This window comes from Nyctereutes procyonoides, unplaced genomic scaffold (genome assembly GCF_905146905.1).
Source record: "Nyctereutes procyonoides isolate TBG_1078 unplaced genomic scaffold, NYPRO_anot_genome, whole genome shotgun sequence".
In the NCBI taxonomy this organism is placed as follows: Eukaryota; Metazoa; Chordata; class Mammalia; order Carnivora; family Canidae; genus Nyctereutes; species Nyctereutes procyonoides.
Genome location: NW_026575128.1, coordinates 4,963,902 through 5,026,434, shown reverse-complemented (window position 1 = coordinate 5,026,434; position 62,533 = coordinate 4,963,902). Strand labels below are relative to the sequence as shown.

General features: G+C 48.6%; 4 protein-coding genes across 5 annotated transcripts in view; 1 reads left to right on the top strand and 3 right to left on the bottom strand.

Annotated features, from left to right (window-relative positions):
* Positions 1–3,952: 3,952 nt before the first annotated feature.
* SNIP1 (Smad nuclear interacting protein 1) lies at positions 3,953–14,699 on the bottom strand. Of its 2 annotated transcripts, none has more exons than XM_055342033.1 (4): positions 14,142–14,699; positions 12,770–12,872; positions 6,355–6,953; positions 3,953–5,453 (listed from the first exon to the last, which is right to left on the bottom strand). In XM_055342033.1, the coding sequence occupies exons 1-4, from the start codon at positions 14,366–14,368 to the stop codon at positions 5,189–5,191; spliced, it is 1,194 nt and encodes a 397-aa protein (XP_055198008.1). In that variant the 5' UTR covers positions 14,369–14,699; the 3' UTR covers positions 3,953–5,188. The 2 variants fall into 2 exon arrangements, with proteins under 2 accessions (XP_055198008.1, XP_055198009.1); XM_055342034.1 differs by lacking the exon at positions 14,142–14,699 and adding an exon at positions 13,457–14,086.
* A 481-nt stretch (positions 14,700–15,180) lies between these two features.
* Positions 15,181–22,853, top strand: DNALI1 (dynein axonemal light intermediate chain 1). Its single transcript, XM_055341925.1, has 6 exons — positions 15,181–15,342; positions 15,745–15,890; positions 17,679–17,848; positions 18,743–18,921; positions 19,236–19,400; positions 21,208–22,853. Exons 1-6 carry the CDS (start codon positions 15,262–15,264, stop codon positions 21,241–21,243), a joined length of 777 nt encoding a protein of 258 aa, XP_055197900.1. The 5' UTR covers positions 15,181–15,261; the 3' UTR covers positions 21,244–22,853.
* GNL2 (G protein nucleolar 2) lies at positions 22,806–47,545 on the bottom strand. Its single transcript, XM_055341924.1, has 16 exons — positions 47,371–47,545; positions 45,289–45,373; positions 44,228–44,322; positions 42,316–42,455; positions 39,562–39,746; positions 35,750–35,816; positions 34,536–34,694; positions 33,904–34,017; positions 30,485–30,613; positions 29,673–29,777; positions 28,744–28,902; positions 28,083–28,196; positions 24,791–25,251; positions 24,257–24,336; positions 23,651–23,736; positions 22,806–23,003 (listed from the first exon to the last, which is right to left on the bottom strand). The coding sequence occupies exons 1-16, from the start codon at positions 47,432–47,434 to the stop codon at positions 22,851–22,853; spliced, it is 2,196 nt and encodes a 731-aa protein (XP_055197899.1). The 5' UTR covers positions 47,435–47,545; the 3' UTR covers positions 22,806–22,850.
* A 14,274-nt stretch (positions 47,546–61,819) lies between these two features.
* The window catches only part of RSPO1 (R-spondin 1), an 18,184-nt gene continuing 17,470 nt past the window's right edge, over positions 61,820–62,533 (bottom strand). The window contains exon 6 of the mRNA XM_055341481.1: positions 61,820–62,533. This exon is cut by the window's right edge and continues 19 nt beyond it. Coding sequence (XP_055197456.1) covers positions 62,386–62,533 — 148 coding nt within the window. The 3' untranslated portion in view covers positions 61,820–62,385.

The window sequence follows — 62,533 nt, the reverse complement described above, 5'->3', positions numbered from 1 at the left end:
ATATATATTTTTAAGATTTATTTATTCAGAGAGAGAGAGTGGCAGAGACACAGGCAGAGGGAGAAGCAGGCTCCATGCACCGGGAGCCCGACGTGGGATTCGATCCCGGGTCTCCAGGATCACGCTCTGGGCCAAAGGCTGGCGCCAAACCGCTGCGCCACCCAGGGATCCCAGTACAGGGTCATCTTAAACCAAGTTCAAGGCTTGAATTTTCCTGAGCTCCTAGGCTGCAGATCCCTGGGAGGATTTGATTTCTGGTCACCCCTTTTATTCTGAAAAGGACAGCCCTTTTGGCATGCCAGCTTTTTGTGGGAAACATCTTCTAACAGTCTATTCATTGTAAGTGGGCTCTGGGTTTTGATTCTGTCCCATTCAACGTCGGGCCAGGTCTGATTTGCTAGAATCAAATGTGGCTTCCAGGCATCTGTGCTCCATTTCTCCCTGAATTCTTGTTTATCTTTGCTTTAGGCCTGATAACATTTTTACTAATTTGTCAGTTCTTGGAGGCTTTCATAAGTTTTTTTGCTTATATTTTATCCAGAAATTTTGGCTTCTTGCAGCAGGAGGATTCACATACACACACAAAATAACTTAGTCCATCATTAACAGAAACCAGAAGTCTCATGACTGTTTCCCCTATTGAACTTCAAGTGCTTCCAAAACCTCATTAGTTTCTCACCTCAGGCATTTCGAAGTGCTAGCCTCTCTGCCTAGAAATACTCTTTTTTTTTTTTTTTCCCCAACCCCACTGACCTCTTCTGGATAACTGTTCATTCTCCCCTGACCCACGAAGCTTTGTTAAATCCTATTTCTCTCTGCTTCCATAGTCCTCAGTGCCTCTCCTATCTAGCACTGTCTGTAGCTGCTAGTTAAACGGCTCTGCAAGGGCCAGACCTTATACATCTCATAACTACATAAGAGGCAGTAGATCACAGTGGCTAAGAGCGTGGCATGTGGACCCAGGGCAAGTTTGAATCCCTTAATCTCTTTGTGCCCCGGTTTTTGCATCTGCAAAATAGACTAATAATACAAGCCTCATAAATGCTCATGTGAAACTGTGAGAACTGTGCCTGTACCTAGAAAGTGCTCCTAAGTATTAGCCAGCTTTATTGTCAAAGTCTCGCTCATGCTACTGGTTAGGCACATCAATATTGAATGTTTATACATTTTTATGAATCAACATGATCTCCAAGCAGTTCTGATTTGGTGAGGTGAATGGCCCTGAAAGGCCCATCCACTGTGATCAATCAAGCAGCTATCTTTTCCAGCTATCTTTCCCCTCAAATCTGTCCACTAAGCACTGCTGGGGAGCTGGGAGGGAACAGTCTAGAGCAAAGACCACTGAACCAGGACTGAGGTGGTTTCTCATCCTAGCTTCTACCCCTGCCTTGATGTGGGACTTCAGGTAAACAGCTTCATTTTACAGAACTCTTTCCACGTACCCCCAACTCCAGTCCTGCTGTCCTGCAGACTGCTCAGTCTGTAACAGCGCCCTCTTCTACTGGTCCAGAATCAACCTGTTCTCCAAAGCACGTCGCAAATACCAACTCTTGCACAAGTACATCCCACTCCCAGATGACTGCTCCGTTTCTAATTTACAGCTGTAACTCAACTGTTAGCACAATAAACTTACGCAATCATTTGCTGGATTGACTCATTTGAACTTTAAATGTGAACAAATCAACAGTCTTTTTCAATTGTTTCCTCCTTGATAAATGGAAACTTTACCCGAGACCAGATGAAGCTTTAAATTCCAAAGCTTTAATTTAAATCAAGTAGGCTTCCTGCTCTTATAAATGCACATACCCAGCCAACAACATTACGGGTTCGGAACGCCATCACATAAGCAGGCGTTGCTGGCTACGGTGTGCAAATCAGACTTTGGCTTTCATTAACATGCCTTCACCTTATTCCTCACGTCCACAACTAATTTCCACAAAGGGAAGGATAGTAAAAAAAAGTATAACTGTGTGCACTGTTTCAAATAATTATCAACCTACATTATATATTTCAATTCTAAGTCTTTTAAAACCAAGCTTTATTGTATACTGGCATACTCCATACACTAATACGAAAGTTAAAAAAAAACAAAAAACTCATTACCTGAATTGACTACTCTTTTACTTATCACCAGGATACAATAAAAGTATTTGAAAGCTACAGTACTAGTTGCTCTTAACAAGGTGTCCTTTGTCCATGTTCAAATGAGAGAAGTAGGTGACTAGAAAGAGGTTGGATGGGGAAACCTGGAGATTCTGTCCTAGACTTCAGAATTGTAGACCACCACAAAGGATTTGGGGCAGGGGCTCATTTGCAGATAGCTTGGTTTTACACCAATGATTTGTAGCGGGGGGGGGAGGGGGGCAGGTGGAGGAAAAAAAAAAGTTGCAAATGGCTAGGAGGAACAGGAGTTTCCAAGGGAAGAATTCAAGAAAGCTTTAGGATTATGTCAACTTTGAATGACAAGTCCACTAGTGATATCTGGCTTTGGAGATGTGCTTTGGAGATGGGTCTTATCTTTGACCCTCTTTTTTTCCCCCCCATATTTATGAGAGTGAGAGAGAATGTGCGTGCATGTACGTGCACAGAGGGGAGGGGGGGCAGCGAGAGAGGGGTGGAGGGAGAGGGGCAAGCTGACTGCACTGAGCAGGGAGCCTGAAGCAGGGCTCCATCCTAGGACCTGAGATTGTGACCTGAGCCAAAGTCAGACACTTAACCGACTGAGCCACCCAGGTGCCCTGACCCTGTTTTTTTTTTTTTTTTTTTTTTTTTTTATTCATGAGAGACACAGAGAGGCAGAGACACAGGCAGAGGGAGAAGCAAGCTCCATGCAGGGAGCCCGATGTGGGACTCGATCCCGGGTCTCCAGGATCACACCTTGGGCCGAGGAGGCGCTAAACCACTGAGTTACCCAGGCTGCTCCTAACCCAACAGGTCTTAAAAAAAACAAAACAAAACAAAAAAAAACCATGTGGGGGGGGGGCACCTTTCCAGATGTTTGGCACAAAGAATGTATTAATGCAGGAAACTATTCCTCCACTTAACCAAGTTTACTTCACAACCGGACCTCTTATTGAAGAACTTAGGCCAAGTGGTCATCTATCATGCTGCCCAGCAGGATGGTGTCTGCAGTGAAGCCCAAGTCTATCTGGAAGCAGTAGTAGGAGCACAAAATGAACAGGAGGCCTGGGAGGCCAGGTTAGTGCCTAATTCGAGCAAGAGAAAGCCATCAGTCTGGATCCATCAAAGCAAAACCTACCTTTCAGGCATGCACGTATGTAGTAGGAGGTCTAATGGCAGATAGGAGAATTAGATTAGGAAAGTAGCAGTCACAGTAGCCAGTGTGGAGTACACTGGGGGTGGGGGTGGGGGATTGGATATGCTAACTGCCCTTTCCTTGTTGGAGCCTCCCTACATCTAACTGATTTCATTAAGTATTCACTCTTCAAGGGGATCTTTACATTTCTTTTACATAAACACTACTCAGCACCTAGCCCAGAGTCCACATGGGGGACCTTAAAGGAAAACCAATGGTAAGAAAGACAATCTCACAACATCTTAAGTTACCAAGAGGAATGGGGGCAGCAGAACCAAGTTGCTGTTGGTTCCCCCCCATCAGAGAGCAACCCTGCAGGGACCAGGGATCAAGTGGTGCAAGACCTGCTATTAGAACCAGCCCCAAAGGACTATTCTGGAAAGGAAAACCTCTTCACTGCCAATTGTGAAAACGCTTCTGCTTCAACAGGACCAGCACTCACCGACGTGTGAGGGTCTGGCTTCTAGAGCTGCCACTGGCCCTACTTCACCATTTCCTGGTTTCGCCCCAGCACACCCTCTGCAATGACCTATTTTTACCTCAAAAATACTGATACAAAGATTCCTGTAGCTGCAAATGAACCTATAAACACATGATCCTCTCTGCCAGGAAAAGGATAACCCTTTGAAATGGGGCTATATTTACAAATTTTATTATTTTTTATCCCAAAAATACATATAAATGAAAACCTGCTCTTCAAATGCAGGGAGGCCTTCGCCTATGATGTAGTATTACATTTACATCACAAAACATTCTTGTATGAAAATCAGTATATGCAGTTCTTTCACTCACACTTTTATGTATATGTATACACACACACACACACACACACACACACACACACAGTATATGTAAGTAGTTACGACTTTGCTACTTACACATATTCCTCTGATGGGAAATTAGGAAATAGGGCAACTCCCTTGCTTTCCGGCCTTGGGAAGGTAAATACAACCTCTCTGAACATTTTTTAAAAAGATGAAATGTGTAAACTACACAACCTCCTTTACACATATACAATGCTGTTAGAATAAAACAAGGACCCTGCTACATAAATGCCACTGTTTTGAAAAGAGGAAAGAGATAATGTTTGAATAAAAATCAAAGTTGAACAGATAAGATGATCAAAATTGTTATGCACATGCTCTATGGAAAAATCAGAATTGTCTCACAAGGAAACAGATCCATGACCCATTTCGGCCTCTTGCGATGTTAAATCACCACCCACTGGCAGTAGCCAGGATCTTCCTTCCTGTACAGTCGTTTGCTTAAGCAGTTTCCATAAAGCATTTGTTTAAGTCCAATAGTCAATAATGAGGTCATGTGGTAAATTCCCACCCCCCAAAAAATGAAGTGCAAAATCAACTTCTGTGACTCAAGAGCTCAACCAGGTCAAAGCTTTGGTATATACTGGAGGCTGTTTTGGTGACAACCAAAGCTTAGTATAGGATTCTCTGTTCAGGGGTTTGCCCCACAAACAAAAACAAACCCAGTCCACAGAGCTTAACAACTATATAAATAAAGTACCTGTACAAAGAGAACAAGCCACAATGCCCCTTGAACCAAGGGTTTGTAGTTTCCTAGGCGGCAGTTCTGAAAGCACCAACTAAAGCCACAATGCTTCTACTGAAACACAATGTGTTGGTGACACTGTTCTGAAAACAAATGCCCACAGGCAAGGGGCTGATGTGCCACAGAAAAAAGTTCAACCAAACAGAAGTCAGTTTTCTTATACTATAACATAAGATGGTCAGCAACAGAGGAAAGACTTAAGGCAATAAGAGGCAATACAGAGAGCACCATGGTGCTCTGAGTCAATCCCAAAACCTTTAAAGAAAGAAAGGGTCTCAAGAGTTTGGGCTGTTTCTTAGTTTGCTAGCTGTCAGATACTTCCTCCTCCTCCTCGTCATCCTCATCTTCTTTCCTGTCTACTTCAGAGGTGTCAGAGGACTCATGAAGCAGGACATACTCTCTGCTGCTGAACCCAAATTTAAGTACATCTTTTTCCTTTAGTTCATAGTATCTCTGTGGCTCAATACGCTTGTTGTTCAAGAACGTTCCATTGCCTGAGCCAAGGTCAATGATGTAGGGCCTCACCCTTCGGCCAACTGTCCCATCAGCACGGGTATATTCCACAAGCCTAGCAGAGATAAAAGAGAGAAACTTGTGAGCAAAATCCCATCTCAGACCATCCAACATTTCGCTAACACAACCAAGATGATGTAAATTACCTGGCTTGATACAGTTCAAGTCCAAACTCTAGGAAACCAAGGGGCAAGTATGGCCCTGGATTTGGAAATTGGGAGCAAGTAAGTAAATATACTTAGTAGAAAAACTTGGAACTGCTTGCTAGGGGGTAGGGGAAAGTCATGGAAGACCAAAAGTTTAAAATCAGAATCCAAGATCTCTTGCCACGATTAAGAAAATACATATTTGTGTTGTTTACAATCAAGATAATGCTTCTTTCACCTGTATTTCAACATATTTTAGCTCCGGTCCCAATGAGAATAAAGCAGTGGATTTTGACTTCAGAGTCAAGGGAGCTAATTTTGAACCAGATCATTTACTAGGCTCTGCTGAGCTTCAGTCTTCTCACTTGTCGAATGGGGATATTAACAAGTGACCTGTCCTCCTCATAGGAGTGTTGTGAGGATCAAACAGTAACAGATGTCCTACACACACTGTCAAATACAGATTAATAAGCACACATGCCAGACACTCTCAGATACACTTCCATTTAACCCTAAAAACAGCCCTATGAAATAGGGAGAAACTGAGGCCCAGAAAATGGCTTGCCCAGGTCAATCACCTGGAAGGTGGCAGTGGCAATGGCAGGATTCAAAATCTGGATTTCTGACACCAAATGCGATGCTTTCAGAGAAATGGAAGTGATTATTCAAAGGGCAGTTAGATTGGTAATCTTAAGACCAAGATTAGATCTGAATATGGGATTCTTCTGCAAATACATGTACACAAATGTCAGTAATCCTGAAACTCTCAGCTCTGCCCACGCTTCTGATTTTTCCCGCAAACAGACTCACCGATACTGAAAGACTGCGTGCTGCTTGGAGCAGGAGGGATGATCGATTGGGATGTCCGCTATGCGGCGGTGCCGGCCCAGGAGGTAGGCACTCTGCCGGTGGATGTACATGACAGGAAGAACCTCATCATTTTTAAAAGGGTAGAGGCGCCATCGTTTTTTGGGGATACGTGCCTCTGGGGGCTCACTATATTTAATGACGACACCCCGGAAGGTGTTAGTGTCCTCAAGAAGTGCCCCAGAAAGTTCAAAGCTTGGCTTTTCTTTAGCGGGTGCCTCTTTGTCCTTACTGTTGCCACCAGGCCGAGGAACCAACTCCTGAGACTCCTTACCACCGGCATTAACTTCATTCTTCTGGCGATTCTCTCGTCGTCGGGCATCGTAAAACTCCCGCTCTGCATCCTGAGCCTGTAGATTCTGAATGTCTCGGTCCCGTCCCTGAGCCTGCCCACTCCCAGGCCTCTCGTTAGAGCTTCTCCTCTGGTGGGAATGGCCCCTGTGTCTGTCGCGGTCACTGTTTCTAGCCCGCCTGTGCTCCTGGCCCGATGGTTCCCGGTGCTGCCGTTCTTCACGTCCTCTCCGGGGATGATCCTCGCGTTCCTGAAATCCAAACAGATCCAGTATATATAAGGCAGTCCACACTCTGAACAACTACGTTCAAAAACCCATTTGAGACTTGGACTTTGGCATTTAGAGCAAAATGTCCCACAGAAATAAGGTTAGCAGTGGTAGTTATATTCCCTTGCAAGGCTACATAGGCTATTTCCATGCTGTCACCCGACTACAGCTCTAATGCTGCAAGCCCAGGTTCAGAGCCCTAGAAACAAGAGGAGCTGGGGCACACTTATAGGGAAGCATATACAGAAAATGTAACTAACAGAGTTAAGTAGCCATGTACAAGATAAACATGTAAAGAAAAAAAGCTAGTTTTCTCTTACATCAAAATGAAAATGTAATGATATTAAAAGATCTCATTGCAACAATTAACAGAAATTGTTCAATAACTAGTATTACACTTAAGAAATATCCAAGACATGTAAGAAGAAACCTATAAAAATTTGCTGATAGATCTGAAAAAATTAATAAACATACTATGGTTTCTTGAAAAAGACTCAGTATTGAAAATCAGCCTGGTAGAAAGTGCAACATAATAACATCTATTAATATAATAGTAAGAAAATAAACCCATAAGAAAGACAATTCAACAGGAAAAAAAATTGGCAAGGATAGTAACAATTTTCCTAAGAAATAAGTATCTAAAGAACACACGAACATAATAAGCTTATCCTTACTAATAACCAAAGCATCAGAGTTCAAGAGGGAGCCCTACACACCATGAGCAAGGCTACCCCCACCTGGAAAGGGTAAAGAGGAAATCCTGAGCACGGAGATCTCACTGCCTCCCCTGCTCCCAAGGTCTTATCCCTGCTACACACAGGTGTCAAGTGCAGGCCTGCTTGCTCACAGCAGAACTCATTTTTTCTAGACTTCCTAGCCTCCAAAGACAAGCATCAGATGCTCATTCCTCTGACCTTAAGATACTCCCAAGTTTGCCACCACCACTGACCAGGACTAATCTCATGATTCCCTTTATCCCTGATTAAATGAGTCACTACAAGAAGCCACAGACTCTGGGTCATCACCCTCAACTCCCTTGTATTCTAATCCCCATAAGGCTCTGTACATGCACTATTCCAACAACCAACTGATTCTCAGTCTTCATTTTAAAGATGTAGCACCTGGCTGGTTCAGTAGGTTAAGCGTCCCACTCTATTTCTGTTCCGGTAATGATCTCAGGGTTGTGAGACTGAGCCCCCTCCGTGGGTCTGCAGGAGATTCTCTTTCTCTGCCCGCCTCCGCCCTGCTTCGCACACTTGCGTGTGCTCTCTCTCACAAAACAGTAAGTAAAAATAAATTTAAAAAGATGTGTAGACCAGGCAAAATTAGTGAAAACTATGGAAAAGAATATGACAAACTGGGGTGCCTGGATGGCTCCGTGGCTGAGCATCTGTGTTCAGTTCAAGTCATGGTCCCGGGTCGAACCCCAATTGGGCTCCCTACAGGGAGCCTGCTTCTCCCTCTGGCTATGTCTCGGCCTCGCTGTCTCTCATGAATAAGTAAATTAAATATTTTTTTAAAAGACAGATATATAACCGGATAACTCAAAATAACTAAGATTTCAATTATCAGTAAGATAACATATATAATATGGTCCTTTTTTTAATTAAAAATTTTGCATGGAAAACAGAGATGCGTAACTAAAACATAAAGGAAAAAAAGCGAACATAAGCATAAGAGAGCTTTGAAGTATAAATATCAAACTACTGAAATGGTTGCTGATGGGGAGTCAGGTAATTTAGGGGGAGGGGGCTGTGATTTTGGGGTATAACAGAAGTAACCATGCACTACATACACCATACTCTCACTTTTCACTTTATGTACTTCTTTGTTATTACAATGAGCATGCAATCAATAAACTTATTTTTTAAATGGTGGCACAGGTGTGGGGAGAGAATGTCTGCAAGCACAAGTCATGCTCCGGTCAGAGGATGTGTGCATTCCTCCTTAGGATTAGCCCATGTGAAAGTCACTTAGTGTCAACTGTCTGTCAAGCCCTTTTGCTTGAAAGCCATTTCCAAGTTTTCAGCTGATTAACACACAGAAATTAGCTTTTAAAGAGATAATTTGAGGTCAGGAGGAAAGTAGCATAGATACACAAATGAAGAGACATCAAGGCTATAATAAATAGACAAGTTGTCTTCTAAAAGTCCTAGAATTTATTATAAAATTTTCATTTAGAAACCACAGATATAGAGCTGCCAGTTGTACACCAAAAACAAAACAAAACAGAACAAAAAACCAAAAACTAAAGCCACCACTAGTAGTGGACAGGCCCCATCTGGGTGGTGTGGTTCTGGGGGCTGCATTCTGAGATAGCTGAAGCAGCACCTGATCAACTCACACTGCACACCACCAAGGCTGTCTGGCTTTCTATCTTTGAGATATTATAAAGCTGGCCCACAGTCTCTCAAAGTAAGAGGAAAATCTGTTTTCTTAATGTCTCTTTGCACACTGTAACATAGAGTTTCTTTTAAAAGACTGAACCCTTGTCTCTCAAGATTGAGGGCAAAAAAAAAAAAAAAAAAAAAGGATTGAGGGCAAAGCAAGGGTTGTCTGCTCTCACTACTCTCATTCAACACAGTGCGGGAAGTCCTAGCCAGTACAATAGGGCAAGACAAGGAAATAAAATGCAGACTGTAAAGGAAGAAGCAAAACTATCCCTATGTGAAGATATGACTGTCTATGTAAAATATCTCAAGAAATCTATAAAAAAACTCGCCTGGAATAAATAAGTTGAGTTCAGTGAGGTCATAGGATATAAGAAAAACATAGAAATATCAATTATTTCTACAGATTAGCAATGAACATGTGGATTAAAATTTAAAGTATCACCTATAGGGCACCTGGGTGGCTCAGTGTCGGTTAAGCATCTGCCTTCAGCTCAGGTCATGGTCCTGGGGTCCTGGTTTCGAGTCCCATGTCCCACATCAGGCTTCCTGCTCAGGAGGGAGTCTGCTTGTCCAGCTCCCTCTGCCCCTCCCCTCTGCTCATACACACTCTCTAATAAACAAAATCTTAAAAAAATAAGATATCAGTTATAATCAGTTCCCCCCCAAAAAAAACTTTGTGTAAATATAACAAAATATAGAGAGAACTTAAATCCTAAAAACTACAAACACTGAAGAAAGAAATCCAAAATCTAAATAAATGACTTGAACAGTGTTCATGGAGTGGAAGATTCGATATAATAAGCCAATTTCCCCCAAAACATAACTTCCTGCAATTTCTATCCAAATCCTAGCAAGATATTTTTTGCAGATTGAGACAAGATTGTTCTAAAATTTATACGGAAAGACAAAGGAACTAATATAGCTAAACAATTTTTAAGAAGAAGAAAACAAGGGATCCCTGGGTGGCGCAGCGGTTTGGCGCCTGCTTTTGGCCCAGGGCGCGATCCTGGAGACCCGGGATCGAATCGCACGTCGGGCTCCCGGTGCATGGAGCCTGCTTCTCCCTCTGCCTGTGTCTCTGCCTCTCTCTCTCTCTCTCTGTGACTATCGTAAATAAATAAATAAATAACCTTTAAAAAAAAAGAAGAAGAAAACAAGAATCCATCTACCCAATTTCAAGACTTACTATGCAGCAACAGTAATCAAGACTGTGCTACTGGCGGAATGACAGAGATCAATGGAACAAAATAGAGAGGCAGCAATAAACCCACACACATATTTCTGACTGATTTTTGGTGAAGAAGCAAAAGCAATTCAAGGAAGGAAAGACAGCTTTTTCAAAAAATGGTGCCACAGCAAGTGAACATTCATAGGCAAAAAAATGAACCTCAACCCAAGGCTCACACTTTATACAAAAACAAACTAAATATAAGTCACGGACTTAAATGTAAAACTTTGAGGAAAAAAACCTATCTTTGGGAATCTAGGGCTAGGCAGAAAGTTCTTAGACATGACACTGAAAGCACAATCCATAAAAGGAAAAGCTGATAAGCTGGATTTCATGACAAGTTAACATTTTTACTCTGATAAAAGTGCTGCTGAGTGAAGGAAAAGACAAGCTACAGACCAGAGAGAAATATTTGCAAACCACATATCCAAAAAGGCCTAGTATCTAGAATATACATAGAACTCTATAAACACAACAGTTAAGAAAACAAAAAAAGCCAAGTACAAAATAGGCAAAAGACTATGAAGAAACATTTCACCTGAGAAGACAGAGAGAGGGCAGGCAAGTAAGATGAAAAGATGCTCAGGAGGAAAACACAAATTAAAATCACAATGAGAGACGTGCCTGGCTGCCTCAGCTGGTAGAGCATGGGACTCTAGATCTCAGGGTCCTGACTTCAAGCCCCATGTTGGACATGGAGGCTGCTTAAAACTAAAAATAAATACGTAAATAAAATCACAATGAGATATCACTACACATCTATTGGAATAGCTAAAACAAAAAATAATGTCAACACCAAATGCCAGTGAGGATGCAGAGAAAGTGGTTCACCCACAACACAGGTAGGGATGGAAAATGGTACAGCCACTGTCATGGACTGAATCATGCCCCTTCCCCCATTCATATGTCGAGGTTCCAACTCCCATCCTCAGAATGTAACCATTTGGTGGGGTGCGTTTGGTTTTTAAAGTAGGTGCCATGCCCAGTGTGGGGCTTGAACTCACGACCCTGATTAAGGATTAAGAGCCAAGTGCTCTACCAACGGAGACAGCCAGGCATCCATTTTTGGTTTCTTTTTTTTGAGATAAGGTCTTTAAAGACATGATTAAGTTGACAGCAAAGCCCTAATCCAATATGACTGGTGTCCTTACCTGAAGAGGAAGAGACACCAGGGATACAAGCCCACAGAGGAGAGGCCATGTGAGGACCCAGCCAAGAAGGTAGCCATTCGAAAACCAAGGAAAGAGGCGTCAGGAGAAACAAAACCTCCTGACACCTTGACCTTGGACTTTAGCCTCCAGAATTGTGAGAAAATTAATTTTTGTTGTTTAAGGTATCCAGTCTGTGGTATTTGGTTATGGAAGCCCTAGAAAACCAACACAGCCCTCCTGGAACACAGTTTGGCATGCAATCACCATGCCATCTAACAATGGCACACCTGGGCACTTGTCCCAGAAAACTGAAGACACGTTCACACAAAAACCTGTATACAAATGTTACACAGCAACCTTATATACACAATAACCAAAAACTGGTAACAACTCACTTGTCCTTTAATGGGTAAAGGGTTAAAACCACACCACTGAGTATCACTCAGCAATAAAAAAGGAATCAAATACTGACAGAGACAAGCTGAATGAATCTCCAAAGAAATGTGCTGAGTGAAAAAAGCCAATCCCTAAAGGTTAGACGGATGATTCCATTTACATGATTCCATTTACTTAACGTTCTTGAAGTGACAACCGTTATAGGGACAGAGAGCAGATTAGAAGTTGCCAGGACTTGAGGGGTTAAGGATGGGAGACAGGCGGGTGAGACTATCCAAGGACAACCCGATGGGTCCTTGTGGGGATGGAAATGTTTGCATCTTGACTGTCGCGATATCAATATTCTCCCGGTGATACTGCACTGGAATTCTGTAAGATGCTACCAGTGGGAAAGACAGTGAAGAACATACCTCTGTATTTTTTATTTTTTAAAACAACTGAGTGTGTAAATCAACAATTATCTCAAAATTTTTTAAAAAAAGTGTCACAAAACAAGCAGAAAAACAACAACAACCCAGTTTCTAGAAAAACCCGCTGCAGATAAAGGTAAACACCTAGGATTATGTATTTGTCAGGACGGCAAGAGGTTCTAGATTTGGACCTGGTATCAAAACATCTCGGTCCGCTTACCTGCTTCACTTTGACTGTCGAGTGGTGAGGGCTTCGGCTTCTCTTACTCCGAGGAGACTTGCTTCTTCTCCCCGAGGACTTGTTTTTCCTTTTGGCTGGGGACCTTTTCGGAGCAGGGTACACACAGGGTTTTATCTCAATTTCCCTTCCCCCATATACACTCACTGTCAAGTGTCAGGCTTACCTACTAACAACACAAACAGCACATCTGTGAAGGGCTCTGCTTTTCACACCAAAGAAGGCGGGGAGCTTCGCTCTCCAGCCCGGGGACGCCCTCCTTGAGCTTCAGACCCCCCCCCCCACCCACACACACACAGAGCTGCCTCTGGAGAGTTCTCAGAGCCTGACTCTTGCTTCCCAACCCCTCAAAGTCCTTTCCTCCCTCAGCCTCTGCCATCTCAGTAACGGGTACCACCATCCACCCTGCTTCTCAAGCCCAAAAAACCTAGAGAACCCCCCTTGACTCCTTTTTCCTCTCTCCACCAATAGCCCCCGACACCCTCCCGCAACAACCACGTCAATCCGACAGCGACAGCGAGACAGTCCTCCGGCTCTAGATCGCCTCTCTCCCGCCTCACCCCTACCGCTCTCCCCTCCGTTGATCCCTAAACGACCCCTCTCCACCCCCACCCCGCCCTCCCACTTCTAGAACAATCACATTAACCGGGCTTCAGCTTCTTTGCGCACATGGGTTTCCCCAGCCTGGACAATCCTTATCGTTCGGGTCTCAACGCAAACCGCACGTTTTCAGAGGGGCCTTCCTTCTCTCGCTTCCTTCCAAGGCTCTCTCTCACACCTCCGGTTGGAGCCGCTTCTTGATACTCGTTACATACGTAAACTGTTTTGTCGGCCTTGTTACTCTGTCTCGAGGCGGGAGGGAGCACACCCATTCCACTTCGCCGGGGCAAAGGCCGCACGAGGCCCCAGGAGCGACGGCTGTCTTTCTTCCTTTGGCAACGCGCTCACAACTTCAGTCGAAGGAATACACGGAGCAGTCCAGCAAGAGATGGTTTTTCTTCCAACTGCCTACCAGGTGGATCGCCGGGGCTGCCAAGGCGGAGGGCTTCTGGGGCAGACGTCTGGAAGGCCTAGTAGGCCGGCAGCCCATGTGCGGGCAGATGCGGAGGAGCCTTTATTTCGGGTCCATATGCGCGGTGTCCCGGCAGACGCGGGGCGCAGGGATGAGGGGGGCGGGATCCCGCGCATCAGGCAGGGGCCGCCGTAAACGCTCTCCCGCACAGCGCCACCGGCTCACCCCCCCACACCCCCTTTGGCATGAAACCCGAGCAGCCGCGCTCGGCTCCCAAAACGGGGCTCGGACGCCAGCCCCGCCCCTCCTCCAAGTCCCCATCCCGGGCGCCTCCCCACTTACCGGCTGCCTCCTCGGGCTCGGCTCCCGCGGTGCCCAGGGCGGCCCGGGTCGCCGGCCGGCGGGGACGCGCTCCCGCCCGAGGACTCGGGGCGGCGGTGGGCGGGAGGCGCGGCTTCCGGGCTCAGGCGCTCCTGCTTCACCTTCACCACCATCGCCGCCGCCACCACGTCCCCGTCGCGGTGCCTCCGCCGGGTGCCCCGCTCCCGCTCGCTCTTTACCTCCTTCATGCTGAGATACGAGCAGAGAGCGAAGCGGGGGAGGGAAACAAAACAAAACAAAACAAAAAAAAAAAAAAAGAGAGAGAGAGAGAGAAAGAGAGAGAGAGCCGTTGCGCTCCTCTCGCTAAAGGAAATGACGGGCTTGACCCCCCGCACTTCCGCTTCCGGGTGCGCGCTCTCCCAGAAACCCTTGCGGCGGCGAGCGAAGCACGTGACCACGACCCTGCAAGCGGGAGGGGCTGTCGGGAGCCGCTCGGGTGGCGGGAGTTTTAAACGTCAAAGAGACGCTTCTGGGCAGCCCGGGTGGCGCAGCGGTTTAGCGCCGCCTGCAGTCCGGGGCGTGACCCTGGAGACCCCGGATCGAGTCCCACGTCGGGCTCCCTGCGTGGAGCCTGCTTCTCCCTCTGCCTGTGTCCCTGCCTCTCTCTCTCTCTCTCTCTCTCTCATGAATAAATAAAATAAAACAAACAAACAAACAAAAAAAACCCGGGGAGCTGCAGGTGCCTCCTCCCTCTGGGAACCTGCAGATTCCCAAGCCTCCACCGAGGAGTCACAGGGCTCCCATTCTGCAGGTGACAAAGTTGGCGGCCAGCGAAGGTGACCGTGCGCCTCGTCGCAATGGCCTGCGAGCCGCAGCGCGGGGACTCCGTTCCCGTTTGGCGTGGTTTTCCAGGAGCCTCAAGGCGACCCGCGGGCCAGGAACCGCGACCCACGGAGCGCGAGGAGAATTCCTGGCGAGGCTGAGCGGGAACTCGGCGCTGCTGGCCCCGCCCCATCCGAAGCCCCGCCCAGGCCGCGAGGCGCGGCGGGGGGCGGGGGAGGGGAGCAGAGGTTTCCATGGTGACGGCAAACAAGGAGCACGCTGGAGGGGCGGCCGCCGCACTCGAACCCGCGTCGCCGCCATGATCCCCCCTGCGGACTCTCTGCTCAAGTACGACACCCCGGTGCTGGTGAGCCGGAACACGGAGAAGCGGAGCCCCAAGGTCAGGGCGGGCCTGGGGGGCGGGGGAGCCCGGAGGCTCCGCGGGGCGGGCGGCACGCGGGGGGCACCCGGAGGGCAGGTGTGGGGTGAGGAAGGAAGCCCCGGGGTGCATGGGGCTCGCTGTCCTGCACTCTGGTCCGGTCGCGCTCGCTCCATCCCCAGGCCGCTGAGCACCTGCGCCCGCAGCAGCGGTTCCAGGAGATACAGACCTTGGGCTGGGGCTGGGACCGCAGGCTCTCTCCACCTTCAGCTGAGACCTAACCTGTGCTGAGAAGAGAGACGGGGCAAGTGAGCTGCGAAGAGGGGAGCGCTCTTTAGAAGACCTGGAGCAAGCCGGGGGTGTTGGGTGTGTGCAGGTCACCGTCTGCGTCCCCTCCTGCCCAAACTTGTCCCTCCTCCTCAGGCACGGCCACTGAAGGTCAGCCCCCAGCAGCCCGGACCCTCCGGTCCAGTCCCACAGCCACCAAAGACCAAGCTCCCCTCCACTTCTGGGGTCCCCGATCCTACAAAGCAGGCAGAAGAAATCTTGAATTCCATCCTACCCCCAAGGTAAAGATGTAGGAGCGGTGGCTGGGAGAAGGCTGGGGCTTTGCATCCCCGGAACTTGGGAATGTAGGAAGAGGCACCCTGTATCCCCATTTCCTCCCAGCATCTCCGAATTCCTAGAGCTTCCAGACAGCTGGATCCTGGGAGGGGGTGGGGCGGAGACCACCTCTCTATCTCCTAGTTTTCTGCAGGCTCCAACCCAGGCTCATGGCTTTTTTTTTTTTTTTTAACATTTTACTTATTGATTGATGAAAGACAGAGAAAGAGGCAGAGGCAGAGACACAGGCAGAGGGAGAAGCAGGCTCCCTGCAGGGAGCCCCACGGGACTTGATCCTGGGTCTCCAGGGTCAGGCCCTGGGCTGCAGGTGTCAGTAAACCGCTGAGCCACCCGGGCTGCCCAGGCTCATGGCTTTAAATACCATCTATGTGCTGATGGCTCCCAAATGGGTGTTTCCAGCCCCATCCTTTCCTCTAAACTCCAGACCCATACATTTTACTGCTTCCTCATTATCTTCATGAAGCTATCTCCTGGGCATCCCAGGCACGTCCAAGCTAAGTCACGATGTCCCCCTCTCCCAACCTGCTCATCGCCAGGCTTCTCCTTTCTGCCACTGGCTCAGGCCACCCTTCATTCCTCTTGCTCTCTCATGTCACATGTCCTCTCCTTCGTCAAATTACTGTGGCTCTACCTTCAAATGTGTATCCTAGACCCGACCGCTTTCCACCCCCTCTGCTTCCACCATCTTGTTCCTCTTCACTGTCACCTCCAGTGAGGTGGCCTCCGATCTGAAAACCTTGCTTCCATCCTTCCATCCTTTGCCCCCACAGTCCAGTCTCCAAACAGCCCCGAAATCGTAAGCCAGATCATGCCAGTCTTCGGCAAGGAGCTCTCTAATGGCTTCCATGTCACTCTGACTAAAGTCCAAAGTCGTTACCCAGAAGTGACCCAGAAGACCCGGCATGATCTGGCCCCTCGGATAGCCATGATCTCGTGTCCCCTTCTTCTTGTTCGGTGCGCTGGTGCCATAGGGGCCTCTGCTCACTGTTTCTGGAACACTCCCATCATCCTTCCACCTCAGGGCCTTGACAGTTGCGGTTCTTACTGCCAAGGATGCCCTGCCCCCAATGTCCACCTCATTCCCTTCATCTCTTTATTCAGATCTTGCTCAAACGTGACTTCCTCAAGGGGGCCTTCCTCGAGAATCCTTATAAGAGAGCGAGCGCCTTCTCCCTTCTTCACCATCCCCTTACCCTGCTCTCTGGCTCTCTGGCTGGCGTGCTTGGTCGACCCTTCCTGGTGACTGGGGAATCTGGCCTTGCTTCTGACACAAGGCTTACTGGTGGTGGGGAGGGGACCACACAGATGCACGCCGTCAGGAAGCTCCCCGCTGCACATATCTGCCCCTTTCGGGCTGCCACGAGGCTTGTGGAGCCCTGTGTCTCCCACCGCTCAAGTCAGCGGGGAGTTCTCACTGGGCCTTCTGCTCCAATCAAGCAACAATGCCCATGAATCTGTCCTCAACCCATTAGGAGGGTAAGATCTAGAACCTGGGCGATGATTCCTCAGAGAGCCAGAGGAGGGTGGAGATGGCCCAGCTCCGAGGCAGAGGCCCTGTGGAGCCATACACTCCCCAGGGAAGAGAGAGGGATGGAGGATTCCGGTGCACCGGGGACAGAGCCGCCCCTAGTTCCTGCTCAGGCCGAGGGCTCAAAGGGCCCTCACGTCCTGCTCACATCCTGAGGCCCCTCCAGTTGATGGCCTTGCTCAGCCTGGCTGTGTCTGTGCCGCAGGGAGTGGGTGGAGGACACCCAGCTATGGATCCAGCAGGTGTCCAGCACCCCCAGCACCAGGATGGATGTGGTGCACCTGCAGGAGCAGCTGGACCTGAAGCTGCAGCAGCGGCAGGCCAGGGAGACCGGCATCTGCCCCGTACGCAGAGAGCTCTACTCACAGTGTTTCGGTGAGCGGTGCGGCTCGGGCTGGGGCTGGGGGGAGCGGGGTGGGGGGTACAGTGTCCTCAGCTACCTCCCGCCCTTCGCCTCGGGCCCAAACCCAGCTGAGTACCCCCGAGCTGGAGCCCACCCCATCCTGGAGTCATCTGGTCTCCCCCTCCCTGCCATTGAGCCCCCCAGGAACTGCTAAATGCATCCCCTTCCCCCCATCCCCCAGTCATCCCGACCACCTGGTTCCTAACCTCTTAGCATATGTTTGAAATGGGAACTTCCGTCCTAAATCTTTAAAAAAAAAATTGTTTTTTTTTTTTAACAATAAGCATGTTAGTTTTTTAATCAGAAAGACTAACGTTCTGTATTTATGTCCATCGGTCAACATTCAGTCCTTTGACCCAGAAAAATACTTCAGGATCATTTGCTGCTAATGGACAGTCACAAAAGATTTAAGCGATAGTGACAAATGGCTGTCCCCCAGCACGCACTCACTGGCCCGTGTGGACTCTAATGTTCAGACTGCTCCCCTCAGTCTGAGGACGATTACGGTTGGCGCTCCAGGTCAGCATTTAGGGAAGAGATGGGAGGGCAGGCTCTATTTCCTACTGTCTGCAGCCCCAAGCCCGTCCACCCCAAGGGGCACAGAGACTTGCCACCTGCTTCCAAGCAGCCGTCCTCCTCAGACTGACGAGCCAGATGTCTGTGACCAGCCCTCTGGGGTTTTTACCTGGGGGTGGGTAAGAGGCCCCCCCCCCAGCTGCCCAATTCAGAGCCATGGCTGTATGGCCGGGCTCCTGGGGCCCCTCTCTCCCGGTGGGGAGGACACAGCAGGAAGGGTGGTTAGCCGTGGACGTGGTGCGGGCCCCTCCCGCCTGCCCCCCTGAACCCACTGTGTGTTGCTTTGGAAGATGAGCTGATCCGGGAGGTCACCATCAACTGTGCCGAGAGGGGACTGCTGTTGCTGCGAGTCCGGGACGAGATCCGCATGACCATTGCCGCCTACCAGACCTTGTATGAGAGCAGCGTGGCATTTGGCATGAGGAAGGCGCTGCAAGCCGAGCAGGGGAAGTCAGACATGGAGAGGAAAGTGAGTGGGCTTGACCATGAGGCCGCGGCTCTCCGCGAACCCTCCCGGCCATCCCAGCGCCACCTGGTTGTCCTTCCAGGCGAGAGGCTGGCCTCCGAGGGTGGGCTGGCCATCCGGGACGTGGGGACCCCTGGGTTCCGAGCGGCCACTGGCCATCGTGCCATACCAGTCGCCGACCTCCCACTGGGTGGCAGCACAGACCCTGGCAAGGGCTTAGGTTGGACAGCTGTGCCCCAGGTCCCCTCCAGCCAGGCACTCCCACCACCCTGTCAGCTGGGCGACATCCCGGGGGTCACCAGGGTTTCTGTCCTCAGATTGCAGAACTGGAAACAGAAAAGAGAGATCTGGAGAGGCAAGTGAACGAGCAGAAGGCCAAGTGTGAGGCCACCGAGAAGCGGGAGATCGAGAGGAGACAGGTGGAGGAGAAGAAGCACAATGAGGAGATTCAGTTCCTTAAGCGGACGAATCAGCAGCTGAAGGTGGGCGCCCCCAGGTCCCCGTCCAGCCCCCCCAGCCACACGGGCCAGGCGGCGGCTCCGTCTCCTGCAGAGGAGTCAGGACGCTTGTCCACACGCGCTGCCCAGGAGTGAAGGACGCTGATGTGTGTGTGGGGGGCGGGGGGGTGAGGGCCCACCACGCAGATGCTCCATCCGCGGGGCTCTGGAGGGGGCTCCCCATCCCCACAGCACCTCAGCCGCGCTCTCCAGTGGATGGGCTTTTCCCCCTGGAAAGAAAAGTAGCCCATCGTCCAGGAGAGGTGGATGTGGCGGCAGGTGGAGCTGGTCTCCCGTGACCGCTGGTGTCTGGGAGCCTTCCCAGAGCGGCCTGGGTCTCTTCACGGACTCGGGAGCGCCTTCCCACCTGCAGCCCCTCGGAGGCACGGCATTTGGGGCGGGCAGGGAAGGCCCTTTGGGAGGGAAGCAGCATCCCAACTTAGGAGCCTTCCCCAGGTGTGTGGTCAGAGGAACTCACCTGTAGCCGTTTTCCCTCCAAGTCCCTTCGCCAGCGGCTCACCTTCATCCAGCCGAGCTGAAGGGGGGCCAGGCCTCTGAGGCTCCAGGCTCTCTGAGGGGGCCCCAGACGGGCATCATCACCCGGGAACTTGTACAAATCCCAATTATTGGGCCCATCCCGGGTCTGCTGAGTCAACTGCTGGGGTTGGAGCCCAACCACCTGACGGGCGATTCTGGTGCTTGGTGAGGCTTGAGAGCCCTCGTTCTAGATGGAGGACCCGCTGATGGTTAGCGGCGGTCTCCCACGGCCCTGGCCAGAGGGGCCCCTGGGTGTCAGCCCCCTCTCCTCCCTAACCTCCCAGAAGGCTTACGTTCTTGGGACTGGCCGGCCTCCCAGGGCTGCAGCAAGGAGACACGCACTTGAGATAAAGAAGGGCCGTGTTGAGCGCGAGTGCAGGATGACAGATTTGCTTGTTGCCGAGTTCAACAAAGGGAAGCCAGGAACTTCGCAGCCAGACACGATTGTGTTTACTCAGCAGCTTGTGGGGTGGCGGCGTGCCTTATCTGCCGCTTTCCTTTATCGTTAGCCCGAGTTCCTCCGGTCCTCCTCCAAGACCGGCGGCGCGGGCAAAACAGGATGCCTTGGCATCTTCCTATAACATTTACAGGCAACCCTGTCATCCCCGGGGTGAAGGACTCTTTAGAAGGGAGTTATTTTTATTGGCTCCAAGCTGCCCTGCAAATAAAAGCCGTGTTTGCGGTCCCCAGGATGGACCTACTTAAAGATCTGTCCACACACCAGGATAGTAAATTATTTTACCAGCTGCCGGAGGAGCGGAGTAAAGAACTCCCGAGTGTCTTAGGCTTTACATACAAGATGGACAGCTCCCTACTTACTGGTAGCAATTTTCTCTAATTGGGTGTCAAGTTGTCTCGGTGGCTGAAAAATTGCTGTTTCCCAAACCTCTCGTCCCAGCAGAGCTCCCGGGATCCCGAACCAGAGAGCCAAATGTTTAACTTAGCATCTCAGGCCTGAAATCTGAGCCATGAGAAACCACTATTTCAACAACTTTTATTCAATTTCCTTTCCACTGCTTTGTATTATACGTGGGGCCCTTATTGTATGGAAACCAGGACAGCTCTGGTTTCTCCTAATGTAGCGGGACCGTATGCCAAAGGCAGAAACCAGCTCATCTAGGAAATGTGGAGCTGGGGAATGAAGGGAGAAACGCTTGGAGGGGCAGCATGGGATTCTTCCTCCCAGGGACTTTATCACCTCTCAGCTGAAGGCTGCAAGCTTCGGATACTAACGGAGTTTGTTTTTGTTTTGCAGGCCCAACTGGAAGGCATTATTGCACCAAAGAAGTGATCGTTTCCACATGGGTCTCAGCAAGCACTGCTACCCCATCCTAAGCCCGTTGTAATAAAAAAAATAGCTAGTTTCCTGAGTGAACCAGCCCTGCCCTCCCCCGATCACCACCTCCACGTTCGTCAGAAGTCACCCGGTGCCCCAGTGGATGAGCAGCGGCCGGCAGCCAGGCCCCCGGCTGGGCAGCGGAAGGCGGTGGACGGCCAGCCCTGGGACCTGCCAACTCAGACAGGGAGGCTTTCCGCTCCCCACTCGCAGGTGAAGCAGCTGCCTTCCCCCCACGGCTCCATACCACTGTACCGTCCGTTTCTAGCCAGATGAGCCTCATCCCCGCCCTGTTTCTGGCTCACCATATGCCCGTACCTGACGTTGGGCTGCTGGGGCCTCAGTGCGTCACTTGAGGTCTTTCCCCTCCCTCGCCCAGTGCAGTTCCAGTGACTCCTGTGAGTTGCGTGTTTATCCGAGGTCGTGTCCCCCGCTGCCCGCCAAGCCCACCGCACCCTCTCCCCGGGTCTCAGGCCGCCCAGTAGAAGCCACAGCTTCTGAGAAAGTAAATGTTTGCCAGGAACAAAGACAAGTCCCGAGGTCCCCTGTGAGCTGCCCGATGCTCAGGAGCCCCGTGTGGTTTGCTCATCCTCCCCTGCAGAAAGCCGCAGCCTGGCTCTACACCCCTCTAACCAGGGGTGTCTAATGAGCCACCTCACGTGCAGCTCTCCCTACTGGAGGGGGCTACGGCCCGTAGACTGCACCGACTATTCTTAAGTTAAACTCCAGGTTCCGAGGCCCCGAAGAGTAAGCTAGCAGGCTGTCCAGGGTGGGCCAGCGCGGTGATATGAGTGACTTCCGTCGTGGGGTCCGAATGAAGGAGCGCCCTTGAAGGCACAGACGTGTCCGCGCAATGCCTCGGGCTGCTCAGGACCCTCTGTAGTGGGGCTCAGAGCTGGCATCGCCGCTGTTCAGGCTCCGAGACTCCCCGGAACAAGTGTGGTCCCACAGGAAGAGCCATGTTCCAGGTCTCACCTGCCCCGTGCACGTCTAGCCTCAGATGTGACAGCCGCCTCTGCCCCTGTCCAGGTGTCCCAAGGGATTGCAGAACTCCACTAAGCTAACCTGTTGGGGCTGTCCTCGTGGGAAAGCACTCTGTTCACCGCATGCGCTAGTTCCGGGACTCCCCAACAGGAAGGCGCGCGTCCTAACCGCACCCATCTACTGGCTGTCCCGTCTGTTTTAAAGCCCAGGCCATGTGCACTATGCGCTTGGACTTTCCGGTTTTCACACTTCTGTTTCAAACTGCTAACTGCCAGTATAAAACCATTGCCCCTTCGGCTCCGTAGACCGCATCTCTGTTTGGGCCAGAGCTTTACACGGCCTGGTTACGCTCGGGAACGAAGGGGGCCCATTTAAGGGGCAGGAGTGCCAGTGGACCCCGTCATCACTGAACGCCTTGGGGGGCAGAGGGAGCATTTTCACTAGCACCGGTGAAGGGTTTCAACTGTTAAACCTCAGAACAAATGCATCATGGCCTTAGAAATGCCAACTGGGCATGAAGAAAACGAACACAGTTTCTAACTGCATATTTTTGTATAATTTAATAAACTTTTAAAATGTTACTGCTTGTGTTTGAATTTTTTGTGTTTGTGTTTCTGTCCGTCTGAGTCATTGGTCTTCTTTTTGTTCCTGTTCCTATTTTTCACATTGTGTGTTTCATAGTAGCGTACACCAACTTTCTTGGACTGTTGCTGCCGGGCCGCTCGCCTCCGCTGTGAAAAAATGACAAAAAACAAAACCAAAAAAACCCAAGAGACCAAAACAATCAATCAATCGTGGAGAAGTCACAGAGCAAGCCCTTCTGTTTCTCATGCTCCACCCCCATGCTGCTCCCCCAATTACTGGAGGCAGTCCTAGGAACAAAGGGCTCCCCACAGACCCCAGGGTGCCCCTCCACCCTGACTCATGACAGCTGCAAGTCATAGCCTGTCCTTGGGTCCAAGCGTCACACACGCTGGAGTCCTTCCTACTGCACTCCCATCTAGGGGTGAACACTTCCAATAACAAGCTCCTCCCTTCGCAAGAGGGCCCACCCCAGCTCTGAGGAGCCCAGTACAGGCCTGAGTTTCACAGAGGGTGGGGATCCGTCTGCCTCAACAGCTCGGCTCACCACGTGAAAACCAGCAGACCCTTGTAGAGGGCAATCCACATGCTTGAGGACGGCGATCAGGGACTCAAGGACCTTTGTCCAGTGGGCCAGCTCTTGATCCTACTGAACTGATCTCAACTAGGTCACTTGGGACTGAGTTCTGAGAATTCAGCTCCAGACCATCAGTGTGGGAAAGCATGTCTATTAGGAAATGGATTTCTCTTCTCTACTTTCTATATCCGGGTGATATTTAAGACCAAAACCACGTACTTCCTTAGATGTAAGCGTCCTGCGAGTTTTATTTGAATGGTCCTCTTCCCTCTGTGCCTTCCTCTTCTTTCCCCTTTTGGTAGGTGCTGGAAACACAACACACGAGCACACAGAAAAGAGAGGAATTGTCTGCTCAAAACGTGTCCGTGAATGCTAAGGTGGGGATGAGCTTGATGTGTTGGAGGAAGAAGGCCAACGCAGAGTAAAGCAGGATAAGGCCAGGAGGGCCCTTACAGGCCACGCCAGGGTTTGCATTTATGTCACAGAAACACACTTTTCACATGGAAGCTGTGAGTCCATGGAGTAAGGAATAAATACCTGACCCGTCCTACTTCCCACAAAAAAGTCTAGCTGACTCACCTCTAGATTATAAGGCTCCCAACGTACTCTTTTTACAGGAGGTTTCCTGAATTAACCCCAAGAAATGTGCAGGATGAAAAGCTAATAATCCAACCAGTACGACAAACAGCATGTGAACGGGGTATCTGCCGACTACGCTAAGGACCTGGGGCGATGACCCCACAATCTCTCGGTTTAGAGATCAGAGTTCCCACAGTTCTAAAGATGCAAACCGCACCTAAGCGGTTTGACTAATTCAACTCTTACCTGTGTCTTCTACAACTTCTTCAGCTACTCTCTGCTCTTCAGATTTTGCAAAAATCTTTTCACTTAGTCCCTTGGATATTCTGCAACAGAAAAGCAAAGTAACAAAACCGCCTGTCACTGCCCTCAGCCCAGGGGCTGGGCCCACGCTGCTGCACAGAGTTGCCCCCCCCAGCCCAAGGGAAGGCAGTGACGCCTCCTGCTTCAGGGAGCTGCATCTTAGAAATTCACAGGTCACTTTAAAAAAAAAAAAAAAAAATGCGGGATCCCTGGGTGGCGCAGCGGTTTGGCGCCTGCCTTTGGCCCAGGGCGCGATCCTGGAGACCCGGGATCGAATCCCACATCGGGCTCCCGGTGCATGGAGCCTGCTTCTCCCTCTGCCTATGTCTCTGCCTCTCTCTCTTTCTCTCTCTGTGACTATCATAAATAAATAAAAATTAAAAAAAAAAAATGCAACAACTCCCTTCCAGCTCCCTAAAGTACTGCCCCAGTCCTCACAACACGTTTCTCCACAAGGAACGAGCAGATCACAAGTACCTGACTGCTGAAAATTTCTTAGCTTTGGCTTTGTTTAGAAACTTCTGATATTTAGCAATCTTCTCATCCAGGGCTTTAATAACTGCCTTGGTGTCATTTCCCGCGTGCTCCTCCTGGGACTCCTGGCAAGACTCCCCCTCGTTGTCTCCTGGTTGGTCCTCCTCCTCCTCCTGCTGCTCCTCCTCCTCTTCGGAAAAGCTCTCAAACTCTTCGTCAACATCTGACATCTCCAAAGGGACCAGGTCATCCCCGGAAAACTGAGGCACGACATTGATTTTGCCAAAGTTCTGTCGAACCCGCGCCAGAATCTGCTGCATTTCTGAGTCTGTGTCACCAGGACTGTTCTCTTTTTCCTTCTCGGTGACAGGCGCTGATGCTTCAACTATAGGTCCTGTGGCTTCCTCTTCTGGGTTCTTCTGGCTCGTGTCTGTCGCAACTTCCAACGACACGGAGGATGGGAGCTATCCAGGCCAAAAAGGGGTGCAGATGGGGGAGACAAGACAGGATCAGACAAGAAAAACCATTTCTGAACTGACACCTTGCTCTCAAAAGAGGCAGTCCTCTCCTCGGGACTAAGGGAGAGAACAGAAAACCCCACACCAGAGTCACATCATTGTCTCACCCGCAGGCCAACACGCATGACCCCCAGAAGCTGGTACTCGGGGACCAGAGGCTCCTGGCTGCGGTGCCAGAGGACGAGCCAACTGGAGCCGCTCAAACCGTCGCCATTCACCACAGGGCGGCCGACTCCCTCTCCCTCCCTAAGGAGGGGAAGGAATGGGGCTCCTGAGACAGGCACACCCCAGAGGAGAGCACACAACTGCCCAGAGCTAAAGCACAGCGCTAAACAGGGGACAGAAGCCAGGGGGAGGCCCCTGGAGGAAAGCTCTGGAGGTGAGGCCACAAGGGAGCCGAGGTAGGGGACCTCGAAACACCCCGCCTCTCTGGGATAAGGGTGAAGACATGTGAGGCAGGCGTCATCCTGGCGCTTCACATCTGTAGTCTTTCATCCCTGCAACTGGGACTCACAGAACTTTAGGGATTTTCCAAAGGCAAGAGCGGCTACACGACGTGCTCAGTAAATGAGGAATCCAGAAAACTCAGGAAATGGCCTATAAAATTTATGTTTTTATACCTTTTCCCTAAGCTAAGGTTTTTAGCTTTTGGATTCTGAAAGCGTTTCAGCCACTACTAGACAAAGAAGGAAATCAGACCGGGGGAACCAATGATCTAAAACTCAATGACCAGGGCAGCCCGGGTGGCTCAGCGGTTTAGCGCTGCCTTCAGCCCAGGATGTTATGCTGGAGTCCAGGGATCAAGTCCCATGTCGGGCTCCCTGCATGGAGCCTGCTTCTCCCTCTGCCTGGGTCTCTGCCTCTCTCTGTTTCTCATGAATAAATAAGTAAAATCTTTAAAAAATAATAGAATAAAAAAATAAAACTCAATGGCCAGACACAGAGCAAGAGCTCAAGAAAACCCTACTGTGTGCACCCAGGGTCACAACAGACTCCTGCCTCACACCCAGCAGCCTCCCGCCCCGCCCCAGCCCCATAGGTACCCTCCTGCCTCAGGCGCTCCGGGTGGCTATGGCCTCCTCTGCGGTCACCAGAAGGCCCAAGCACCTGACGAGAGGGCTACAGGTGGAGCGTGAGCACGGGTGGCCAACGCTTTAATCAAGCAGGCCTGTGTGTGATGGAACCTCCATGAGAAGCCCTGGAGGACAGAGTTGGAGAGCCTCTGGGTTGAATGAACTGGGGCTGGGAGGGCATCATGCCCAGAAAGAGCACATGCCCGGCCCTATGCATCCCTTCCGGTTGGCTATTCCTGAGTTATTGCCACCATAATAAAGAAGCCTTCATAAGCCACTCTGCTGAGTTCCAGGAGTTGTTTTAGCACATTATCAAACCCAAGAACCTCTGAACTTGTAGCTGGCTGGGCTGAAGCACAGGGAGCTCGGGAACCCCATCTGCAGCTGGCCTCCGAAGCGGGGGCATCTTGTGGGACCGTGCTAACCCTCAGGGATAGCATCAGAATTGAACTGCACCACTGGACCCCCAGCTGGTGCCAGAGAATTGCAGAACTGCTTATGGAGAAACGAAATCCATTTGGTATCAGGGGAAAAACTAGGCACTGCTCTGCGGGCATCCATATGTACAGAAGTGCGAGAGGCAGAACTCTTCTGCTTTCACCGCAGTACCTCTGGTGCCCAGCACTTAGGAGATCCTCAGTCTACTTGTGCTCAATGAATGAACGACCTAACACACAAAGAACGTGCGAGAGGGGATCCCTGGGTGGTGCAGCAGTTTGGCGCCTGCCTTTGGCCCAGGGCGCGATCCTGGAGACCCGGGATCGAGTCCCACGTCGGGCTCCCGGTGCATGGAGCCTGCTTCTCCCTCTGCCTGTGTCTCTGCCTCTCTCTCTCCCTCTGTGACTATCATAAATAAATAAAAATTAAAAAAAAAAAATTTAAAAAAAAACGTGCAAGAGGATTGGGGGTGTTTTGTTGGCTGTTTGGGGGCTCTAGAGGGAGAGGGAGAAAGCTAACGTCAGTTTCAGGTATGCTGATTCTGAAATGCTGGAAAAAATATTCAACTGGAAGCTTCTAGCTGATAACTGAAGCCCTGGGAACAGAGTTCAGGTAAGAAGGAACCAGAATGACCTGAACCCAAAGGATTAGCATGGAAGCAGAACTTAAAGCCATCTCTTCCAAAGGCTTGGCAGAGCTCTGAAGAGCCTACAAATAGAAAAGCAAAGGGCCACAGCTGGAGCTTGGTGGCAGTCCAGCCAGCGGGAGGGAAATTTGACAGAAGGGAAGCTCCTCAATCCAGCCCAGACGCCCCAATCTAAGGTTTCTTTCCCTGACTATACACCTGACCTCTCTCTTTTCCACCTGATTACAAACTTCTTAAGGGCGAGGGCTATGTTATTGATTCCTAGGCCTATGCCTGGCATATGGTTGGGCCTGACGAACGTTAAGTCAATCCTGGAAATGCCTCTGTTCCTCATGCATAAGGAAAGACACAGGATTGAAAGAGCACTGACAGTTAAAGCCCTCTTTGTTCAAGGCCCTAAAGACTAGTATTTAGACTCGGGTCTCCTACCACAGATCTACTCTCTGGTCTCCAAATACCATCCCCCAACAAGGTCACAGCAAGGGCTCTATGGGATGGGAGATTGTGGAGCAGGATAACCCCAAAGGAGAAAGGTGCTCCATAAAGGAAGGCAATCAAAGGTGCCATGCCTAGGTCAGTACCCACACCTTCCAGAAGGCGGGCCCACCCTGTTCTCTCACCTGGGAGGCTGCAGGGGACTCCGCATTGGGCGGCTTGACGAAGAAAGGAATCCGGCCCCTCTGCCAGTCATTGAGAACCATCTTACCCACAGTCTGAAAGTCTGGCTCTCCACCCTGAAATGCACAGAAAGACTCCCCGTTAAACTCCGAGAACAAAACCACCTCCCAGTGTGGAGGCACTGCAGCTGCCCCCGGTTGTTCATCACCATCTGCTTGCCAAGTCTCATACCGCTCACACAACACATTCAAAAACAAAAAGGTCCAGGGGGCGCCTGGCTGGCTCAGTCAGTGGAGTGCATGCCCCTTGATCTCAGAGTTGTGAGTTCAAGCCCCATGTTGGGTATAGACTACTTAAAAATAAAACCTTTAAAACAAACAAACGGGCACCTAGGAGGTTCAGTCAGTTACTGTCCCCCTTCAGCTCAGGTCATGATCCCGGGGTCCTAGGATCAAGCCCCATATTAGGCTCCAAGCTTGGCAGGGAGCCTGCTTCTCCCTCTCGCTCTGCTTGTGCGCTCACTCTCTCTCAACTAAATAAGCAAAAATCTTTAAAAAAAAAAAAAAAAAAAAGTTTAAAAAATACCCCAAACACAAAAGGTCCGTGCCACATATACCCATCTGCCATGTGTGCTGGTCTACATTCTCAGAAAACCTTGCTCACCTTCAGTAACTTCCCAGTCCGGAACGCCAGCTTCTCAAGGAAGTCCTCAGCATTCTCCCAAGAATCAATCTTGTATGTCTTGCTGATATATTCCGGCTTTGCTCGTTCAAGTACAGCACCAATGTGATCTTCAGGAGTCTTTATTTTTTCAACTTGAACCTAGATGTTAGCAGGAAATTTCGGGCTTACAGACTTTATATGGAAGCAGTGAAGTTCACATTTGTAACAGTATCTGAAAACAGACCTCAACACCGCGGTGCAAGTGGGGCCTGGCAGGGAGGGTCTCCAAGGTGGCCGGCCGCGGTCGGCTGGAAGGTCCCTGCACACTGGCCACCACCATGGAGCCCAGGACTCGGTGCTGATCCCTGCTCACCACAAACTAACTGTGGTTCCACAAGCAGTCTCAAGTTGGACCGTCTCATGCTACACACTTGCAGAAACGGTGAAAAGCCTGCCAATCCCAGGACACAAAGAGAATTCGATAGTTTAAGGAAAGAGGGGAGGAATGTGCACAGGATGTATGGCCAGTGGCCCTGGCTAAGGTTAAGTGGAGCCGTTTAAAGGTTTTGGTCGTATTCAGAAACAAGTGAGGAAATGCCTGAGTTCCAAAATGACTCAGCCCATAAACCCTCGAAGATGAATGATCACTAAACATAAACAGGCCCTGCTTTCCCCTGGATCCTGTGTGTAAACTACAAACTCTTGTGGGATGACATTGACCAGATATGCCCACAGCTCCACTGACTCCCCAAGCAGGCTTCAGAGGAAGGGAGAGGCCGCCCTGCTGAGCACCGTGTTCCTAAAGTCTGGTCAGACGGGCAGACTCCAAACTGTCTTCTGAATGAGTGAAACAGAAAAATATCCAGTGTTCTCCACAGAATGCTCCCCTCAAAGGCAAACAAAGAGCCTCTCAGAACCAAAATACTCACCACTCCTTTTAGCACGATGTCCGTCTCTGAGTCTTCAGAGGGATAAACCACACCTGGACAGTCGATAAGGAATATCCGACGCATCAACGTGATGTACTGCCAGACCTGAAGTCCAAAAAAAAGCCAGAGACTCCCCTGGGTCAAACACTAGGAGTCTAATTTCACAAACCGCTGATGCTCACGAAGCTAGGAAGGGAAGGGGTCAGGGCTCAAAGCCAAGCAACCTGCCAAGTCACGAAGCTAGAAGTCTCTCCTCTACTTGGGCCACGCACGAGGCACTTCCACTGAGTCTAAAACTACAGTTCCCATCAGCAAAGAGTTTAAAAATGAGACAGATAATATCAAATCAACTGGTCCCCGATTTTTCAAAGCACTCTTGGAAGCTTAATACCGACTGGCTCCCCTTCCTTTCAGTAGAACCACAGTGCCCCCCAAATACTCTGGGTTTCAGGGTCTGTCCTCAACTGCCAGAATCTACCGTAACACTGAATTTTCTTTGATAACCCAGGTACCAAATATTCTTGGGTTAGTTTTGTTTATCAAAGAATAAGGCTGGAGAGACAATTTAAAACAGACTTAAATATGAACGGCACCTCCCAGATCATGCCAAAGGCACACAGTGCCATACAAAGTACACTCAATCTTACCAAAATGGGCAGAGACAACTCTGGTACGTTCCAAACTATCACATGGAGATCAAACTCTCCATGCTGGACTTCATTCACGAGAAGCAGACCAGAAACCTCCGTGTTCCACCCTCCGTGGAAATAAAATATGGCAACGTACATAAGGACCCCTCGAGCCAGACGTACCTTTGTTTCACCTGCAATGGGGGCCACATTGCAAACTTTCTTGGAGCGCAATGTGTTTATCACAGAGCTCTTGCCGACATTTGGATAGCCAATGAAGCCGACGCTGATCTGCTTCTTGTCAGTGTGCAACTGTTCAAGGAAAGAATATACACCACATACACACAGTCACGAGTATCTCTTGGGAAAAAGAGGTTGTGTTACTTTGCTAGTAAAATAAAGAACACGGGGCAAAAGTGTCACTAGAACTTGATCTGATCTAAAGCCTAGACACACACCACCTACATCGTCTTAGTGGGCTGCACACACACACTTATTAATAAATCAGAGGTGACTCATTTCCTCAGTTGTCCATGTGCTATTGTTCTTGAATGTTTTAAGGTTAAAAAGTATGTAGGTCGAGTAGCCAAGGAAGAAAGAACTTGTTAGTCATCAGTTTAGAACACCATCCACAGATACACCAACTGGCAATCCCAAGACCCATCCCTCCTTTTCTCTGCACAATGCGTTTTGTGTTTTCATTGCCAAAAAACAAACGACAGAAGAAAAAGGAGTAACCTCAGAAGTTAGACCAGTGGGTGAGTCAAGGAGACAGAGTTCAGCAACACTCTACAACTAGCTGAGATTTCTGATGAAAGATGGTGGACCAAGGGCTCACACTGGCCTCACTCCCGCCACAAACTCCACTATGATGACAGCAATGGGAATGAACACATAGGAACCCAGAGAACCAGGGATATAAAACCAAGGAATGAGCTGGAAATGAGCCCATAAAAACATACGATGTTAACAAAATACTAGCAGCTAAGAGGTAGTATCTAATTTGGCCCACTACAAAGATGAAAGCCAAGGTAGAAAAACAAAAAACCAGCAAAAATACTGCCAAAGAGGGGATCCCTGGGTGGCGCAGCGGTTTGGCGCCTGCCTTTGGCCTAGGGTGCTATCCTGGAGACCCGGGATCGAGTCCCACGTCGGGCTCCCGGTGCATGGAGCCTGCTTCTCCCTCTGCCTGTGTCTCTGCCTCTATCTCTCTCTCTGTGACTATCATAAGTAAATTAAAAAAAAAAAAAAAAAAAATTAAAAAAAAAAAATACTGCCAAAGAATCACAAAAGCCCTTGGGAACTGGTGGGACAGCTACCGCTAAGGGAGTCTGAAATCCAGACTAGTGAGAAGTCTGCAGAGCAGTGACACCGTGCTACCCCTCCCTCCCCCAAGGGCACCCAACTTCTCTGCCCCAGGGCCTTACCAGATGCTGATTTTTTGGAAATCCTGCATCTCCAAAAATAATCTTTCATTTTCAGACCTAAATGGGAAGCTATAGGCCCCTACTCCCACTGAGTTCCCAGAACCCTGGCAGTCAAGCTTATACACCTCTGAGCTGGAGACCGGGAGACTTCTTTGTGGGGGAAACTCAGATTCAAGAGCAAAGATCTATAGACACTGATACCTAGGGTGCCCTCCAACACAATATTGGGTTTCTACCTCGTTACCTACAGTGAAATCTATTGCTCAAAAACGCCCATCCCCCACTTAAAACTTCCATTGGCTTTTTTTTTACTGGCTCCCCCTTAAATATGAATGAAGAACCAAGACATTTCAACACAGAAAAACACAAAGAACCTGGCAGGAAACAGTCAACGTAAGGAGAGAAAACAATTTCAAAAACCACTATCCTTATTCTCAGAAACGGATGACAATTTATCTGTGAAACAAGAATAGGGCAGGACAACTCTCAAGTGAGAAGTAAAATACATGTTGCTAAAGAACGGCTAGATGACTGAGTCAGAGAAACTTTCCACAAAATAGAGCAAAACATCACAAAGGCACTAAAATAAAGAAAAGAAAATTCAAGAATTAAACCAGGAGATAAAACCCATGTCCTGAACGAGATGATTGGGTGGAAGGTGGGGGCATCTCCAAGAAATAATACAGAACATCAGACAAAGTCTCATCCAGTGTCAAACTCAATAAACAGTGGAAGACTCACCTTAAAGTGAGTCAATTTTTTAAATGGGAATTTTTTTTTTTTAAGAGATCCCATCCACAAAGAATTAAGAGTCAGCATGGCCTCAGATTTCTCAATGGCCTAATAGAAGCTACCAGAAGACAATGCAGTGGTGCCCTCAGCGTTCTGGGGAGAAACAGTGTGAGGACAGAATAAAGGTATTTCCAAAACACAAGGTCTCCTCCTAAGCACTGCTTCTCAGGGAGTTTTTGGAAAATATCTTCCATTAAAGGGAAGGAGTAAACCAGAAAAGAAGAAAAACCAAGAAAGAAGATCCTGTCCTGATCCCTTGATCCCAGTGAACAAGGGCTCAGGCCCAGGAAAGAGCCATGGCAAATGCTCAGGATGACAGTGAAGGAGATCCCAGGAAGGAGACTCTGCAGCCGGCCTCTGAGCAGACAGTCCTGACTAGAAGGGAGGTGGCCCATCATTCTCAAAGCTCCTACCCTGCCAGAGGATCTGGTGACACGTTAGTGACAAACGACAAGGAGCTAATTAACACCAGAGAAGACAGAAGGTTCTATTAGAAAGGAATTATAATCATAGCACTATGTGGATCAGCTGTGACTGATATTTTACAGTCATAATAACGTAAACACTGAAGGAAATAATAATCTAGCCAGATGATGTATGACACAGGGAGAACACAGCGGGGGGAGCATGCACCGGGAAAGGATGGCTGTTAAGAAACTCAGTCCTTATTTTCCACAGCAGAGACTTCGCTAATGTCTAATATGGCAGGTAGCAGGGTGGAGGTGGGGAGGGTGGAGAGATCAGAAATAGAATCGTATGCAGGTATTAAAAATATGGAAGAAAATGATGGAGGTAACTAACGGCCACAAGTTGAAAGCGTCTGCTTCCGGGAAGTGGGGACGGTGGGACAGAGGATGTGCATCCTTGTGAGAAGCCAGGAAGGATGAATGAGACACACAAACACCAAGCTGCAGGTACAGAACGTGAAGCTCTGTGAACGTCTGCTAGGGCGACCTGGTGGCAGGGCCTCCCCAAGAAAGTGACATTGGATCAGGGATCGGCAGGGACAGGGTAGAAACTGCATAGGCCTGAGAGCAGAGGCAGCAGGGCAGGCCTCTTTACAAAGCCAGGATGGGGAATACAGAGCATGGGGAGGCCCCATCCTCAAGCACAGGATGGACCCTCAGGTGCCAGGGGAACAGCAGAAAGGAAGTAATGCTCATCAAAGACGGGGGCCATGGGGGCAATGGCTGAGCTGGAAGGTACTTTCTGAAATCCCTTATGACCCTGAGGCTCTAGGACTGTACGTCTTCTCTTGAAAACACCCTTCTCATTACCAAGATGGGGGAAGTGTGGGTAACCTTCTGACGCACACTGGCCAGAGAAATTCTTCCACAGGCCCAGACCTACACCCTCCAGGGGAGACATGTAAGGTCCCAGTACCTTGCCGAACTGCCGAAGAAGCTGAATAAATGCTCCTTTGCCAAAAGGGTTGGTAAGACTTGCGTGGAAGGCAAGTGTTGGATAATCCTGGGAGAGGACAGCCACCCAACGTTTCTAAAAGGGAAAGAGAAGATACTTGTTTATTCATAATCCAGAAAGACTCAGAGCTTGAGTTACAGACTGTATCTCAAATATACAGCTGTCTAAGGAAAATGTTAGCTGTCATTCTTAAAACATTTTTTTTTAAAGAATGACAGCTAACGCTTTATCTTTTGTCTGACAAACATGGAACAATTACAAAAATGCCTTCGTGGCAACTAAATGCAATTAATGTAACAGATGGCTGTGGCAGCTTCTACCCCCAGGGGAAGGGACACCACCCTTTATCCCGTGGGGTACTGCAGCTGTCCCTTCGTCAGCCATCAGAGAATAGAAGGTGACTGCCCCCTGTGGGTGAAGCACATTTTAGTTCTGTTTTCAGCGAGAATGCTTCCAGGACTACCACGTCAAGGAGTCCAGCGCTTTAAGGTCTCAGATTCTAAAAACCATGAAATGGACTTATTTACAGGTAACTTGGCCTCCAATGAGCTGAGCAGCCTGGCTGTCTGTTCTGGGTAAGCAGCTGTACTTACTGTTGCCCAAGTTGGAACAAGGTCACATTTGTTAAGAACAAAAATAAGGTGCTTCCAAGGTTTCTCCTTCTTCAAGTAAGTCTCAATGTGAGGGGAACGGGTACCCATCGGATCTCTAGCATCAAGAACTTGAACTACCACATCTGAGGAGTCTATCACCTGCGATTCAAAGAAGTGAAAATGATTTGCTTTAGTATAAATGAGAAGTGGGAGGCCAAGGACATTTAAAGGAACCTGGGGGAAATAAAATAATAATGAGAACTTCAAAACACAAGTAGGTTGTGGCCAATCTCAATGCCCAGTCATTGGAATTCAAAACTTTTCCTGTCCTGTGAGTAGAAGAAACTTGCTGAATTTCAAATCGGAAAACTTTGTTAGGTGAAACCCACCGTACTTCGTGACTACTGTTCATTATTCAATGAACTCATTTACTTCTTAGACTTCTAAAAGTTTCTATTGTCACAGGTTTTATGTATTTTATCAAAAGCTACGCAATTTAGTTTGCCTTCAGGGTACTACCTTCCTGTTATGTTACTGCTGGATTATGGGACTGTCCTTGAAAACCTCTGTCACCGAAAATTCTCTCTAGTACATGGACATAAAACTCAGCCAGTTGAAGAGGACTGGGCCAGGACTCAGGACACATGAAGGCTCCTCCATGAACCAGCTGGGTGAGCTGGCTGAGGTATTCAACCTTTCTAGATGCAGGTTCTCATCCATAAGGAGAGGAGCAGCTCTAACGACGTATGATAAATCTAAGGTCTATGTAACATAGCTGTCAGTGTTATTTAAAAAAAAAGTTATCCAAAATAGTTACATGCCTAGCCACATCTATCCTGGTTTTGGTGAAGAGGGGCAGTGAGGATGCAATGGGCAGTGGAATGTGTGCTTACTTGACAGAGCTTCCATATATCAAGATCAGTTTTCTCATATAAGATCGTGAAAGCCAAAAAATAAAAATAAAAATAAAAATAAAAATAAAAATAAATAAATAAATAAATCATGAAAGCCAAAAGAAGCACTCAACAAGGGACGCCTGGGTGGCTCAGTGACTCAGGTCGTGATCCCAGGGTCCTGGGATCAAGTCCCACATTGGGCTCCCTGTGAGGAGCCTGCTTCTCCCTCTGCCTATGTCTCTCCCTGTCTCTCATGAATAAATAAAAGATTAAAAAAAAAAAAAACAGCACTCAACAAGAAAGAACTGAAAGTCTTACCTTATAGAGTTCTCCCCATATTCTTTTGGACTGTCCCTTTTTATATATCTCTTCTTGAGCTTCATTTCTAAATAAGAAAACAAAGTGAGCAACTGAACCCTATAAAGAGGATGTTTAAGGAGAAGTTGACCATATATCACAGGAAAAGAGCATCAAAGCTACTTGGAGACAGGACAAAAGCACATTTCATCATTTAAAAAGTGACTATAGGGATCCCTGGGTGGCGCAGCGGTTTAGCGCTTGCCTTTGGCCCAGGGCGCGATCCTGGAGACCCCGGATCGAGTCCCACGTCGGGCTCATGGTGCATGGAGCCTGCTTCTCCCTCTGCCTATGTCTCTCTGTGTGTGTGTGACTATCATAAATAAAAAAAAAAAAAAAAAAAAATTAAAAAGTGACTATATCCAAATGTCCATCAATGAATGGATGGATGGATGAAAATTGTGCTGTATACACAAGGGAATATTATTCATCAATGAAAAAGAATAAAGTACTGATGCAGGCCACAACATGGATGACCCCAGCGACATTCTGGTCATGAAATAAGCCACACACGAAAGGAAAGAGACTTAGGACTGCACTTAATATCAACTACCTCTCATAAGAGGAGTCATACTCCTCAGAGACAACATAGAATGGTGGCCACCAAGCAGGGGGAAGTTACTATCCACTAAAGACTTTCAGTGTGAGATGACATGAAAGAGTTCTGGAAATGGACATGGAACGGTGATGGCTGCATAACCACGTGGATGTACTTAGTATCACTGAATTGCAGGCTTAAAAATGACTGAAAGGATAAATACCACAGTAAAAAAATTGGATTAAAAGAAAAAACTCCAGAAACAACAGGTGTTCGCAACGACGTGGAGAAAGGAGAACACTCGTGGGCTGCTGGTGGGAATGCAAACCAGAGCAGCCACTGTGGAAACCAGAATGGAGCTTCCTCAGAAAGTTAAAAGTAGAACTAATACATGATCCAGTAATTGCACTCCTGGGTATCTCAAGGAATACAAGAACACTAATTTTGAAAAGATATATATGCAATCCTATGTTTGTAGCAGGATTATGTACAATACCCAAATTATGAAGGCAGCCCAAGTGGCCATCAATTGATGAATGAAAAAGTTGTGGTATGTAGACACAATGGGACATTACTCAGCCAGCAAAAAGAGTGAAATCTTGCCATATGCAACAACGTGAATGGAGCTAGAGAGTATAATGCTCCGTGAAGTCAGTCAGAGAAAGACAAATGCCATAGAATTTCACTCACATATGGAATTTACGAAACCAAACAAGCAAAGAAAAAAGAGAAATAAACCTTAGAAACAGACTCTTACCTTTAAAGAACAAATTAATGGTTATCAGAGGGGAGGTAGGTGGGGGATGGGTGAAATTGGTGATGGCGATTAAAGAGTAATCATGAATAAATTGATAAAATGTTAAATTAAAAATACTTAAGCCATAGATCATACATTAAAAATATGAAAAAAACTTGAAAATTTCAAAGATAACAGTATTTTATTTTTCAAAGTCCTATTTTAAGATTTTGTTTTGTTTTTTAAAGATTTTATATATTTATTCATGAGAGACACAGAGAAAGAGAGGCAGAGACACAGGCAGAGGGAGAAGCAGGTTCCACCCAGAGAGTCTGACATGGGACTCCATCCCGGGTCTCCAGGATCACACCCTGGGCCAAAGGCAGGCGTTAAACCACTGAGCCACAAACAAAATCAGGGATCCCAAGGTTTTGTTTTTAATCAATCTCTATACCCAATGTGGGGCTCAAACTTATAATCCCCCAAATCAAGGGTCACATACTCTACCGACCAAGCCAGTCAGGCATCTCCAAAAATAAAAAAATATTTTTATTTTTTAAAGAAGATTTTATTTATTTATTTGAGAGAGGGAGACCACAAGCAGTGGGGAGGGGCAGAGAAAGAGGGAGAAGCGGGATTCCCACTGAGCAGGGAGCCCAATGAAGACTTAATCCCAGGACCATGGGGTCATGACCTGAGCTGAAGGTACATGCTTAACTGATGGAGTCACCCAGGCGTCCAAAATATTTTTAAAAGTGACTATAGGTAGGGGCCCCTGGGTGGCACAGTCGACTAAGCATCCAACTCTTGGTTTCAGTTCAGATCATGATTTCAGGGTTATGAGATCAAGTCCCCAAGTCCAGGATAGGAACCTGCTTGAGTTTCTCTCTCCCTCTGCCCCCTACTCCACACGTGCGCACTCTCTCTCAAATAAACCTTAAAAAAAAAAAAAAAAGTGTGACTATAGGTATCCAACATGTCACAGAAGATCATGAAAATGAATCAGCAGGACCTGAGTCATAACCTATACTCCCAAAGGAAGCAACAGATTTCTGATAAGGTTGAGAATCTGTTTATCTGCTAGCCTCACTGACATTTACCTAGTGTCTCAGAAATAAAAATATCTTGTCTTCTCCTCCATTATCTACTGCACCTTTTGGAGGAGGAAAAAATTCACAACAGCAGAAGCACACAAAATCCAAATACTTCTAGGAAGAAATGAACTTGCCACCTCTCTTGCTGGGCCTCAAATGGCCTGATGTTATCTCGAGGAGGCGCACAGCTGGAAACGGGCCATGGACAGCACCGGGGCGGCCCTGCTTGCTGCAGGCCAGCAATAGCACCTCAATGCTAAGGCACCTGGCACACTCACGAAGGGGGAGGGGCAACACTGGGCAGCTCCCTCCGAGGGCACTCGGCAGCTGCCTACAAACACGCGTGCTCTGACGCAGTAATCTCCCCCATAAGAAAGCATCCGTGGGGAATAGTTAAGAAGATTCGGTCACATTGATGTTTTACCCAAGCCTTATTTACTACAGGACAAAACTACAAACAGCATAAATGTTCCACAGTGGGACTGTCAATTAAGTACTGACATGGAAATCTATTCATATTCATTTAGAAAAATATATTAAAAGGCAAGTTAAAATATAGTCATAGGTATTATATTTATAAATAAACACAGAGCATAAAAAAAGATCTAGATTCATATATACAACAGTGACTGATTCTTGACCACCTTTTGTGTACAAACTCTTGTGAGAATATGACAAAGCTATCAATTCTTTTCCCCTCCCAAAAACAAATATAAGACCAACAACCACCACCACCTTTATGCACATACATACACTTTCCACATTATCTTCAGAGGGTCCCAGGAAACTCAAAGGCCATCTGTGAACCCCCAGTGGTCCAGAGTCTCTGTTTAAAGAAGCCCTGACATTGACAATTTTAACAATTTAATGACATGGTCGGTGGGATTAGGATTCTTAGTTTCTTTGTGTTGCAGTTCTAATTTAACTACATATTCTAAATTGTCTATCCTAGACTCTACTGCTATTACAACAAAGGAAAAGAATATTTATTTATTTTTATTTTGGGGATGAAAAGAGACCTAGAGAAAACAAGCCACCTCAACTTATTTTCAGTCCGGCTCCAGCTTCATGACTTTTTCTAGTCAAAGGGAAGAAGAGCACTCCCCATCTACGAGTTAAAGCACTGGGGCGCCCCAGTGGCTCAGTCGGTTGAGCAACCACCTTCAGCTCAGGTCATGACCCCAGGGTCCTGGGATCGAGCCCTATATCAGGCTCCCGGTTCAGGGGGGAATCTGCTTCTCCCTCTCCCTCCGCCACTTCCCCTGCTTGTGTTCTCTCTCAAATAAATAAAATCTTAAAAAAAAAAGGAGTTAAAGCACTGAGCTCCATGTAGGTAAAATAAAGGTAAAGACAATGTTTTGTTGCAGAAGAGCAAATGAGAGCAGTAAGAACATTCAAACTGTACCTCACACCAGTGTCTTCAGTGACCAGGTCACGATCCTTGCCCTCATCATAGCTCTCAGTGGACATTTCTGCATTTTCTAGAAGAGACTGCATATCACTCGCAAGTAAGTTTGGTCGCTTCCTCTGTGACTTTGGGCCGAATGTATTTTCAAAGCTTTCAGTATCAAGAATGTGCACCTTTGAGTTCTAAAGAGAAAAGAGAATCCTGCATGAAGCTAAGGAAGGTACCAAGCAAGAGCAAAAGTTAACCGACCCGGGAAAGGTTTTCTTCTTTTATTTTTCCAAGGCTCAACCCATACCAAAAGCTACTGCATCCACATACCTAAAAGGGCAAAAGCCCCTGTTCTCTAATTGTGAAGTTCTGTAGGCCTCCTTGGAGAAATATAAAAGTAATACAAATAGTCACAGCAAGTATGAATAGTTGTGTGAGACTTGCCAAAAACTCTGCTTTATTTCATTTATCATAAACTTCAGTCAAATGTAATTAAGGCTACAATGATGAACGTTAACTTATCTTTCCTGACCTTTTTTTTTGAGCTTTCAAACAAGTGCATAAAATTCTCCAAACTCACAGATTTTGTCAAGGACAATCATACTCAAATTTGTGTGTTTTTTTAAAACCAACTGTAAATGCCAACTTTTTCTTGGAAGTTAATTTCTTTCATGGCTAAAAGGAATTGCTTGTTTTGTAAGATGCATTTTAGTTTCAGATAACATTTTCCCTAATTTAGGTAACGTTTTTATTAAATGCACATGGAAAGTCTTCAGATGAAAAACATCTAGCAAAAGTCCAAAATAATACTTTAGATGTGATAAAAGGAACCTGATACTAACTAGAACTTGCTGTGCCTGTAAAGGAGTTACGGGCATAGGAATTTTTGAAGCAGGATAAAAGTCAAAGTTTGAGTTAGAATCTATCACGTAAAAAAAAAAAAAAAAGAATCTATCACGTAACAGACTGTGAACAGCCGGCAGAAAATAGCCTCAAAAAAAAAAAAAATTGTCCTCTGCCCCTCAGTACAAAGCTCCTCTATAGGCACCAGCCATTAAACATGGATGCTAGAGCAACCCTCGTGGCTTCTGACCTTGATAGCCCCCCTCCAATTCCCAAAGATCCTCAAGCTATGGTCACCTTTTCAGATCCTCTAACTCATCTCTTAGTTCAGTTTTACCTGCTACCCTCCAACAAGGCAACATCCCCAAACAGAAGGGTCAAGTTTTACACGGGAACTTGGTGCTAATGTCACTGGGAAAATTGTCATCAAAGTTAATCCTTGGAAATCTCATGAATAACCTATAAAGTACAGTACACCGGGATGTGTGCGTGAAAACCTATACATTAACAAGTACCAGGCAGTTATAGGCAGTATGCAATAAAGTACACAGATCAAACAAGTTACAGTATTTTTGCTGTATTGCTACAGAATTACAGCCATTATAATGTGCATGTCGCTAAGAGTTAAAGCATATCTGATCTGACTCCCCACAGTGCAGCCATCTCAGAATTAAGTTTTACAACCAGCAGTAGATAAAATAAAATCGGGGTTTTTCAAGGCCAAGGGAGAAAACTCATCCCTTACTCTTGAGCACCCGCCTGCAATACTAGCTGACTGCTGGAGCTACAGACCCTTGGCTCTACAGGTCAGCCGTGTAAGCCTGAATTTTAGAAGCACTGAACAACTGGAATGGGCAACAAAGCAATAAATCCATAATGAAACCTCTCTGTTCTCATAAACAGGATTCAACAGTTTGTTAAAAGATGGCTTTAGGGAGAACAGACAAAGAGAACAAGGGAAATGAGCAACTTGTCTGTGGCTCATGAATTACGCTCATGTGTTTCCCTGAAAGAAAACAGTCATTCCACTAATAGGCGCCATTCTTCTAGTCCATCATAAAACAAAGCATAATTGACAAAACCTGAGGCAATAACCAGGCCTTGGTTTTTATTTTGTTCTGCGAGTAAACAATTTTCTTTGAACTGTTTAATCCATGTATGCATGTCAATGCTTCCTTCCCCTCCTTACATTGGAACTGAGGCTTATGTACTGGCTACGTTTCTGGGAATTATTATTCAATGCAAGGAAAAACGTGCAAACATTACGCCATTTCTTTGGTTCTGTGTGAAACTCATTCCACTTCAAGCTGGATTCAGTCCTTGCTGCCCTTCAAGTCCAGTAATTTAGAGCCAATGTGACCAGCACACTTTCGTTCCCTGGAAGGAATTTCAAGGGTCTCACAGAAGCTGAAAGTACACAGCACCCACGGCTTCCTTCTGCTAACCCAATCCTGACTCTACGTTTCCCCCAAAGTTTGATGCAGTTACCACTTAAGCTAGTTTGCCTACCAAAAAAACGTACAACTGGTATCAGTATAGCTATGATCCACTGAGCTCTTAATTAGGCGGCGCCTTAGGTGTTATGTGCCAAATGCTTCATCTGCATCCAATCACCCAAGGAGGCAAGTTTTTTTGACTTGGCAGCCATGGAAGTGAAAGCTCACGGAGAAACCTAACCAGGACACAGCAAAGACGAAGTCAGGCCTGATTCCCAAGCCTGTGCTCTGATCCACTATATACTGTGCCTTCCTGACACAATGTGGTTCCTACTAAGGTGAGAGCCCTGACAAAGGAAAACCTCACTGGTACTGCATTAAAGCCACTCTTCTCTACAGAAAAACAAGAAACGAATATGGTGGAGAGGGGTCGGTGTGAACTGTGCCTAAGAAATTCCATTGCCAGGGTCATCCTCCAACTTACGTGAGGCTGGATCCGATCGTGGAGAAGAGACATGGGTAACTTGCTTTGCTTCATGACAACTTTGTATGGATCCTTCATAACTGCGCCCATTTCCTCTTGAAATTTTTGTAATGATGACTGTTTAATCACGCGTGTGTTTCCTGGTTTACAGAAGAATGCTGCCATTTAATAAATAACTCCTTTTTGCTTCTACATCCTTCTTCCCATCGACACAGGGAAAAGCAAGATTTTGAATTACTCTGGCTTACCCAAACACCCGATACATCCATCCCATGGAGCCATTTTCAAACTTAAAGGGGGGGGGACAAAAACAAAAAAACTGCCTCTCCTGCACTCATACACTGTGAACTAATCCACCAACCCAGACACACAAAAGGTTTCAAGAGTTTTCCAAGCCCAATTTCCTGACTGGATGAAACTGAAAAATCAACATCAGTGAATAGAACTGAGATTTGACAAATGTCCTACACTTCCTGCTCCATCTGGCAAAGAAATTTGGAGCCAATCACAGCAGACCTATCGATATACATAAGGAATCCTGAAGCACAGAACCGGGTCACAGTTACTGCATTTTACGTTTATGAGGGTTTGAAAGGACTATGAAATGAGCCAGTAAATCCACGCAAGGGAGCAAAATAAAACTATATAACACTACCTGGAGAACACCTTGTAGGTGAGGGAGCCTGAAACACACATTCAAATTGGGACAGCGTGTTGCAGCAGAAACACAGATCCCAAGATGGTTAGGGTTATGAAGCCGGTGCCGAGGACACCGACAGCGTTTACACTGTGCTCACCAACTGCTGCCCAGGACTCTAGGCACCGCACATGTGGTCACCCACGTAATCCTCAGAGCAGTCCTACAAGATACAGACTGTTTTTATACTCATTTTAGAGACAGGAAATGAACGAACAGAGAGTCGTGATACCTTGCCCACGGCCACAGAAATGGAAGGACTAGGATTCACACCCAGATGGTCTGGACCTAGAGTCACAGTATACAGCCACCAAGCTAAACACCCCTCTAAAAAGTTTTCTTTGACACTTTCCCAAGTTGCAGCTTCCTAGAGGGTATCCTGTCAAAAATATAAGACAGTGAACGGAGCTGCCATCTGCCGCCAAGCACAGAGGTCAAGTACCAGGCAAACAGTGGGGTGTGACCATCTGATCGGCCCATGCACCTAGCAGGGACTAAGGGGAAAGCTGAGAGAAAGCCCTGAGACTGAAACGAAGATGGGAGTTTCCAAGAAAGAAGCCCTGATCCCATTGATTCACTCCCGGGAACGACCCATGAGGGATCCTACTGCTGCAACTGAGCGCAAATGCCCATTAAGAAACATTTCAGGGACGCCTGGGTGGCTCAGCGGTGCGTGATCCTGGATTTCTGGGATCCAGTTCCACATCAGGCTCCCTGCATGGAGCCTGCTTCTCCCTCTGCTATGTCTCTGCCTCTCTCTCTCTCTCTCTCTCTCTCTCTCTGTCTTTCGTGAATAAATAAATCTTAAAGAAAGAAAGAAAGATTTCAAAGCAACTGCCAGTAAATGCACTTACACTTCGAGTTAAAGGCAGAAACACATCTACAAGGCACCTTTCAAATAGCCATCTCTCCAGGCCACCAGAAATTAAGAGAGAGTTCTCAGGTCTGTGAATGCTGGTCAATAAGGATAGCTTTATCTGTTTAAAAGGGTTTACGTACAACTAAAAATAATGAGCTCTTTACAAAAACAACTTATCTATGGAATTCACCACCACTACTACTTTTCTTAGCACTTTTCCCACTACAGGTACTTCTGAGCCCTTTCTCATATAATCCTTGACAGTTCTATTTACCCAAAAACTTCTGCCTTTTATATACCTTTTAAGCCTCCCCTTTTCCACACAGCATACCAAAGTGACAGAGGATGATACTCACCAAACCACTTAATATTTGGCTCCACTCTCGCCACCGTGCCAGAAGCCACCGTGGACTGATACTGCAGAGGCTTAATCACTTTACCACGACTGTTCCTAAATTAAGGAAATAACAGATTCTGGTTGATGACAGAAGAGAGGCAAGAGCAAAGCTTGGTTTCCAGAATACCCTTTCCATCAAAAGGAACTTTTTTCTTTTTTTGGTTTTAAATGATCATGAAATACAGACTTCAGTAAACAAAAGTACGTCTACATTTGAAACAGATTGTCTAAAAGTCATTTAACCTCTTGCAACAGAGCACGTAATGATTTCTGCTGGATGAATAACAAATAATGCTGATGTTTAAAAATCTGTTTACTGTTTATTTGCTTTAAAAAAAAAACCCACATACTTGAGTTTTTTTTGGTAATTATTTGAAGACTGGTTTAAATGAATTTTAAGTAGAGGGTGATTTATGCTGGAACTCAAAATTCTTAAGCAAACAACAGAGTAGGTGACTAAGGCAAATTAAGTTCATTGACGTTTGTGTTTTAGACACATCTTTCTGAACGGATGAAGAATCTAATTACCAAACAAATTAAGACCAGCTAGCAAAATGCCACGCTCAGCAAGTCCCCATGGTAGAGGCTGCCTCAGCAGAACTCACAGTCGTGATGAGTTTCCAAGTGCCACAATGTTGTCATCTAAAGTTCCGCATTAAAAAACAAGTTTTCTGGCTGCTTTCATGACCACAGTCCTATATAATTTGTTAAAGAAAACCAGATTTCTATCTGAAGGATATTTAACTTGAGATTTAATGTGCTATCCATGGAGGCTGAAGCTGTGAGGAATAAAACCTCCACTGGTCATACAGTCTTGTGACACAATCACCGTTTCACCACCCGCTGCCCACGTCTTGAACCAAAACTCCGCCATTTATCATAACACCACCCATATAAGATGATATTTGAAAACATACTACTCCTAGTTGGGGAAAGTGGCAGTGGGAATGTCAAAGGTTACGAGGTCTCAGCTACAAGGGGCATGAAGGAAAGGGGAGGAGGACAATGTGTAATGCTCACCTGCGCTCCTTTTGCCTGTACATGTTCAGGCGCCGGATGGTGGCCCGGTCCCTCATGTTTTGGCCCCCTGCTCCCTGCACTCGATCTAGGAAAGACAGAAGCCGACCGCAAACTATTTGATAACCAAGCTTAAGTAGTCAGAGCCTCAAACACACCAACTAGTTCAAAGTAGGCAAGCTGCCGCCTGGCTGCAAAATCTCTTTCTCTTTCCCTCTATCATTCCAACGGAATTATTATCACTGGAAGCTATGTGGTAGGACAAAGCTGACCTGATCTTTGATCCTCAGTATGACTGTTGTTTGATAAGAGCTAATAATTTTGAGCATTAATTGTGGCACTGTGCGATCCGCATTACAGGCATCACCTCGTGTAAGCCATATGATAATCCTATAACAAGATACACTATCCTCATTCTGCAGGCTAAGAAACTGAGGTACAGGTGGCCAGACCACCTTGCCCAAATCGCACAGCTACTAAGTGGCAGAGCCAGAATTTGAACAAAAGCGTTACATTACCATCTGGGCTCCTACCTGTGGGTCTCAGTTGGAACAGATTGAGTGCCTGCTACAGGCAAGGCATCGTGGAGACTACAAGTTTGATACTCAGGTGTTCCTTACGTACCAGTTTCTTCATTTCTTACTATTTTAGTTCGATAAACAGCAAAGAAAGTGGAAGTTTTTGCTTTACGGCTCAGAGAGAAAGACAAGGACAAATCAGCATTGCTAACACTAGCCCAGCTTTCCTTTTGGGGGATGAGGTCAAGTCACCTGTCTACTCCTGAAGTGATAGAGTAGAAATCAGGCTGACATCCCAGCACTGGCCGCTCTGCTGCTCACGAGCTGCGCCAGCCAACCAACCAACCAACCAACCAACCAACGGTGATGAGCCACTTCCCCAATTTTGGCTCCATCTCTTCCCCTGTAACATCATAACCTCTAAAAGGCCTTTTCAGGGTTTAACAGTCTAAGATTCCAGTCTACGCATATCGGATAAGTTATCAGCAATCCAGGAAAAACATTCGATGTGAACTAAAGTTCTCAAAAAACTTTATTTAAAAACAAAGTTTTATTAACTAAACCCAATAGAAGGGATCCTCCCTACCCCCTACCCCCCAAACCACCTTGTTCATCCTGCACGTGGGAACTCAGCAGAACTAAACATCTCTAAAAACACCCTTATTTAGGGATGTCTGGGTGGCTCAGTGAGCATCCACCTTCGGCCCAGGGTGTGACCCCGGGGTCCTGAGATCGAGTTCCCCCACCGGGCTCCCTGCACGGAGCCTGCTTCTCCCTCTGCCTGTGTCTCTGCCTCTCTCTGTGTCTCATGAATAAGTAAATAAAAATCTTTAAAAAAAAAAACAAAAAAAATCTTTGGGACGCCCGGGTGGCTCAGCGGTTGAGCATCTGCCTTTGGCTCAGGGCGCGATCCTGGGGTCCCAGGATGGAGTCCCACGTCGGGCTCCCTGCGTGGAGCCTGCTTCTCCCTCTTCCTGTGTCTCTGCCTCTCTGTGTGTGTCTCTCATGAATAAATAAATAAATACAACCTTAAAAAAATAAAAAATAAGTAAAAAAATAAAAAAAATAAATCTTTACTGGAATGATCACCAGGTATCCATCTGTAGGGTTTTCTGTGCCCTTTACAGGCGGGATTTGCTTCCAAGGGCCAAATGTAGAACCCCCCAGCCCCTTTCTCATTTAAAGGGTCAAAGGCAGCCAGAGGGGCAGGCAGGTGCGCCAGCCGGGTCTGCCCTACACCAACCACCCTGTAATGGGACTTTATCTAATTTGCTTCTAGCAATTCCCTGGGCTGGAAAGCTGCAGTCCTACGGGGCTGAAATACACTGGGGACGGGCTGATGCCCCACACAGGACCTCGGGCAACTGGAGATGCCCCAGGGCTGCCAGGCCTGAGCGTTCACTCCCCCCCGCCCCCCCCCCTGCCCTGAGAGCCGTGCAAGAGGTCAGGGCCCCCGAAAGGAAAGTACCACCTCGTCCCCGCTCGGCCCCAGCATCCCCCGGCCCCGGCGCCCCTCCTCCCTCTCGGCCTCCTCCGAGCCCCCCTCCGGAGCCCCCGCCGCCCGTACCAGGGTTGGTGCTGGCCTTGGAGGGGTTGATGGTGCTCCGTCCTTTGTACCTGGGCTTCACCATCTTGCCGACACGACGGGAACCGGGGCGCTAGGCCGAGGGAGCCCTGACCGGTAAACTGAGCCCGCAGCACCGCAGGACCCGCCGAAGCGCCCCCTTCCACAACCACGCCGGACCACGTGGGCGTGGGCGACGTCACTTCCGCTCGCGCTCCGCGCGACTTCCTGCGAACGCGCGGCGCGCGCCGCCGCGCCCCTGGCCCCGCCCCCGCCCCGGCGGAGCCCCGCCCCCTTTAGCGGCCGTCCCGCGGAGACCCCGCCCCCTTCGCTGCCTAGCAACCGCCAAGCTGACGCCTGGGTACCAGGCCCCGCGCGAGCTCCCGGGGGGTGGGGGGTCCACGCGCACGACTCAGGCCGGCCGGCCGGCCGCACAAGCTTGTGCTCCACTGTCTTCTGAGGTTGTCCTCTAACCCTTACACAAGGCGAGGACCATACAGCAAAGTAGCAGTCGGGGCTTCTCACTTTTCTTAAAACTCCAACAGCGCAAAAAAAAAAAAAAAAAAAAAAAAACCTCCAACAGCGCATCATCATCCTCCCTCTTAAAGAGAGATTGAAAGAAACTGACAACCCCTTACCATCCCTACAGAATTCTGCAGGGTCTGACCCCTGCCTATTTCACCTCATTTGCACCTCCCTCCCTCCCTCCCCGGATTCTGACATTTACACTAGATCCCTCCACCTGAGTCTCTCTTCCTTGAACACTTGCATAGCTGGTTCCTTCTGGTCTTTCCTTTCTCAGCTCGGATGTCACCTACTGGTAGGGTCGCAAGATGTCGTAAATAAAAATACATGAGACCTGGTTAAATTTGCATTTCAGATAAACATATATACGTGCTGCCGAAGCGAGCACTGCATTTCAGGTAAACGATAATTTTTAGTGCAAGTATGTTCCATGCAATATTTGGGTGATCCTTTCACTTAAAAAAAAACCTAATAGTTTATCTGAAATGCAAATTTAACTGGGCATCTGGGATTTTTATCTGGCAATATTTTCTACTGGGAGAAGACTTTCCTGTCTGATCTTTCCAAATCAGTCATCTACTGCCCTTCTGCAGTTATTCTGTTTTATTTCCTTCGTGGCATTTACCACTAGCTGCAATTATGTTATGTACAGGTCTATTGAGCATCTCCAAAGCTAGATAATAAGTTTCTTGAGAGTAGGGGCCTTGTAAGTTTGTTCACTACTGTAACTCCACATCTTAGAATAGCACTTGACACACACAGTAAGGACTCAATAAATATTCACTGAATGAAGGAATGGATAGATGGCGTTTTTAGCTCAGTCTGTTGTAACAAAACACCATGGACCAAGTGCTTTAAACAACACACATTTTTAAAATTATTTATTTATTTATTAGAGAGAGAGAGAGAGAGAGGCAGAGGGAGAAGCAGCCTCCACGCAGGGAGCCTGACATGGGACTCGATCCTGGGTCTCCAGGATTATGTCCTGGACTGAAGGCAGCACTAAACTGTTAAGCCACCGGGGCTGCCCACAACACACATTTATTTGTCACAGTTCTGGAGGCTGGGAAGTCCAAAGGCAGGGTGCCCGATAGTTGCGTTTCTAGAGCTCTCTCCCGAGCTTGCAGACAGCTGTCTTCTCACTGTGTCCTCACAGGTTGGAGAAGGAAGGAGAATCTGGTCTCTCCCTCTTCTTATAAGGGCACTAATCCTACCACAGGGGGTCCACCCTCACGCCCACAGCTAAACCTACTTACCTCCCACGGGCCAAACGCCATTAAGTTGGGAATTAGAACTTCAGTGGATGAATTTCAGGAGGACCCAAACATTATTCAGGAGCAGATGGGAATACTTCTTGCCCTGAGGGTGAATGAGGTAAAGCCTAGATGTTGCTATTTCTTCAGCCAAGATACAGAAAGTCTCTAGATGCCTGTGTTTCAACCAAGAGGCCCTCCCTCTCTTTTTGGCACTTCAAGTTGTCAGGAAGTGCCCAACCATCACTGTGCCTTGAGGATAGGCCAGAGAATAGGTGGTTAGGCAGGAGGAAGGTGGATTCCCATCTGTGGTGTGGCTTATTCCCTAAAAACAAACAACTTGGTATAAAGTGAATACTGTTGGGGGTAGGGGGTGATGATTGAGTCTATTTCTCTGAGTCTGAAACAAACCAAAAAACATGCTTTCTGGAGCAAAAGCAGGTCGTGTCGTGGACAACAGCGGGAAAGACCTTCTCTTCCTGGAGATTCACTTTTATCACCCCAAGGATGAGTGTCATGATATTAAGCACAAGTTTGCTACAAAGGCCCTGACCCAGACACGGTGTCCCAAGGGAGTCTCTGAGAGCCAGTCAGAAACAACTTCATGCCCAGTGAGGGTCCAAAGTCCTTTCTTCCTCACACTGTCCCTTTGGCCCCCCCAAACACAGATACAACAGCCTATTCCTGGAGAAAAGACTAGGATAATGTGTTTCTGATGCCTCAATTTGGTTCGAACCAGAATAAACACGAATGGCAAAAATCAGCCCATGAGCTCATTCAGGCTTTGATCAGAGACATAATTTCATTATGAAATTTTGAATCCGGCTGTTGTGAAGTCTTGCCAAGGAGTTTCATTTTCCCAGATGATATGGTAGGTTGTTTCTCTCCTGTTCTCAGACTCAGCTGCATTTATCGTACGAACTTTCCATCTATTTTTATAATCTGATCCATCAACCCTTTTACAAGTATGTGCCGATCCCAACAACCAACCTCAGTTCACCCAGCCAATGATACGTTTGATCTAGGAAGGTCAGGCCAAAGGTACTGGTTAGGTTTGCCTACCCTGCTCCCTGCAGTTGTAAGACACTGACTATTTTCCACCCTCCTTCCTCCTGTCATGGTGACCAGAGGAGGCAAGATGCAACTCCAAGCCTAGCATTCCTCAGCTTTTAAACAGATGTATTTATTTAACTATCCTGAAAGGTTACAACATGGTCATATGAATTATGGTATATGAAAGCATTTGCAGGCATGCTACATGCCATACAGATGGGCTGCTTGCTCTTTTCCTCCAGACCCTAGAACCCTGCTTCGATCCTCAGTCCCTAGAATCGTGCTCCCCTAACCACAGGTTGGTCTGAATGAAAGATCACAAGAGGAACCAGCTGGAGATGCCACCTTGCTTGAAACAGCCTCATGCCAAGTTCTGATAGGAAAGGGTGGACGTTTTCACAGGAAGCAGAGAATCTTGCTTGATCTCACGTTCTTCTTCGTTCTGTAAAAAAACTTTTTTTCCTTTGGGATCTAATGGGCAAGTAAGTAACCACAGCTTCTACAGTAGCATTTTTCAAAGTCTGAAGACCACCAGCATAAGAACCACATGGGGGGACTGATTACAAATGCAGACTCCTGGGCTTTGCCCCAGAGCTACTGAAAATCAAACCCACTGGGGCAGGGCTGGGGTCCGGGGTAGGATATGAATTTTAATGAGCTCCTCAGGTAATTCTGGTGTGTGCAAAAGTTAGAGATCTGAAAAGCAATTTCCTTACCCAAAGTCACCGTGAGGCTTTCCGACCAGCTGACCAGAGGGCAGCCCAAGTACAACCAGCTCCTTCTCCACCTACCTTAAATCCTCTTTTTTCCCGCAGAGCAAGGGCAAGGAAGGCTACGGTGGTGTCTAATGTACTCTGAAAATATATGTCTTGGCTCAGCCCCAAATGTCTTGATATTTATGCCGTAGCCCAAGGGTCGTTATCCTTTGGCAACGCTCCATTGTCAGGCCATTAGCTCTTAATTAGTGCCAGCTTGTTGGTTTATCCTTCTCAGTTGAACTGAGAGACAAGGCTTTTCTACTCTGCCTCCTGTGTCTCTCTCCTGGCAAGTCCCGTGATGGACTGACCCCCACCGGCTGGGGCCAAGAGTTGGGCCCCTGGCTGGTGCTGCTCCATGTGCAATAGTCACTGGCCCCTGAGCAGAGGCTCTGACCCTCCAAGAACAGAGGGGCTCTCGGAAGAGACTTTCAGGGTTTTGTTGTTCTGTTTCCTTGGTACAGAAACAAAAGGGAGACCCCTTGGACGTACAATCTCAATGGTTTAGAAGGGAATACAAGAAAAAAGGATGTGTTACCGGGGCGCCTGGGTGGCTCAGTGGTTGAGCGTTGGCCTCTGGCCCAGGGCGTGATCCTAGAGTCCTGGGATCAAGTCCCACATCGGGCTCCCTGCATGGGAACCTGCTTCTCCCTCTGCCTGTGTCTGTCTGTCTCTCATGAATAAATAAATAAAATCTTAAAAAAAAAGGAAGATGTGCTACCTGGGAGTTTTGTGGGGCTAAATTGCCCTCTGTTTTCAGACTAGGATGCCTGGGAAGTTTGGGGACAAGGGTAGAGCCAGCCAGTGGGCTGAGTGGCTATGAAAAGTGGCTGAGAGGCTCACCTCCAGGAACCTCAACAGGCTTCTCCACGTGAACGATGTATCTGGTCACTGCTTCTAAGTGTAAAAACATGGTCTGTATTGGTCTTGGCATTCATCTTAGCGCCAGGCAAGGAGCTCTTCAAAAAGATCCCTAGATTAAGCTTCAGAAAAATAACTAGCAGCAGTTTGCTCCTTCCTAGCTCTGAATCCCTGTGGCCCTCAGCATATTCTGCTTATGAAAATCTGAGAAGCTATTTTATGAGAGGCTATTAATGGCTTCTAATTTTCAGCCTGGTTTAGATAACTCGAGATTGCTGGCCGCGTCCCGAAAAATGGATCCAGAACACACACCGATGTGGGAATTTAAAGTATAATTCCAAGTCGTAGGTAATTGTTTAAGCTCCAAAGAGACTGTACGGTCCATATTAAGTCATCTCCCCAGGATCAGTGTGTTTCCTATTACACTTGATATCTATCTGTCCAGTGATCCTTTTGATTCTAAGCCGTTAGACTAAATCTGTGTGTAATCTTTACCCTCTCTTCTCCTGCCTGCCTCCCCCCTTTTCCTTAGGAAAACACTTTTTAAAAATGTTAACCAGGTCCCTTGGATTGCTTCCAGAAGAATAATGTCACGTTACAGAATCTGAAAAGTCGAATCGTGAAACAGCATTTGGGGGGGGGGGGGGCTCTGTCTGTCAGAAGGTCACTGGTGCCCTAGAGGCAGCTCCTGCCCAGCAGAATGCTAAGGTTCTCCTTGGCCTGGTGCATCCCGCCTGCCCCCTTGTCTGGTCTAGTCTAGACTGGAAACAAAATCCGCCTCCTGAAGTAGAGACTAAGGCTGAGGTGTGGAGGAAAGTTAAGATGGATACCTTTTCGAGCAGCAGCAGCAGCAGCAGAACAGATCAAAATCTCGGTTTATATAACTTTTTAGAGGCTTGATTAGAAAGTGACATGCCTACCAGTCCCTCATCTCGAGGCAGGGTTGGGGGGAGGCAATCCTTTGGACTCAGTGTGCAAGCAGGTTGCAGGAATGCTTAAAGACCTTTAAAAGGTCTCTTTGGGAGACTTTAGAGTCATCCGTTTTGCTTCCAGCCAGGGCTGAGCAAATCCCCACGATGCCCGGACATGGTGCCCAGGCCTTGGGGTCTCAGGTTTCTGCTGTGTCCCCTCCGTCCCGTCCCACCTGGTGCACCAGGCCTGAACCAAGTAGGCTCATCTCTAAGAGCAAACTGCAGCCTGCCCACCAAACCCTACTAGCTGCCTGCTTTCCTGTGGCCCACAAGCTAAGAATTATCTTTATCTTTTTAAATGCTTGAAAGAATCAAAATAAGAATATTTGGGAGGGGGGGCACCTGCGTAGCTCAGTGGTTGAACATCTGCCTTCGGCTCAGGGCATGATCCCGGGTCCTGGGATCGAGTCCCACATTGGGCTCCCCCAGGGAGCCTACTTCTCCCTCTACCTGTGTCTCTGCCTCTCTCTCTCTCTGTCCCTCCTCAATAAATAAATAAAATCTTAAAAAAAAGAAAAGAAAAAATATTTTTTTGTTGGGGCAACTTGGTGGCTCAGTCGATTAAGTATCTGACTCTTGATCTCAGCTCAGGTCTTGATCTTAGGGTCATGAATTCGAGCCCCATGTTGGGCTCCAAGCTGGGAATAGAGTCTACTTAAATAATAATGATATTAATAATAGTAATAATAATGTTTTGTGACACATGAAGATTACATGAAATGCAAGTTTCAGTGCTGATAAAGTTTTATTGGAACACGGCCCCACCATTTGTTTACACGTGATCTAGCCTTGCTTTTGCACTGCAAAGGTAGAGATGAGTAGCTCTGTGGCTCTTTATAGGGAAAGCTTGCCCACTCTGGTCCTGGGGCTCTGGTGTATGTTGTGTACACTGACCAGGCATGTACCTGGCTCTAGCTGGCTGCCAGTTGCCTCTGCCCTGTGAGAGTGAACACTGTCCATCCCAATAGGGAGGTACATTGTGTTTTTCTTTCTGCTCTGGGGGATTCGAATGAGGGGGTGAGCTGTACCCCTGAGTAGAACTGATACGTTGTTAGTGGACTAGCAGGTTCTCTCTACAGAGGTTCAAATTTCCTGGGGAGGGGGCGGTAGTGTAGCCAAACTTCCTAAGTTCCAATTCTGGCTCCACCATTCATTAGCTGTGCACCCTTGGTCATATACCTTCACCAATTCATCTGCCAAGTGGGCATTAACACAGTATTCACCTCTCGGGGCTGTGTTGAGGATTAAGTGAGGCGATGCAAGGCCAAGGGCTGTATATGCATTTGCCATGGTTATTATTAGCATGCCTCCCAACAGCACCCACACCTTGGTGGGACGTGGGTAGGAGCAGAGGGTGCAACAATGAATCCCACAGCCCCTGCTCTCAGGAGCTGGCATATGGCTAGGGACATAGACACGGGTATGGTAAAGGTACACAGACATAGGAATACAGAGAGGGGAGTAGATAGCAGTAAGGGGAGCTTCTTCGCACAATTATTCAGGCTGGGTAGGACGTAGAAGCAGAAGATCCACAGAGAAGGGCATGGGGGGGCGTGGGGAGCACATTTTAGTGGGGAGGGAACAATGCAGACAAAGACACTGTCTGGAAGTTCATTGGTCTCGGGCACCGCTGAGCAGTTCTGAGTGGACAAGTAGACTAGCTGGGGGATGGGAGTAGCTGGAGATACCTAGAGCGCCGGGTTGTCCTCACTGCTGGTGGCCAAATGACAAAGATCAAGGTCAGGTCGCTTTTTGGTTCGGCATCCTAATGAATCTGGATGCCGGCCTTATTTTTCCTCCCAGAAGGAAAAAAAAAAAGAAGAAGAAGAAGAAGAAGAGTAGTCCCTGTCAACAAGGATGATCTCTGGGGATAATAGAACAAACTGACTCAAGGGGGAATCTTTCCATTCATTCACTTTTTTTTTCATTCATTCATTCAAAAAACACCCAGGCTGTCATCACAGAGGACAAATATACAGGGGAAATAGGGACGGGGCGAGCCACAGCTGGGAAGGACCCGTGGCTGCACATGGAAAGAACAGGTGCCCACATGGAGAGTGGCCTACATGGAGAGGAATCAGTAGGGTCAGATGGATGAGCGGGTTGTTTGGTTTGTTTCTTTTTTTCTTCCTTCTTAAATTTTTTTTTAAGATTTTATTTATTTATTCATGAGAGACACAGAGAGGCAGAAACACAGGCAGAGGGAGAAGCAGGCTCCATGCAGGGAACCCGATGTGGGACTCGATCCCAGGACTCTAGGATCACACTGTGGGCCGAAGGCAGGCGCTAAACCGCTGAGCCACCCAGGGATCCCATTCCTTTTTTTTCTTTTTTTTTTTTTTTTTTAAGAGGGAACTAGGAGAAGGGCAATCCATGGGAATGCGAAGAGAATGTGCTTGTGAGAAATCGAGATGCAATGTCTGTGGACGTTCTGTTGGTTTGGTGACAGGAAAAGAATTATAAGTATGCGGGGTAAGCAAATACCTCGTACAATAAAGTACCTTGTGAGGACGAGTGTAAGGGCAGGAGAGAAATCGCTCTATTGGCCATGGTCCTGCCCCCAGGAGAAAAATCGAGTATATGTTCGAGGCGGTGGTTGCCAGTGTCCCAGCCCCTGGGATGGATCCAGGGTCTGACTGGGATGGGTTCAAGTATCTCAGCTGGCGCAGCGGCTGCTGGGCCATCACCAGGCTTTTGTGTCCCGTATGAGAAAGCCCTGCTCCCGCCCTCCCCTCGGAGCCCAACTCTGGGGTGGCCGAGCAGGCCGTGATGCCACTCAGGGCCCAGAGTGAGGTGGCTCCAGCTTCAGGCCAGCCCCAGAGTGTGGCTCACTTTGGGCTTTGCTCTGCCACTGGCTCCCCAGTTCCAGGCCCCACTGGATCAAGTGAGCCCGAAACAGCCTGATGCCATTAAAGGTGTGGCTTCCTCAAACCCCCGGAGGTACAGAGCACAGAAGGGACCCAATGGCTCAAATCAGGAACCACTATCCAAATGCAAAGCCCTCAGAGATTAAAAAAAAAAAAAAAAAAAAAAAAAAAAAACTTAAAAAAAAGTGGAGCAATAGAGATATTCGGATTAAAATGCTGGGTTCAGCAATCATGAGCCGGATCTTCTCTTGGCCTTGGCGCCTAGGTCCTCCTGCTTCCATCCTCTAACGTCTCCACTGCCCAAGTGTCCATCCCCATGTGCCCACAGGACAGGCCTGGGGCCAAGCAGAGCCAGAGCCCAGGGATCCACCAACCTCGCCACCCTAGCCTCTTTCTACATTGGTGTCTCACTCCAGCTCCCAGTCCTTGAGAGGACACTTCCCATGGTCCCTGCGATTGTGACATCCTTCTTGTGACCACCTTTGCCAAGTGAGCTTTCCAGGGCTGGCCTGGGAAAGCACTTTTCTTTGTTCCTGGAGCTGCCAGCTTGTTTGACAGGCTTGGATCTGGTCTGGCTGTTCCAGCATCACTTAACCCCCTCCACTGCCCCCAAACCCCTGTTCCTCCCTCCTCCTGCTCCCCTGCCCTGAAGGCTGCCGGCTTATTCCTTTTGGAGATGAACTCATTGTTGACTTTAACTCACTTCGATGTTTCCCAGGGAAGCATGCTGGCGGGGAGCCCACCCCAGCTCCTTGAAGAAGACAGCCGGGCTAGTGCCAAGACTGGGTGCCAGGGGCCTTGGAACTGCCAAAATGCCTCCCATTTTATGGATAGGCCTGGCTCAACCTGAAGACATTCCAAGTATTTAATCAGCAGCCCATGGTACATATTGGGTTGCAGAGGGAGCCCTCAGAAGCCAGGCTTTTCGGCCAGAGGAAGGAGCTGGCCTTCTCCTTGGGCCAGGCTGATGCTCAACAGATGGAAAATGCACATCCCCAATCACCATAATCAATAATCAAAGGCTGGCAGCTGGTGTGGCCTGGCCTGAGGGGCCCTCAGGGGGCTTGGCTCTACCCTCTTTCCCACACCAGCCTGAGTCTGGCCAGGAATCCATCTCACCCACCTCCCTGCACCAAGCTCCGGGAGAGCGAACAGGCGAGGGAGGAGCCATATTTCACATACTTTCTCTTTCAAAATGTAGCTCAGTTTCGCAATTTCCTACTTAAGTTCTGGAAGGGCTCGAGGGTAGGACCCAAGCCACCTTCTCTAGCCACTGGCACGGGTCTCTTACCCTTCTCACCACCGACCAGGCAGGCTAGGGGTGCCAGAGAAAGGGGTTTCGTGGCTCGCCTGCCATCCCCATCAGTGGCTGCACGTCCAGGGTGTCTGTGATGCTGAAGGAGCTTCAACCAAGCCTCCAGCCAAAACCTGTTTATTCTTCACCCAGTGTGGGTGAAGCCAGGGGGTACACCACACCAAAGCAGGTGCACCCAGCTCTGGTATGCTCAGCCTCAGCAACCCTAGAGGCATCTAGTCTTTAGATCTCCTCTATTCCCCCTAGAACAAGGCTTTTGTTCCTGCTCACTTTTCCTGGCCAGACAGTACTCCTCCAACCCCTTCGCAACGGATCTCTTTAGTCCTCCAACATGGAACTTGTGCTCGCTGGTTGCTTTTCCCTTTCCTTACCACCTTTCACCAGGGTTTTCACCTGCTGCCTATTTCAGTCTGGTCTGGACTACAGCTGGAGGTGTCGAGGCATAAAAGCCAGCACCTCAATTACTGGCCCCGGGTCAAAGGCTTGAAACAGGGCCCGGGAAGCTGACCATTTTCCTAAATTCCCTCTCAAGTGCTTCTAAACCCAACCAAACCAAACAAACCAGAGAGGAGGAGAACCACTTTAAAAAAAAAAAAAAACAGAAAACAACTCCATCACTCAAAATACTGAAGTGGAAAACAAATCCATTCTCTAGAGACGTGGGCTGACACATACCAGGGCTGGCACCGGGTCAGGTGGCCAGACATGTATTAGTCTGGGCACATCCTCGACCCTGTAGAGGGAAGAGCTAACGATTCCCAAATGACAGTGTGGACACACCTAACAGCCACAAGGAAATCAGGCGCTGTTTTTGCCTGAACCCGGGAGAGGGTTAGGAACCTTGCCAGGATTCCTCTCTCCAGCACCTGCTTGCTCTGAAAGCCACCAGGTGTCAGGACGTCTGGCCAGTCCTCACGGTCTCCAGCCTCAGGTGGGCTGCTCCTAGGGCCATGCGCAGGTAACTGCACCCCGTCGTGAAACCCACACACCCCGCCACCAGCTCAGAAAACCACTCTTAGTCTTGAAAGGGTAAGAGTGAGACGGGTGAGAGGCATCCAGGAGGGCCTGGGGTCCCACCTGGGAGCACCCAGCATATTGGTATCAGGAGAATTCCCTCCCACCAGGAATTCTGCAGGTGTGGAAGCTCAGGACCCAAGGACACCCACATTACATTCCTTTCCATAGCGGCCGAGAGCTTCAGGAGCAGCTGTAGGGGAGGCCACATCCAAGGGGCGATGCAGAGGAGCGGGATGCCTCAGGGCACCACCAGGGTGACATCAAGGCAACATACAAGAGGGTTCAGACCATTCCATGCTGCTAAGATCCTGATTTTTGCTTTTATGTTGTTTTCCAAGAAAGCTAAAGGCAATGCACCCCAAATGTTGGATGCACCCGCATCCACGCGGTGACCTGGTAATCTAAGGCAGATTCGGAGTCTTCAGGTCTAGGAGGGGAGTGGGATTCCTCAGGTTCAGCTCTAGGGTTGCTGACCCCCCCACGGCCCCATGCTGAGGGCCGAGGACCAAGGGGATCCGGGACATTAGGACAAAGCTGAGCTGGAGACAGCCAGGACACGGACAGGCCAGGGGAGAGGCAGAGGAGCAGAGAGAAACAGCGGGGTGCCCACCTAGACTCAGAGGCTGAGGCGGGTGGGGGGGGGAAGGGAAAGACACGGTGACCCAAAGGGGGGACAGAGGAGGACAGAGCCTCAGACGCAGGGAGGGGCAGAGGCAGAGACCCAACCCAGAGACGGAAGACGGAGGAGCAGAGAATGTCAAAGACAGTGCCGGGGTCAGAGAGGGGAGGCCCGGGGCAGCTGGACCCCCCCAGCCCCCCACCCCCCATCCCAGGCCCCAGCTCAGGCTCCAAGCCCTGGCCGGCGGTGAGGGGGCTCTCCGGCATGGGTGGGAAGAGCCCCATGCGTGTCAGGGGCACACACCTGAGATCCCCCACCTGCCACGCCCCAGCCCTCCCTCCCCTGTTCCAGCCTCTCTTGCGTGGCTCCCGTCAGGCCCTTCCCTGGGCTGGGAACCTCCCAGCACTAATCTCCCCCTTTGCTCTCCTGCGGATTCAACCTCTTTCTCTAAACTGGACACTTCCCAGCGGTTTTAAACATTTTCAAGCCTTTTCCACCTTAAGAGAGAGAGAGAGAGAGAAGAAAAGAGAAAAAGGGCCCTCTCCACCCCCTGTCTCTTTCCAGTGCCATCCGGCTGCTTGGCTTTTCTCAGCTGAACTTCCCGAAGCAACTGTGGCCCCGATCCCTGTCCCCTTGAGCGGCTGCGAGTGGCTCCTGCCGAGGCTGCCAGGGCATAGGTGTTGTAAGTCCCACGGGTGTCTCCAGGCGCTGGAGCCCCTCAGGTCCTTGCTCGTCACCTCTCTCCTGCTTCGAGGCTCCCTGGCTCCCTCTTGTCTGCTCCCGTCCTGCACCCCCTGCCCATTGATCCCCATTACACGACCTTTCATGCCTGCAGGGCCACCCCGCTGGGTCCTGAGCCCCCCCTCCAACCTGTTCTCTTCCAAACCCACAACCTTAACGACCTTCTCTAACACCCGGTTCCTGCTCCAGCTCAGACCTGCCCTGCACACACTACCTCTGCGTCTGCATCGACGTGCCATCGCCTCGCCACGGTCCCCGGGATGTCCCAAAGTCACCTTGCGCTCCACATGAGCCTTGTCCTTCCAGACTGGTCTTCCTCGCCCGCTCCCCGCCTCAGAACACTACACCATCACCCTGCGGGTGTTCCAGCCAGAAACGGGGGGACTCTGTCCTTGACGCCTCCTCTCCCTTTCTCCCCATCTTCCACATCATCCCAGTTATCCCCCAACTCTGCCAACTTTATTCTCCGAATGCCTTTTGTGTTTATCCACTTCTCTCCGTTTTCACTCCAATCCGTGTCTCCAACACTTCTCACCTAGATGACAGCAACAGCCCCCTACGCAGCTTCTCTCCAACGTGTTTTGTACACGACAGCCACCAGGATCTTTGCATGATACAAATCTGGCCCTGTTGGCTTGCTGCTTAAAAGCCTTTAGCAGTTTCCCCTGGCTCTGAGAATAAAGACCCAACTCCGGGAGACCTTTCTAGAATCATCTCCCCTCGCTTGCCCTCCAGGCCTTCCAGCTGCATTGGCCTTCTTTCAGTTCCTTAAATACCGTGCTCCTTTCTGCCACAGGATATTTGCATGTGCAATGCTCACTATACAGAACTCTGCTGTCCAACACAGTCACCACTAGCCATGTGTAGCCGGTGAGCGCTTGAAACACAGCTGGTACGACCGAAGAACCGAATCGTTAATGTTACCTAATTTCAGTTATTAAATTTAAAATTTAAGGGGTGCCTGGATGGCTCAGTCAGTGAAGCGTCTGCCATCGGCTCAGGTCATGATCCCAGGGTCCTGGAGTCAAGTCCTGCATCTGCATCAGGGTCTGCTCAAAGGAGAACCTGCTCCTCCCTCTCCCTCTGCCTGCTGCTTGGCCTACCTGTGCTCATGCTCTCTCTCTCTCTCTCTCGGTCAAATAAATAAATAAATTTTTTTAATAAATAAAATATTTAAAAATAAATAAATAAAATGTAACACATAGTCAATTCAATCGTTGGAAAACTGTGAACTATTCCTGAAGCAGGAATTCAGTGCGTGAAAAGCAAACTTTTCAGTTTGTATGAAATCTAAATATGAGCATTTCCGGTGACAATTTCGTATCCAAATTAAGATATGCTCTGAAGCATAAAAATACCCGGAATGTAACTAGAGAGCTAGGGAAAAAAATAAAAAGGAGTGTAAAAGATGTTGTTAATGATTTTTTATATTGATTGCATGTTAAAAAGATAACATTTTAGCATACATGTGGTTTAATGAAAGCTATAATTAAAATTTACTTTACCTGTTTCCTCTTACTCGTTAAATGTAACTAGAAAAAAATTTTAAATTACATAAGTGACTCATCTGGTGTTTCTATCAGACAGCACTGGTCTAGAACATCATTCCCTCTGCCTTGACTCCTACTCATCCTTCAGAGCTCAGCTCAAGTGCCACCTCCTCTGAAAAGGTTCCCTGAGATAAAGCCTTATTTTGGTTCACTTTTATAGCTCTGTGTATGTGCCAGGGGTTGCCTGGCCTTCCCCCCCCCCACCCGTTTGCAGCGACACATTTATTGGAACGATCACCTGATTCATGCCTGTCACCTCTACCAACTTCTAATTCCACGACAGCAAGGTCCATGCCTGGCTCCCCCTGGCAAACCACAAAGTCCAGGGCCTGGTGCACGTATGGCCACCAGTGGACACTTCAGATGTGGCACAAGGGGTCATGCTACCTGTTGTCCTGCCTTGGATCCAGTGGCCCCCAACCGTCCCAGACAGCCTGAGTACCCCGTCCCCCTACGGCACCACTATAGAACTCTAGGATTCGGAGTCTGCCTCTCGTGGGTGGGACGTCCTCCTCTACAGCCCACCAGATCCCTCCTGTGGCAGGCTGGCCAGGATCTTCGTTCCACCCACAGTGCTTCTTAAACTGGATCGTGCACGCCGGTCACCTGGGACCTTTGCTACAATGCACCCTCGGGCTCATCAGGTCTGGGATGGGACCCGCAACCCGCCCTCCTAACAAGCTTCCCGGTGATAACGGTGATGCTGGCCACCGACCACACTCAGAGCAGCGAGGCTGTAGAGGAGCTGGTGGTCACCCTCAGAGTATCCCCAAGGTTTCCTTCCCGTGCCGGGCCCTCCATCCAGGAGGCCACGGGGAGAGGGAGGCCCCTGGAAACTCAGCCTTGTGCCTTCCCACACCCACGTACCCCGCCAATCCCTGCGCCCCCTGTAAAGGAATGTGGTGCCTGTGGCTACTGTCGTCGTTTGGTTTTGTTTTTAATTTGAAATAAACCTGTAAGCAGTTTTCAGAGTCGGGGCAGCCCTGATACGGATCATGGGTGTGTAACAATACTCTCCAATGATAAAGTCACACAGCTGGAAACGCTGAACAGTCCTCAAGCTTTGGTTCCTGTAGCCATGCTGGGCCGATCCTATCAGCTCCTCCAGAAGCCTCCACTCTGTTTGGGCTCGGACGCTGGGAAACAGGCTCTCTGGTGTGTCCCTTGGGAGCATCGCAACCCAAGCTTGTGCCGCTGGGCCCTCGGCCAGGCGAGGGTGACCCCTTCACCTCCCCACCCTGTTCACACGGTGATGTCCGAGAGATAGAAGCATCTTCCGTGGCCTGGATGGTGTGTCTGTGTGTCTGTGCACGTGCGCTTGTATGTTGGCTGCATGTTGGGACATGGGTCCTGTGTGTGTGTTTGTCTGTGTGTCCGTATACGTATGGAGAGTGTGTGCACGCTTTGCCCCCAGCGCTCCAGTTCCGTAAAGCTTCCATCACACAGAGCAGCGCTGGACTCCTTCCGCGGGGCCTGCAGGTGCGAACGTTCCTAGGTGGGCCCCGCGAGCGTGACCGGCCCCGCTGTCCCCTGGTGCTGCGGCTGGTGCTGGCCCTTGCGCCTCCGGGAGCCGGCGCCCGCCTCCTTGCCCTCCTTCCGGCTGGGGTTCCTGTTGGCGCTCTCACGGCGGCCCTGGCCC

Bases quoted from the DNA above. Each gene is read 5' to 3' on its own strand.
- DNALI1 (XM_055341925.1), top strand. From the start codon at position 15,262: ATGATCCCCCCTGCGGACTCTCTGCTCAAGTACGACACCCCGGTGCTG. The intron at 15,891-17,678 runs GTAAAGATGTAG...TCTGTGCCGCAG, and splicing joins AATTCCATCCTACCCCCAAG to GGAGTGGGTGGAGGACACCC. The intron at 19,401-21,207 runs GTGGGCGCCCCC...TTTGTTTTGCAG, and splicing joins GGACGAATCAGCAGCTGAAG to GCCCAACTGGAAGGCATTAT.
- GNL2 (XM_055341924.1), bottom strand. From the start codon at position 47,434: ATGGTGAAGCCCAGGTACAAAGGACGGAGCACCATCAACCCCTCCAAG. The intron at 34,018-34,535 runs GTAAGTACAGCT...TTTCCCTTTTAG, and splicing joins TTGTTCCAACTTGGGCAACA to AAACGTTGGGTGGCTGTCCT. The intron at 29,778-30,484 runs GTACGTCTGGCT...TTTGGACTTCAG, and splicing joins CCATTGCAGGTGAAACAAAG to GTCTGGCAGTACATCACGTT.
- SNIP1 (XM_055342033.1), bottom strand. From the start codon at position 14,368: ATGAAGGAGGTAAAGAGCGAGCGGGAGCGGGGCACCCGGCGGAGGCAC. The intron at 6,954-12,769 runs GTAAGCGGACCG...TTTGGATTTCAG, and splicing joins CGACAGTCAAAGTGAAGCAG to GAACGCGAGGATCATCCCCG. The intron at 5,454-6,354 runs GTGAGTCTGTTT...TATCTCTGCTAG, and splicing joins CACGCAGTCTTTCAGTATCG to GCTTGTGGAATATACCCGTG.